General features: G+C 32.4%; 6 protein-coding genes, 1 long non-coding RNA gene and 1 other non-coding gene across 8 annotated transcripts; 3 read left to right on the forward strand and 5 right to left on the reverse strand.

Annotated features, from left to right (window-relative positions):
• Positions 1-785: 785 nt before the first annotated feature.
• Positions 786-4,035, reverse strand: LOC107893194 (probable low-specificity L-threonine aldolase 1). Its single transcript, XM_016818125.2, has 10 exons — positions 3,904-4,035; positions 3,175-3,622; positions 2,813-2,924; positions 2,460-2,510; positions 2,274-2,345; positions 2,056-2,188; positions 1,872-1,930; positions 1,360-1,460; positions 1,168-1,234; positions 786-975 (listed from the first exon to the last, which is right to left on the reverse strand). Exons 2-10 carry the CDS (start codon positions 3,615-3,617, stop codon positions 937-939), a joined length of 1,077 nt encoding a protein of 358 aa, XP_016673614.1. The 5' UTR covers positions 3,618-3,622; positions 3,904-4,035; the 3' UTR covers positions 786-936.
• Positions 4,036-6,205: 2,170 nt separating this feature from the next.
• Positions 6,206-11,294, reverse strand: LOC107893193 (cell division cycle 5-like protein). Its single transcript, XM_016818122.2, has 4 exons — positions 10,873-11,294; positions 8,469-10,181; positions 7,728-8,009; positions 6,206-7,244 (listed from the first exon to the last, which is right to left on the reverse strand). The coding sequence occupies exons 1-4, from the start codon at positions 11,047-11,049 to the stop codon at positions 6,540-6,542; spliced, it is 2,877 nt and encodes a 958-aa protein (XP_016673611.1). The 5' UTR covers positions 11,050-11,294; the 3' UTR covers positions 6,206-6,539.
• A 2,412-nt stretch (positions 11,295-13,706) lies between these two features.
• On the reverse strand, positions 13,707-14,871 carry LOC107894782 (actin-related protein 2/3 complex subunit 5A). The gene is made up of 4 exons (XM_016820001.2): positions 14,759-14,871; positions 14,596-14,662; positions 14,420-14,520; positions 13,707-14,000 (listed from the first exon to the last, which is right to left on the reverse strand). Exons 1-4 carry the CDS (start codon positions 14,854-14,856, stop codon positions 13,865-13,867), a joined length of 402 nt encoding a protein of 133 aa, XP_016675490.1. The 5' UTR covers positions 14,857-14,871; the 3' UTR covers positions 13,707-13,864.
• Positions 14,872-16,382: 1,511 nt separating this feature from the next.
• Positions 16,383-16,455, forward strand: TRNAR-CCG (transfer RNA arginine (anticodon CCG)). Its single transcript has one exon. It is a non-coding gene; the product is annotated as a tRNA-Arg (tRNA).
• Positions 16,456-30,076: 13,621 nt separating this feature from the next.
• LOC107893195 (phosphoenolpyruvate carboxylase kinase 1) lies at positions 30,077-31,654 on the forward strand. Its single transcript, XM_041085522.1, has 2 exons — positions 30,077-31,112; positions 31,196-31,654. The coding sequence occupies exons 1-2, from the start codon at positions 30,329-30,331 to the stop codon at positions 31,240-31,242; spliced, it is 831 nt and encodes a 276-aa protein (XP_040941456.1). The 5' UTR covers positions 30,077-30,328; the 3' UTR covers positions 31,243-31,654.
• Positions 31,655-34,703: 3,049 nt separating this feature from the next.
• Positions 34,704-38,241, reverse strand: LOC107893196 (serine/threonine-protein phosphatase PP1). The gene is made up of 4 exons (XM_016818126.2): positions 37,790-38,241; positions 35,611-36,170; positions 35,175-35,444; positions 34,704-35,009 (listed from the first exon to the last, which is right to left on the reverse strand). The coding sequence occupies exons 1-4, from the start codon at positions 37,962-37,964 to the stop codon at positions 34,986-34,988; spliced, it is 1,029 nt and encodes a 342-aa protein (XP_016673615.1). The 5' UTR covers positions 37,965-38,241; the 3' UTR covers positions 34,704-34,985.
• Positions 38,242-39,767: 1,526 nt separating this feature from the next.
• On the forward strand, positions 39,768-42,607 carry LOC107893197 (uncharacterized). Its single transcript, XM_016818127.2, has 7 exons — positions 39,768-40,032; positions 40,894-41,037; positions 41,242-41,309; positions 41,416-41,466; positions 41,574-41,633; positions 41,702-42,142; positions 42,339-42,607. The coding sequence occupies exons 1-7, from the start codon at positions 39,783-39,785 to the stop codon at positions 42,375-42,377; spliced, it is 1,053 nt and encodes a 350-aa protein (XP_016673616.1). The 5' UTR covers positions 39,768-39,782; the 3' UTR covers positions 42,378-42,607.
• Positions 42,608-59,368: 16,761 nt separating this feature from the next.
• Positions 59,369-60,409, reverse strand: LOC107893198 (uncharacterized). Its single transcript, XR_001682756.2, has 2 exons — positions 59,970-60,409; positions 59,369-59,727 (listed from the first exon to the last, which is right to left on the reverse strand). It is a non-coding gene; the product is annotated as an uncharacterized lncRNA (long non-coding RNA).
• Positions 60,410-72,089: the final 11,680 nt, after the last annotated feature.

A 72,089-nucleotide genomic window follows, 5' to 3' on the forward strand; every position in this document is an offset into this window, starting at 1 on the left:
AAGTTTACTCTAATAATTTGAATAACCTGAATAACTCGATTCGATTAACTCGAAATTTGAATTTCTTTTCGATTTTTTCAAATCGAATCGAATTTTGCTCACCCCAAATTGAATACATCCATAATTCTGAGTTTCATGTTACTTTTTTTAAGAGACATGTCAAATCCATGGCATCCCAATTCGATTGAATGGGATTACAATTTCTTATTCCTAATCTGTAAAATAATAATTTCGATCAAATTACACATCACAAAATACTAAACCTTCTAATTCTTTAAGAGGTTTCTTTAAAAGATTAGTGATATAACTAGGCAGACGTTTCAAATACAATACATGAATTACTGGACATGTCAGCCTTATGTATCCCATTTGATATATTCGTATTCGAGAATCAACAAATTCAACTCCGCATTGTTTACAAAATTTAAAACCCTCCTTTTGATTTCTAATTACTCGATAATTTCCACAAGCGCAAATTCCACAAGGATTGGACCATGCAATTTGTAATTTACACATACTCAAATTACTATTTAATAGTAAAAAAATATTTTTTTATTTATATTTTTCATTATAAAAAATTGCATTTAATATTTTTATTTTAATAAATAGTAATTCAGGCTTTTTAGATCAATTTGGACAAAATTTGATTGCATTTCAACCCGGCCCAATTCATGGACAAGTATACTCTTCGAGTCTGCAAATCCTTAATTTGTTGTCAATTCCAAATCCTTTGTATGCTTATTTCTCTTTGATGAAATATAAAGAAAACTTTATTCGCCAATGAATAACAAAAGTTACATGCTATTAAGAAAGGATGATGGAATCTCCAAAGGCTTAATACGAATGGATTTTACATAATATTTATGATCATGTTCCCCCACTGTAACATCTTGACATGATGTTTATAGGTTTATTAGAGGAGTAGCAATGTCTGACTTAGTTCCCATTTTCTTCTTGCACTCCAATTAAAGCTTGCTGCAAACATCCAAACAAACAAGAATAAGTAAACATCACATGGATCAACAGGCAAGAAACAACATGGATGGTTTTCTTTTCTTTTTGGTAAAAGTAGAGGCCGAAGCCTCGGAATAAGAAAAGTGGTTGCAAATGCTCAGAATCTAATTAATCCTTATCTGCTGGGTTCAGAACAGGGACCAGGTTGATTACCTGAAAGCATGACAAAGTGTACAGCACATCGCTTGATGATATTTGGTGGTGGAGGACAATTCTCATCCTGAATCAACATTAAGACCCACATCAGTTTCGCTTGTGTATCATTATTACTCGGACTAAAGTGTAGGTGTCTCACACGGGCATGTTTAGTTTTCTTAAACACGGATGTTAGACACAGATACAGACCTGAGTGGGCCTTCCAGCATCACAAGCACACCATGTTCCTCTAACTTCTTGTATAGCTTCTCTGCTGTGATTTTAGATCCCTCCACTATGTCAAAAAATATCTGGTAAAATAAAGTAACATGAAGAATATAAGCATGGTAATTCAGTTGGTAAAAGTGATTCTCTGCAGCTTTCTGATCCAACTTTCATTTCAGGCATTTGTTTTTAATTTTTTACATCCAGTTTTTCTTGGAGAACAAGGTAGCAACAAGTAAAAAACAGGATTGTAACTTATTTTACTCTATACTCAGATAGATCGAATCGCAACTACGGGTACATAATTGAGCGAAGTCAAGCTCAAACTTGCATTCTACTTGAAATTCAAGACTCGAAGCTGAACTTGCTTGATAGATCGAGCTTGAATCAACTACAACCAAACTGAACCTGAGTACTTCGCAAGTATAGGTGTCTAGTTTAATGCAAAGTGAATGAAAAGATTGTGATTATTGCTAGTTAATAACAAGCATACTCACGATATTTGTTTCCACTGCAGCAACATTGACTCTTAGACCTTTAATTTGATTTAGCCCCTCTGAAACAATACAAAACCAGCATAAAATCCAAGAATTTAATTTGATGCTCGACATAGGTGTTGGATACGAGTATTTCACGAAAAAATGAAGAGTCAAAGCAATGAAACCTCAAACCATAATTTACCTGCTAACACCTTAGCCTTCTTGTGATCACCCTCGAGCTTTGCAACATTTTCTTTTAAAGCAACAAAAGCAGCAGCACAAATGAAACCAAGCTGCCTCATCCCACCACCTAAAGTTTTCCTAAGTCTTCTAGCCTAAAAAAAACAAAGAAAACGAAGTTTGAGGATAAATTTCGGTATATGGCAGAGGTCTTTTAGCTGGAAAAACTTCAGATTTTACCTTGCTAATAAAGCTTTTGGACCCAACAATGACGGATCCAACTGGAGCACCTAAACCTTTTGATAAGCATACCTAAAGCATTCAAAAGCAAGGAAAAAAAAATCTAAATCCATTGTTTATAAGATAAAGAAAATTGTTGAAGTTATATTTCTGGCAAAAGACAGTTTAAATTAAGATGAAGTATACCGAGACCGAGTCTGCAGCTTGTACAAGCCTGTTAACAGGAACTCCAAGTGCCTGGCAGACCAATACTTTAGTTAGATACCGTGATCATTGACAGCTTTCGTGTATACATTTAAACACAGGCATACAACACCGATAAAAGGCTAGTCGTGTTGCCCAGATTCTTCATTTTCTAAAAGTACCCATGTTTGATACTTATATCCTATATTGTTTGTTTGGACATTAGTTTGGAGGTACATGATCCTCCAAAAACATGAAATAACTAGAAAAAAAAATTGAACATACTTGAACTAGACACATATTTACAACAGACACCGAGTGAACATAGACTGAAAATATAAAAATGTGTTGCTCACCACAGATGCATTGAAAATGCGAGCCCCATCAATGTGAAGCTTTACGCCATGCTTCTTAGCTAGCTCACCAACTTTGTCAGTGTATTCCGCAGACAAGCATCTACCCCCGGTGCTGCATGGATTGAGTAAACCATAACCAGAGGATTTCAATATGTATATAATCATATTGTCGGCGGAAGCATAACTTAGAATTTATAGTACATATATGACCCATTCTTGTAATGTAGTGCCAATGCAAAAGTAGTTGCTTCGAGTCTATATTTTTCTTGAAGTATCCATTTCTGATGCATATCCAGATACATGCTCATTGTTCAAATTGATCATGTTTAAAACATTTTCATAAACTAGAACAAAACTCTTACTTTGCATGTGAATTCTCCAAGCAAATGAGCCTTGTAGTTGGGTAAACAATCTCTCCTCTTGGGTCCCTAATGGCGGCTTCAATCAAACCGATGTCCATAGTTCCATCATCATTGTTCTTCACCGGCCTTGGATGAACACCTCCAATGGTTGAAATCCCACCATTCTCATAAATATGGATATGACAATTGTCACCAAGAATGACTTCACTTCCCCTAATATCACAATGAACAAGAACACTAATGAGGTTACCCATGGTGCCTGATGCAACAAATAAACCGGCTTCCTTGCCCATGATCTTAGCGACTTCGGATTCCAACCGGGCCGCGGTCGGATCAGCACCCAAGACATCATCATCAACTTCAGCAGTTGCCATTGCAGCCCTCATTGCCTCAGTTGGTTTCGTTACCGTATCCGATCGAAGATCTACTGTTTTGGTCACCATTGTTTCTGAAATTTATCCCACAAAAAATATCAAACAAAAAAACAATCCAATGATTCCTTTCTCCAAATGAATTACACCAAGAAAATTGATCCTTACTACATTTCTTCTTCTGGTAAAAATTTTCCCTGCCACCAAGAGGGAATTTTATACCATACCAAGAACATGTTGAACTAATCCCAAGAAAACTCAAGAAATCCATCCATTAAAAAAAATCTACAAACCCGTTTAAAAAATGCATATTATATATATGCATGTGTGTGTATAGAGAGAGACGGCCATATTTTACCAGTTGAAGCTCTTCTTGTTCTTTGCCTTACAACCCAGAACGAAAAAGTGGAAAATTTGCCTCTACTTTTCCCAGAAAACTGAAAATTGCAGCAAATTTCCTTGACAGAAACAGTTTAATTGTTTCTTATTTCTGCATAAAGAGAAATGCAAAAATATTAGAACCCAATAATTTCACACTTTACAACAAATATACTTACTACGTGCAAAATATTAAACCCGAAAAAAACAGAACTTTACCATTGAAAGGAATTTCAAGAAATTATGGGCTTATGACACCTTAGGCTTCAAACACTCCACTTTTATAGCTAAACTCAAACTAACTGTTCTGGAGAACAAAATAATCTTCAGTGAACCAACTTGACATGAAAAATTAAAAAAAAATCTTTTCAAAGTTAAAGACATCATGTTTATACTTTTAAATCACCCATAAAATAGGCTGACTAATAAAGTACTGACCCCAAGAAATGAAACTAGACTTAATTAATAACATTCAAATACCTTTTTTTCTTTTTGGGGGCCTTTTGATCATATCTTTGTTGGAAGAAAACAAAATAAGGGAATTATGATTTTTTGTTTGTTTCTTTGATATTTGGTTTCCATGAAGGAATCAAATAACACATATGAATTAGTGGGTTGATTTAGCTTTTGTCGTTTTTATATCTTGTAATGTTGGAAGTTTGCGAGAAGAAAATTTCCTTTTGGCTTTCCTAGTAATAATTTGGAGTTTTAAATCATGCATGTGATTTAAATGTGTTTCAACTTGATTTCTTCACCAAAAAAAAAATATTTTTCTACTAGGGGATGAATTCAAATTCTCTTACTTTGAAGAATGAAATTCAGCCAAGAAAATTGTGGATGACAGATTCATTGTAAGTAATAAAAGGTTAACATCAGATTGAAAAGCTAGCAAACGACCCCCCACAATACCTGTTTCAGTCAATTACGTACACGTATACATCGTAGAATCTTCTTTTAAAATCAAAACTAGTAGTGTTACAAACGAAAAAACAAAACTTATATATCAAAGATTTAAACAATTTAAGAGGAAAAAAAAAACATAGATGACACTATCAAATTTATGCACAAAACAACTATGGATGATTTCTGCGCCTTAGAATGCTAATGATAAGAACATGCATGCATGCATGGTCGATCATTTCAGTCATTTAAAATAACATCATAGAGAGAAGAGTTTAGTTTCTTATGTAATAAATGATGTATGTATGTTTGTATATAAGCATACCTGCGTGAGGCTTAGAGGATTGAGAAATATTTTAAAGAAGATTTTTGTGAAGAGAGAATAGGAAGAAGAGAAGAGAGAAGACTTATTTATAATGGTGGCTCAAGCAGTCAAAGCTTATCCAGTGTACGTATTCTTGTATTCTTGTGTTTCTATTTTTTTTTATTTGGTTTATTATATTTGTATAAAATTCAATATGGTAAATAAAATTTATATATTCCTATATTTATATCAAATTTACATTATTTTATGGTGTCATATTTTTTTCTGGGTTCTAAAATACAGGGTGTAGATAAGGCTGCTTGAAAATTGGGTAAGCAAATAGAATGGGAACAAATATTTGGGATTAAAGATTAAAATAAATAAAACAAAACATACTTTTTGACTAAAAGATGAAATTCTGACTCCTCCCTTATGTGGCCATCACAGCACATTGGTAATGACTCAATTGGATAAATAATAATAACAATAATAATAATATTCCCCCACGAGCAGAGTGAGTTGCAGGAAGAGAAGGTTGGTTGCCTCCTGACTGAAGAGAAAAAAAATAGTGATGAAGATGCGATGGGTGTGAATTCACTTGATTTTCATTTACAGTCAAAATCATGGCACTTGGTGTTCTTTATTTTCAGATTGGGTGCTGTCTGTTTTAACCATACTGCTGCTTGTCTGCTTCTTTTCTGTGTTTAAGCTTTTTTATTTGCGCTACTTGGATCCTCTTTGAACATGCTGTTTTGGACTGTGTTTGCTTTTCCTTTGAAATAACACTTTGATACACTTGTAATAAAAAATAAATAATATAATACATGAACATAACACAAATGTAGTATCATAAGATCTAGCTGTATTCAGATATGGGATGACCTTTTTATCAATCAAACGCAGCTGCATAAACCCTAATAAGAGGATAATTTAGGTGCAATGCAAAATATTTTTCTCAATCCCATATTAAGTACATTGGCAAGCATGAGTATGAAAATATGCGACAGAATTCTTTTACCCCTTTTTGTGTCCCTTTATGTGCCCTCAATCCGGACTTCCAATGAATAAAAAGAGATAATGGAAGGTAACTCGATGACAACCAGGATTCCTCAAAAAAACTACAACAGTTATTCAAATCTTACAATGATCACATGTTTCATATTACCGGTATTTCTTTTCCAGGTTTCTTCTAAGAGAAACAAAAAACTCTGGCACTGGAAAATACAGTGATGCAAAGAAATACAACATAAAAAGCTCTGCTCCAACATAGCTGGAATCCATGTAACAATTTCGTGATTTATAAAAATAGAGAAGCAGATATGGTTCCATCAAAGCCCCAATACTACTCATTGTATAAGGCTTTAATCTCTTGCTGTCTGATGAAACTCGATACTTGTTCAGAGCTCAAAAAGCTATTCCTCCATTCCAGTTTGATTTTCAGAAGTGTCTCCACCCAATACACAAGAATTGTCAACCTCGGTAGATTCAACCGTTTCTTGGATGCTTTCCTGTTTGGTAGAGAATGAATCCGGATTTATAGATTCTGTAGCAACCTCAGAACTTGTAGCAGCATCCCCACTCATCTTATTAAGTGTCTGTGTGATATCATCTCCTTTGTCTTCCACAACCAATGGCTCATTTATGTGCATGTTTCCATCTGTTCCAATATCCATAGTAGCATGTTCTTTTCCTGAATCAGCATTCACATCAACTTCTGCACTTGGTTGGCCATCAAGAGAAGAGTCAAGATGCTCCAAGGAAGGTGCAGGCTCTGAATGTCCTGCGCTAGGTACAGCAACTTGGCTTGCTGCAGCCTCAGACAACTCAAGAGCATGATTCTTTTCACCTACCTCTTCTTGCTTTTCTGCTTGTGCTCTATATACATTCATAAGTCTTTGCATCCTTTCCAACTCAGACATGAGATTCCCGTAGCGTCTTTGTAAGGTTTGTTCAAGCTCCTTCTGTTTCTGGACTTCCTCCCAGAGACCATTTATTCTGTGTGATGCTGCTAAGTGCTCCTGCTTTTGTAATGCTTGAAAACATTCTAGCTCTGTTCCTGCAGTATCTATCTGCTTAACAGTAGACTCAATATGACGCCAAAGAGTTGCAGCCCGCCTCTGATCATAAAAAAATGTTGGTTGTTTAGCACGTCAGGAATTGAAATTTTAAACAAGTTACCAAGTTCCATTACTAAAAGTATGATATTGTACTTTCAAATTTAGAGCGTCACACTTTAATCAATCACTTTTTAGCTACATGTAAAGTGAGTAAATTACTAGTACTCCAACCCATACCCTAAAATGGACTTCACCAGATTGTAGAAATTATTGGAAGAAAATATGACAAAAACTTGAACAAAGATACAGACGCCCAAACACAAATCTCAAGGCATCAAGGTTTTCAGATTCTGACATGTATGAAGAAAACATACCGAATAAAGCTTTCATTTAAGTGCTATGAAATTTCTAAATGAAATCGAATAAAAGAAAATGCATGATAGAAGTTAAAACTCAAATGCTACAGTTGCAATAAAAAATAAGATGCTGTTAGTAGAAGAAAATTATTAAATGAAAATTATCAGCATATATCTAATGACATACCTCATAACCCTGTGTGAGAACATTGTACTTCTTCTCCATGCTTTCTGCCTTCGACTTATCATTATCCATCTTCTTTTTCACATTTTCAAATTCAGTTTGCAAGGCCGCAAGTTTCTCCATATTTCCAGCAACACTTGATAGACCATAAGCATTACGAGTAGGGAAGTACATGAGATCATTTAGGCAAGTATTATGTGCTTCCACAAAATCATCAAGAGATTCATTTTCATGCCCCATTGCCACACGAAGAATTTCAGCCTCCTCCTTAATCAAAGAATCAGCCTGCCAAAAAAATAAGGTTGTTTATCACTTCACGAAAGGCGCATCATTATCAGTAATGCTTACATATCATCTCTGATATTACAAAAGTTGAGGATAATGACCAAAAATAATGATCAGACTGACAGGGACCTGAATCTGGAAATTGTAAGTAGTTGGTTTTCTTTTGGTTTTCAACAAAAATTACATGCACCAAAATATTTATACGGTGCAACTACATGAAAATCAAGTCTCAACTACTTGTAAGAGGTTTTAGGTTGTTTGCATGACTCGATTCTTTAATAGGCAATATATCACAAAACAGAACTCAATTCTATAGCAGGCACCAAAACAAAATTTTCTTACATTAATAAGAAACCATTAGTATGATGATAAAAACCTTCACTAAGGTATGAAAACATAAACTACACAGGAAATAATGAAATGAAGCCAACATAATTAATCAAGAAAAGCATGACAAACCTCTTTCATTTCCTCTTCTTCGAAATCTTCAATACTGGGAATGGATCCATTTGCAGGACGCTTGGCACCTTTTTTCTTCGCCTTATTTGCCTTTTCATCAAGTGGATACTTAGCATTATCATGTTCCAGCAAGGACAAAAGCTCTTTTCTTATCATTTCATCAGCCTGCTCAATTGAAGTAGGGGGAACAAAAGAACTTTTGTCACCATCGGTCCTCATCAAAGAATCTCTAATTAATTCCAGAGAGGCACTAGGAGGTCTCGGAAGCTCCCTCTGCAACACTTTTGATCTCTTCTTAAGTAATGCCTGCTGTCGTGCTTCTTCCTCGGCCCTTTCTCTAGCAATCCGATCAGACATGTCTTCTTCAATCTTCTCCTCTGGTTCTTCATTATCTTCTGGGGGTGGCTGAATGACTATCTGGTACTCATTCTTTGGCTGTGGAAGAGTACCGAGTCCAGATCGCAAATTCCTTCTTAGATCAGCTTGTCTCCGCTGCTCAAGTTTGGCACTGTCATGTAGGTCCATCTCTTCGTTTATGTGGAGCCCATCCCTGATGGGAGTTCCTTTAGGGGTCAAAGCAAAAGAATAGCCATCACTTGATGGTGTCATTCCAGTTCTAGGCGTAAGACCTGCAGTTCCAGGAGTTGCAGCAGGAGTCAACATTGGGTTTGGTGTTTGGATCTGTGTTTTAGGTGTGACCCCTGAGAAATCTGAAGGGTGCAACTCTGGATTTTCTCCACCAAGTAATGGTGTTTGGGACTCTCTCAGCCTAGCCAAATTTTCAGCTTCCATCATAATAGCATCACCTTTTCCAGCTGGTGTTCTTTGTGGGGTTCGTAAAGGTGTCATTCCCGGACGTGGTGTCTGAGAATAATTTGCGAGAAGAGCACGAGTTGCACCACTCCCTCCAGCCAGTTCCTCATTCTCTGCAAGAAGATCGCTGGCATATCCCATCTTTGCAATCTCCTCCAATTCATGATCAGAAATCTGGGGTGATGGCAGCATAAGTTTTGATCTCTTTCTTACTGTTTCTGGATCATTCAACTTGTTTGCCTGCAATATTGCTGATGGAGTATCCTGCCTCTGTGAAATTTTATTCTTCGCAATATCCTGCTTTCTTAACTGTGCTTCTATATCAACTCTTCTTTTTCCCTCAAGTTCCTCAATAGTAGTTGGGAACTTAGGCTGCTCTACGGGTCTATCTTCATCAGCAACATCATAAAAGCCTGGAGGAGGCCTCTTCTCAAAAGGAATTTCAGCATTATAGTCAATCCCCTTCCTTTTCCTCTTCCGTTGCCTCGTATCAATTCCAGCAGCCTTAAGCTCCCTCCTTTTTTGCAAAGAAGCAAGTCTCCTGGCCTCTTCAAGCTGTTTCTCCCTAGCTTTCCTCTTCGCTTTCTTGCCTCTAGTATTAGCAAGCCGAGCACGAGCTTCAGAAAGCATTTCCTTCTCATCCTCATCCATATCAACAGGATCTGGACGAGCAGGCTTTGATTCGGGATTTGGGTCAATCTCTCCAGGGCGCAATTTCCGGGGATCATCACCTGGCTCATAATTTTCATCTCTAGCACAGGCTGCATCAAGGAGCTTCTCATACCGTTCAAGACATTGCGATGGAGTCCGACCAACAATTGGAGCAATTGTTCTCCATTGTGTTGGCATGAGCTTAGCAAGATGAAGCAGTTTCTCGTCCTCTTCTCTAGTCCACTCAGTCTGCATATATCAACAACACACAAATTCATCACTTGAAAGTTCTTACTTCTATCAAAATAACTATAAAAATTACTGCTAGTTTTCTTCATCAAAAGTAATAAAGTAAAAACACTTCAATTAACCTTAAGAGTTCAGAAAGAAATACAATAACACCTACTAAGCAAGAAAGCTACCTGCAGTTTGAGTCACAGAAGAGTGCAATTCCTAATAATTAGACCACCCTCAATTCTTTTGCCAATCCATATAATACAATTGTATCTGAAAGCCTGACACTCCATATTTTAACTATTTGGTACTTATAATCATATATTATTTAGTTTATTTACCATAAACTTTGTTTCCTAACCAAACATTCAAGCAAGCAAAAAGCAGGTACCAAGCAGCAACAAGAACGTTTCTTTTAATTAAGGTCAGCAACTCTAACCAAAGGTTTCAAATAAAAAAAAATTAAAATGAAACATAACTTCTCCAATTCAAGAAAATTCTAACAATAATGATGTCCACGGAAAATTCCAACTCACAAATCGTAGCACTGAAAAGCCTAAATACCCAAAATTGATTTCATCTTTTAAGAAGAAACCAAACTAAGCTAACCAATATTAAAGCAATACAAAGTTCCAATGAAAATGCTCAAATTCGAAAACGTTAAAATTTTATTTTAAAACGAAGAGAAAAGAAGAGGAAATTTTACCTTTTTGATAGAAGGATCCAGCCACTCATACCAACGAGCTTTACATTGCTTAGCAGATTTACGAACAAGCAAAGAAGAAATCCGAGCCCATTGATTCTTCCCATATTTCATAACCGCCGCTTTCAAGATCTCATCCTCCGTGTTCTTCCATACTCCTCCTTTTATCATAATCCTCATCTTCGCTCACGTCTCTTTGTTTCCCTTGAAAGATTTGATTGAAATGGAAGCTTCAAAAATTATAAACCCTAGATTTTCAATTGAAAAAGCACTGAATTTTAAGCTCTTTAAACCCTAGTTTTTCTGTTTTGCTTTCGCTCTTTTATTATTGAGTGGAAAAAAGTTAAAAGAGTAACTGCGGAGCAAGAACAAGGGGATCCTAATCTTATAATTTTTATTATTTTGACACCTTAGAATTTGTATAATTAAAGTAAGACCCTCAACCCGCTAATTGAAAACTAAAATAAGTTCATCAATATTTATAAAGTGATAATTCTTACCACATTCACATTATTGTCTTTATAATTAGATTTTTATTTGATTGTTTTAATTAATTTTAATTTTTTAAAAATAAATTTAACTTTAATGTTTTTACAATTAAAATCAATAAATTTATCTATATCCAGAATAATCTTTCATGGATTATAGTTAGAAATTGTTTTAGCTTTTGTGTTACATCTCCAAACTATGGTAAGCTTTTAAAGTTTTAATAGTGTTTTTTTTCAATTTAGTGTTAACTTGAATGTTAAATGCCTTCCATTTAACAATTGCAATTGCAACATTAAATATCAGTTTTAATACACTAAAACCCATAAATCAAATATTAAACCTACGTATACTTATCTTATGGATAATTTATATCAGATAATTAAAAAAATAGTCATAGATTTAAGAGGATTGTTTTTATTTTCTAATACATCAAATTTAAATTGTTCATGAAATAAGTAAATATGTGTTGTAATCATCCTTTTTTATAAAATATGCTCCACATCAAATTTAAGCTAACATTTAATACCCCATTTGGATGAAAATAATATAGGAAAGCTAAGTTAAGTAAGAATGCATTTGGTTTTAATTAAAAGTTTTCATTTTTTCATTAGTTTAATTGGTTGGAATGTAATTCCATTTTTTTAATTTATTTATTTTTAAAAAAATTAATTATATTTTAATATAATTATCATTAAAATATGAATTGATAATAATATATAATATTAAATATATTAAACTGCATATATGGAAGTAAGTTGGTCGTAATAAGTGAAACTGCGATGTTTAACTTGATCGGCTTCTTTATGACTATATAAAAAAGCAATCCACATTAGATATAAGTTTAGTCAAAACAAGATAATAAATAATTCTTACATTTATGTATAAGTTTCACACAGCATTGACATTCTTCTTCTTTTTTTTGTGAAGATGGTACTCATCTAACCATCAAAGTAAAAAAAGAGTAACAATAGTTAGACATAGAGGTGTTCATGGGCCAGGCCGGGCCCGGTTTGGGCTAGGTTCAATTAAAAAATCATGCCCATTTATTAGAGTAGGGTCGGGCCGGGCCTAAAAAATGGGCCTAAAATTTTACCCAACCCGACCCTGATAAAAATACTAAAATCTGGACTCGGCCCGGCCCGACCTGGCCATATTAATTTTTATATTATTTTTATATTATTTTTAAATATATATAATACATCAAAAATACTAAAAATATCAAAATAAATATTTCCCAATAAATTGAAAATAAATTTTAAAAAATATGTAAACTTAAATAACACTAAGATAGATGCCACTTAATAGTAAAATGGTAGCAACTTAATAACAAATGCTTTTAAAATAATAACAAAATTAATAATAAAATAAGTTTTATGTAATATCCAAACAATAACAACAAAATAGTAGCAACATAATAGTAAAATGGTAGTAAAATAGGGAGAAAACAACAAGAAAATAACATTAAAAAATACAGATTTTTTTATCCTTTAGTGAATTTGGGCCCGGCCAGGCTAAAAATACCCTACACGAGGCCCAGCTTATTTTTTAAACAGGCCTTATTTTTTTTGTTCAAGCCCATTTTTCGGGCCTATATTTTTGCCGAAACCCTCTCATATTTCGGGCGGGCCTACACCTCTAGCTAGACATTGGCTTCTTTTTTTTTCTTTTTTCTTTTTTTATGTATACAGCCTAGGTAGAAGACAAACAAGGCCTCCATAGATTATCAACTCTGAAAGAGCTGTATCTCATAAGTACTCCTTTGAGCTCAAAGTAAAGACAGAGTAACAACTGTTTGACAAAAGTTTCCAATAGGCAAAGCACAACAATTTGGAGGAGAAGTTGATGTCACGGTGAAAATGACTTCAAATGCATTCAATCCACTAATAACTATACATTAGGAACCAAGTCCTCAATAATGCACTCAGTTTCGACAATGACAAGTAGTTTTAATTATACAAATAACAATTAATTTAATGAAAAATATTAACCCCTACCTACATAATGACATTGATCATGTTAAGAAGATGTTTAAAGAAAAAGAGTGTTTTTAATGCAATTTTTTCTTTAATTTGATAAAAATTGTATTAAATGTAAAAGAATTTCCTATAATAATTAACATATTCTTATAATCGGACCCTTAATTTATGGACTAGATCATCTTCACTCTCTTTTCTCTATTAGCTTGGTATATCAATCTCATTGTTCTTACAATTTCACTGCAATCAGTAAGTAACAAGATTTATATACTAAAGGAAAAAAAATGCAGCAAACAAAGAAAAACAATTGATTCACTAGTAATATGATTTGATAATTAAACACTTGCAATGACCCCTAGCTGAAAAGTCAAATAATTTAATTATTAATTTATGATAAATCATATTCTCTGCCTCTAATCATTCAATGATGGACAAAATTTGTGGTTCACATACATGTGGAACAATAAATAGAAAATGTTGAACATTTCTGTAATAATTATCTTTTCAAAGGGAAGAATGGGTGATTAGAGTCAAATTGTGTTCACAGTGTCTGCAAGGGAACGAAGTATGCATCCAAAACCAGCTTTCTCTGTCAGCTTTTCATGGATCTTAAGGCATTGATCACATGTGGTACGATCTCCAGTCGACAATCCTCTATATACATACCTAGGAATATTCATAACAATCATATATAAACTACAAAACATGTGTGCCTGTAATTAAAGCAATCGATTTCTTGAAAGCAATTGTTTTCCCGAAAGATATAACATCACTAGGCAAAATGTTCAACAATGGGAACAACAAACCTAGTAAAAGATTTTGTCACAAAATGTAAATTTATTAGCTGCAGATGCTTCTAGCTATTCATTAGTCACTAATAATGTAACATTCAGTGCAACAACAATTGTGCACTAACAACTACTAAAAGAGGAAAAGCATAAAAGCAAATTCCACAGGGGATTAAGCAAATTAGACCAGATTTCATTTTGCTCAAATACTCTCAATCTCGTTTAAAAACTTTGAAATAGACTCTATCAGTGAATGAAATATACAAGTGAAATACCAAAAGAAGAGAAAAGACTCACTTCATAAGAATATCATAGTACTGGGGATTTAAAGAACGGAGTATTCCTTCAACATCTTTTATAGCCATTAATGCTTTACGCACACCTATCCAATTCGCAAACTGCAAATGCCAATATCCAAATTAAAATGAAAAAAAAGGACAAAAAAACTTTTTTTTCTTTTTAGAGCACAAAACCTTGCATCGTTCATCTTGAGGAGGATAACCCTCAAGCGCAGTTTTAATAGCTTCAATGGGTTTATACCTGAGATAGAAACAAACCAATCCTACAAAATTAGGGGGGTTGGTTTCCTTTCAAAATTTTAAATGGAAAACTCAAATTCGTATTAGAAATTTCAACTGTTTAATTAAGCTCTCGATCTTCAGAGATTTGTTTTCTATTTTTGTTAGTATATCCTCGACGTTATCAGATCCCATAAATTTCTCCGCTTCTGCCATTATTGCTAATTCACTCACTCTCTCTGATCAATTACCTGCCAAACAAAAACTATTTTGAAATGTATTTGTGCAATGAATTCAATCAAAATGTGTGAAAATCATATCTTATGAATTAATTAAAATATTTGTTTATAAAATGGTTGTTGAAAAATATTATTATTAAATTTTTAATTGAAATATTTGTTAATAATCATTATTGCAAATATCAAAATACATAAATATTATATTTTATTCCAAAAGGGTAATTTTTAAAATAACATTACACTCAAGAAATATGTTGAATGTATTAAACGTATTGATGTAACATTTTTGAAATTTTAGTCAATACATTTTAATACATACAAAATATTGTAAAGTAACTTTTTCAATAATATTATTTCTATCATTGGAATCATAACATTAAAAACACCAGACACCTTTCAAGAAAAAGAGATTGACTTCTTCTGTTTGGTTAATGAATTTTTGTTAAGAGAGTCGAAATAGAGTTGAGGAAATATATTAACTTTTTTTTAATTTAAATTTTTTTAAAAATTATTAACAGTTCAATATTTAAAATAATTTATACTTTATATTATTGTCTCTCCATTTTTAAAATTTTTAACAACCTTATCTTATTTTTATTTTTTTAAGATTATTAAGAGTGTTTAATTTTAAAATTTGTTTGATATATTCTTTTGAATCATTTGGTTTTTTTTCTTAAATTTGGTTCACAATTTAATTAGGATTCTATGAAGAATATTGGTGTTTTTTTATATTTTTTAATTGAATTTAACTTTATGAGGAGGTATCTATTTATATTGGTGTAAAATTAATATGGTTTTAACACTTTTTTATAATTTTTTTTACAATTAATATTTTAACAATCCAATAGTTATATTTCATTTTCCATTCATATATAAAATGCTTGTCAAATTTGGAGAAAAGAAAAAATAATTATTTATTTGTGTTAAAAAAATTCAACCGTTAAATATATATTAGTATTGACAATATTTTAGATTAATATGATAAATATATTGGATAGATTTAAAATTTTACATGTATAATAAGTACAATTACATTAATAAATTCAGAAATTCAATAACAAATTATTATTTCTGAATAATCTTAATTGGTAAATAAATTTCTTTTATGAAACTTTAATTCATTTTTAATAAAAAGTAAACACTTTAATGTAATCATGGAAACACTAATTTAAGAAATACAACACCAATCACATCTATTAATAATAAGAAGTTGACAACACCCAAGAGAAACTCATCATAAATGACCAAATCCCTAACGATCAATAATCTCTCCTTGGCTAGCCAAACCGCAATAAAATTCTTTTCCCTTGGGACATACTTGCTAATCTTCTCTCAGCAGATTCCTACTACTTTCAGCCATGCAAAACAATGGATGAAATACATTGCATAAATGGAACCAACTTTAACCTAGCTAAAAAATTAACTTATACCCTACGCTTAAATTTACTGGGCATAGGTACAAATTGAAGATAAATATTATTTGTGAGAAACTCCTAACAACTAGTTCGCGTGGCCTAATGGATAAGGCGCTCGCCTCCGGAGCGGGAGATTGTGGGTTCGAGTCCCACCGTGAACGAATTTTTTAACAATACGCTTTCCATCTTTAAGTCTTCTTTTTCGCTTTTTTCTTTTTTTGGTTTCATTTTTTTCGCTATTTTAAGTGAACGAAAATAAGACAAATTTAGAAAATAGCCTTTTTAGTTTTTACGTGACATGATTTTTTTATTATCAAAACTTAACTTAAATAAAATATTAGTATTAAATCGATAATAGATTTAAATTTTAAATTTTAGAAACATTAAAATGAATTTCATATGAAATTACTCTAACATTATGATTTTTAGATTTATAAAAAAAATATATTAGGATTTCTAGTGTTATTAAACATAACTAATAAATTATTAATATAATTAAATAGCACCTATTAATTTATTAAAACATTATTTAATATTATACTATTAAAAATGTTTATATTACTATTATAATAAGAAATATATAAATTATAGTGTATAAATATTTACTAATAAATGTTTTATAATATACTAATAGTATAAATATTAGTACTAATATTATTATAAATAATTATTACAATATTTTAATTATTTTAGTAATTTTAAAATATTTACATGATTAATGCAATATTAATACTAACATGATATTTTAATAATATTGTATTGAATTACGAGAATTAGGTGAGATAGTAAGGGTTCCTCATACATTAACCAATGGTTGAGGGTTTGATTCTCACATTGAGTATGGAACAACTTTAAAACTCGTGGACAGTATCTACCTCTTAACGGTTCTACAAAACGCGAAAATTTAATCAATAGGTTCACTACAGTGGGACCTTGGGAAACCAGAAAAAATAGTATTGTTTTGGGTTTTTAATATTAATATAATAATTTAAATATTATTAATCTATTATTATTTCAAATATTAATATCTAATATTTATATATATTTCTATTTAAAAAAAATTCTAGAATTGATATGTAATATATGAATTATTAAAATATTTTAAATGAAAAAATTTGAAATTTTAATAATAAATAATGTTTTATGTATTTAATATTAACTTTTATTTTTAAAATGCTATTATTTCAAATAATGCCATTAAATAATATTCTGTTAATAAATATTTTTGTTCTTTTATCAACATTGCTATTTGAAAGAAAAAAGAGAATAGATTTTCCGAAAAGTATAGTAGAAAATATTTGCAATTGAATCATCCAATTAATAATTTCTAAGTTTTTTTTTTTTTTAAATCTTCTAACACAAAATCAAATAATAAAATCTATTTCAACTACTTCTGAAATTATTATTCCTTAGTTTCATATGCAATCAAGGGACGTCGAATAGAAAGGGAAAAAAATGTAACATGTTTCCTCCATGGACAGTATTTATACATTTTTTATTATAATTACATTTAATTAAAATAAATAAAATTTACTTACTGCAAACATAATTTATTTTCCCACTAATTATACAAGAATCTCATAATTTAATTTACAAAAACTAGTGGCAGTGATCATGGCACGTAGAAATTGATAGGAAAAAGGTGGGTATGGTTGGTGAATCTACTATTTGATTCTACGTACCAACATCGATTTCATGTGACACTAGGCAACTTGATACCTTAATAAATAAAAGGTATAATTAATTTCAGTTCTCACTATTGTTATAAGCTATTGGAGATTATGAATCTATATCGATTTTAAATTAAACTTAAACAAAAGTAATAATATAAAATAAATGTTATATTTTAATTATTTTTATTATTGTTTTGTTATGAAATGATAATTTTGTTGTTAAAATTTATTACCAATACATTAGATTAATTAAAATAAATTTAATTAAATAAATTATTTCTGTTGCGGTTAAATAAATTTAATTCATTGAAATTTCTAAATTGATTAAAGGAAAATGTTAAATTGGTTTCCCCGAAAGAATCAAAACTAATGCGTTAGATTAATCATTGAATTGGGAAAAACTATCCATTTTCATAGTTATATTTGTTGAATTGAAACATTAGAAATCAATTTGAGTGCTTCATCAATTGGTTGGATTTTTTATTCAAAACGGAAGAATAAAATATTGATTTAATGGAGGGTTCAGGCATGGATTATAGTAAGTAATGAGTTTTTTTTTACCTGGATTTTGAGTTTAGATATTATGTTTTTTTTTTGCAAAAAAAGGTAATCCATCTTTTTATATATTTTTTGCATATGTGACAGATAAAAATGATATGTTTCATCTTTGTTTATTTATGTATTGTTCCTCTCCGCCTTCTTCTTTATCTCTGTCATTCTGCTCCTCTTCTTTAATGGTAACAAAAAAACTCAACTGTTACTTCTTTTTAAACAGGAGAAAATTAGGTTTTAGGGTAAAATTTTGTATTCTATTTTCATAAAAAAGAACATTAATTTTCTTATCTCAACTGAACATTCATGTTGACATTTAAAACTTATTTTAACTGTCACGTAGGACTATCGTTTGGGAGATGACAAATCTTAACTGTGGAGTAACTATTTTGTAACAAAATGATAATGTAACTAAAACGTAACATTTCAAATATAAATAACTAAAATGTATTCTAAAATAATAAAAATAATTATTTTAATAATTTACTGAAGAATTTTAATTAATTTGACACGATAATCAATTGAATTTAGCACGAAATTCTTTAACTAATAAATATTGTATTATACAATCTAGGACAAAATATTTTTATTTAAAATGTTACATCCAAACTTAAGCGTGCGTTGCTCATAATTATATTATATATTACAAGAAAGAAAAGAGATGTGCACCGTAAGACACTATATATTAGATAAATGTTTCTATTTCAATTTTAATAATTAAAATTGGTTTACTTTTTTACACACATATAACTAATTTATCAAGCATGGCGATGCCACATCATGCTTTTAGGTTAGCACTAACCTAAGCAGTCTTTTGAAGTGGACACCATCTTACTATACATAATCTAATCATATCATATATTAAATTAATTTACACCCATGTTATAGTAAAAATATTTATATAATAAATTTATAAATAAATATATATAAATTTTTGACTCCACTCTTATAGCATTCGATTGATGGATGATATCAATATATATATATATATAATTTTTCAATATTGGGAAGTTGTAATTTTGTAAGAATATTAATTTGGGGACAAATTTTTATATAATAAAAAAATAAATATGTTAAAATTGAGCTTTGCCTTTTCATCTAGAAAAATGGAAGGCAAAGACTTGATAATGATGTAGTTTTTAATGTATCAACTTCTTCTCCTAATATTAACAATTTCAACTACTAAATTAATTTCTCCCAACTCTTTTTCAATCCTACCCAAATAGTTATTATTTGTTAATTATTAATCCTTAAAGTCAATTTCACCTAATTTAATTCAATTCCACACTAACTTAAAGAAAATGGCAAATGACTTATAAGTTGTTCACTAGTGGGGATGACATGCCACATTATGTGTTATTCCACTCCCAAAACCTTAGTTTAATTAAAACAATTTCATGTTACTTAAATTACATTTAAGTAATCTAATGCCTACAACTAGTTTTCTTTATTCATGTGGTGTATATATTAATTATGTAAGTTCATTAAAAATATATTACGAAATAATTGATCTTAGATTTATTTTAAAAATTATATTTTTAAAAATATAAATAATTGTGTGAAATTCTATATAGCTTATAACTCAAATTTAATTATTATTTAGTGAATATAGATTGTTAATTAAATTTAAATATTGTAAAATCCAATTAGAGCTGAGAAATTTTTAAATATGAGGTGTTAAAATAGAATTTATAATAAGGAACAACAATACTTATTCTTTAAATTAAGCTTTTAGAAATTTCTAGCATATTATTTTAAGAGGAAATGTTAAATATTCATGAAAGCTATCAAATAATATTAGCTTTATCGCAGATTCATTATTTGGTTGAAAAATATTTATGCAACACATATATTTATTAAAATTTAATGGTGAAAAATAAATAAAGTTTAGTTAAAATGATAAATTTGAGAGGTTGGAAACTATGTTGTTTTAAGTTTAAATATTATTATGTATTTATTAATATTTTTTTACTGTAACGATTTCAAAGTTAGTGGTGTTGAAACTTTATTTTCATAAACCAGACCCGTAATAAATATTTATAGAGTTATATTAGAAGTGGATTGATTTTTGGTTGAGTATTTTGTCAAATTAGTGTTTAATTAGAACACAGTGACTAAATCATTAAAGTGTCAAATGTTCAATAAATCATAGTGTAGAACATGTTTAAACCATTGGTTTAATGATGGTGGACGATAATGAATCATATTATAAAAGAAAATGTAATAAATTTATAATAAAATTAAAGCATAATTATCGAAAATACCCTCAACATTTATGGGTTTTTGGGTTTGAGCCATTGACTTTTTTGTTTTCCTGGATTGACATCTTCAACATTACAATTTTTCCACAAATCAACTAAATTTTAAATAGGAAATGTTAGTTGACCGCTAGTCAAGCACTGGTCAACAAATTAGTCTATGTGGCATGCCACATAAGCACAATGTCATAGATGACATCATCTATAAGACCAAAACTATTTAACAGTTTTTATGATTATTATTTTGTTTCCATCTTTGTTCTTTCCTTCTTCCTCTCTTCACCTCTAGCTGCTGTCTCCATTGTCCTTTTGCTCGTCGTTGTTTCGAGTTTCCTTTCGATGGATACTTTGATTTAGTCTCAGAGCATTGAGTTGAGCACAACATAACAATCGAGTTAAACATATAATCAATCAATTCAAAAGAATAAAAACTAATATTCCACTATAACAATCGATTCAAAAGAAGCGGTATTCCAATATGACAATTTATTTAAACATATAAACAATCGATTAAAAAGAAGTAATATTCCAACATGACAGTCAATTTAAACATAAAAAAAATCGATTCAAAAGAAGCAATATTCCAACATAACAATCAGTTCAATCCAAATTTGACCAATTCATGATCATCCAAAATCAACCAAATTTGATTGTCCAAAAATAAGTATATTTTTCACAGTTAAGCCCCAACTTTAAAACCGAATTCATCCTCATACAAATACACATCGTTGCCGCCTAACATAGTGGCACCAAAAATAAAATTAATATAGCTAGATATAGTAAATCAGCTACTAATGACAAGCTTGAATATACATGGTTTGTCAAGTTGACAACTTAACTTGATCTGGAATTCACATACCTTTCAACTTGGTTAACCATTTTTTATTATGTTTTCACCAGAATACTCAGTGCTTCACAAGCTATCATTTGACATAATTTTAAATAAAATGACCAAAGTTTTCGTCCTCCCTTTCATTTTGGCCGAAACTTACTATAACATTATTTAACTATTTTTCTTTTATTTTTACATTTCTAACAAGTTAGAAACCGTTTCCTAATTTTGTTTTTATTAAAAAGCATACACATTTCACATAATTTTATAAGCTTTTATCAATATCTTTTAATGACAACTTTTAATACAATTGATAAGATAAAAAACTATTGGTACATATATGTAAAACAAACTTCAAAGATTCAAAATCTATGAAAAATTGAAGAAAAAACATACCTTATACTTAAAATTTGGAGGAAAAATGATGAAAAAAAAAGTTCTTACTAGGCACGAATATGAAGAAGAAAGATGATAAAAATATGCTCTTTTTTCTTTTATTTATATATATAATTATATTACTTATAAAATATTAAATAAATATTAAATTATTATTTAACAAAAATATCATTTAAAAGTTATCAAGAATAGTTAAGAAGATTTTTTCTTTGTTTTTATTGAGAATAGTTTTTTTTAATACTATAAAAATATTGTAGGGAGCTACTTATATTTTTGGAAGGGCTATAGTATATATACAAAGGGAAAAATTACAAAAATCTTAAACCTTGGGGATCTACTTATATTTTTGGGAGGACTATAGTATATCTATAAAGGACTAAATTGCAAAAAAATATAAACTTTGGGGGGTCATGACCCCCTTAGGCCTCTATTAGGCTTCAATTAAAATTACTAAAAAAATAAATTAATAAAAAATATAAATATTAAAAGTGAAATTTATGATTATACCCTAATATAAAAGTACATGTTGTTTTATTAAGGAAGTAGATATTGATTAGGAATTAAATTAAAAACTAATATCAAAAGCAAACTTAAACATAAATATTGGGCAAATTACCAATAAAAGCCCCTTTTTTTTTAAATTTATCGAAATGGGCCAGGTCAGAAATTATTTACCGGAATGGGCCAGTTTTTACAAAACGCGTCCACGTCAGCGTGTTGTCAGGGAAAAAAGCAGGAAAACAATTCCTCAAGGAAGCGATTTCCCCGTGTTTGAACAGTAGCAAAGACTACTTTTTTGACCGTTGGTAACCCCTCCAATGGTCCAAAAAAAAACTATAAAACCCCCACCCCTTTTTTTTTCACACTTAAATCCTTTCAATCTTCAATCTTTCAATATTCTCTCAAATTTCTCTCAAATCTTTCAAATTTCTCTTAAATTCCTCTCAAAACTCTAGTTAATTTTTTCAAAAAAGCTCTAATTTTTTTTTCTAAATTTATTTTTTAAAATAAAAAAAATTGATCGTGTTAGCAATGGCCGGAGAATTAATTCGCTTCGATGATAAACACATATCCGCCGAACAAATGCAAATGGTAAGTGTTAAATTTAATATTTAAATATTATTTAAGATTTCTGTCATTTATGCAAATTTAAATAATTTTTATTTTATTATTTCTTATAAAAGTCTGTAGATCGGATATTGCAATGCTATATCCGTAACATGACTGGTCCTCCATCACTGTTGATAGAGGATTACCTACGGGAAGCAGATTTTTGGCATGTGGAAATGATAGGCCGGGGGTGCAAGTTGGACCCGAAACTTATTAGCGCGTTGATAGAAAGGTGGAGACCCGAGACGCACACATTTCATATTCCATGTGGAGAGTGCACTATCACTTTGAAAGACGTGCATTTGCAATTAGGATTGCCAGTGGACGGGGATGCAGTCACTGGATCTGTTCATTCTGCTGATTGGGGAGCGGTATGTTACGAGCTTTTGGGTGCTATTCCGGATAATATTAACGGAGGTCGGATCGAGATGGACTAGTTACGAGACACATTTCCGAAGCCGGATGATGATTCTACCGAACTAGAAAAAATTCGATATGCTCGAGCATACATTCTTCAGATAATTAGAGGTTATCTGATGCCGGACTTGTCACGAAACCTTGTACATCTGAGATGGCTGCTGAAACTTGTTGATTTTAGAGCAGCTGGTGAATTTAGTTGGGGGTCTGCCGTGTTGGCAACACTGTACCGAGAGATGTGCGGGGCTACGCGACCGAATAAAGCAAAAATCGGAGGTTGCCTATCACTACTGCAATCATGGGCACGGTTTCGCTTTCCATTTTTACGTCCTCGAGTGGACCACCCATATACATTCCCACTCATAACGAGGTAAATTTTATATTAGATTTTACAATTATTACGTAGATTTAAAATATAATCGTATGCTAAAAATTTATTTAATTAGGTGGAACCATTCGGCAAGTTATGCTCGATTACCTACCTGCCTTGAAGATATACGGTTTCTATTAGAGCAACGGTCAGAAGCACAAGTAAGTATTAAAAATATATATATACATACATAATAAAATAGTGGATTCGTATTTAGTATTTTTTATTTAACTAATATTTCCATCATTTTTATACAGTTTCAATGGACACCATACGAGGATCCGGCAATTCGGGCAGTAATTCCGGATGAATACTTGCAAAATCCGAACACTTGGCACGTGAAGGTCCCATTGGTCAACTTTGCTATTGTGGAGATGCATCAATCAGACAGAGTATTACGGCAATTTGGATTCCGACAACCGATTCCTGTGGCACCTGAGGTGTTTGATGATCATCACAAAATCAACTTACTGCAATTGTATACGGATTGGCCGAGATTCTAGTCACACTATATCTAAATGTGGGAAGATCAGTATGATTATATACCTACTCAGGAACAGATCATCGTTCCAGAGTTGGCGTGCGTGCCGGAATACATGCCATGGTTTAAGATCCATGGCAAGCTATATTTACTGTCAGAAGAGGAGAGGCAGCGGCAATTGCATGTCCAAAGGGAACGATGTGGCCCTTTAAATCCTAGAAGAAGGGACGACGATGCAGGCCCATCAACAGCGCCCACACAATCACCCGGCCCAGCAACAGGACCTACACAGTCACCGGGTCCAACAGTTCAACCGTCGACACCCACAGTACAGCCTCTTCAGATGATGCCAGGTACGTATCCTAGCCCTTTTATGTATCCTAGCCCTTATATGTTTCCTTTTTCTAGTCCTATGGTAGGTTGGAATGCATGGCCTGGTTCATCTTCATTTCCGATTACTCCGAGTGGACCGCTTATCTATAGGCAGCTGTCGCACGAAGGATCGCAGGAGGGGCCGTCGGGGAGCTCTTCTTTTTACCAATCCCCATCACCTTATGAGTTTAAAACACCTCCGCCATTAATGATGCAAACACCTCCACAGTCACTATTCTATCAAGGCGGGTCATCTTCCCAACACCCACAACCAGAATCCTCACCGGAGCAAGCACAACCATCGCCAGAAGCTGGACAAAGGAGGAATCCAACGCGTAACTGTCGATGACCTTCATGTGGCACTGAATCCGACCGGTACGGACATTGATTTTTATTTTAATATATTTGTACAAACATTTTGAATATTTTTATATTATTTCATGTAATTAGATAAAAGGTTGTTTTAAATAAAGTAATTGTAATTTACTTTTATATTTTTAATAAAATGGAAATTATTTTAAATAAGGCAACATTTTGGATATTTTTATATTATTTCATGTAATTAGATAAAAGGTTGTTTTAAATAAAGTAATTATAATTTACTTTTATATTTTTAATAAAATGGAAATTATTTTAAATAAGGCAACATTTTGAATATTTTATATTATTTCATGTAATTAGATAAAAGGTTGTTTTAAATAAAGTAATTGTAATTTACTTTTATATTTTTAATAAAATGGAAATTATTTTAAATAAGGCAACATTTTGAATATTTTATATTATTTCATGTAATTAGATAAAAGGTTGTTTTAAATAAAGTAATTGTAATTTACTTTTATATTTTTAATAAAATAGAAATTATTTTAAATAAGGCAACATTTTGAATATTTTTATATTATTTCATGTGATAATATAAAAGGTTGTTTTAAATAAAGTAATTATAATTTAGTTTTATATTTTTAATAAAATGAAAATTATTTTAAATAAAGTAATATTTTGAATATTTTTATATTATTTCAAGTAATAAAATATAAATAATACAACATATTGACAATTACAACAACTATCAACTATTGCGATTTGGACATGATCTACTTGTATGGCCTGGGTTCCTACACCATCCACATAACTTCTGTTGATTGGTTGTTTCTCGGATATCCATATTGTTGCGTATTTTAGTCGAGTAAGGTCGACCCTTTGATTTACGCCGCAACTCTCTATCCGGTAACAGCTTAAACGGAGCAAGCGATACAGAGGGCCACTTACGCTCATCTGGGACCGGTGGGAATATGTGTCTCCACACGTTATTCCAATTTGTACAGTAGTCGACATAGCTCATGGGATCCAGACGAAGATTTTGACAAGCTGCAATTACATGAGCGCATGGATAACGAAGTGCGTCAAACCTCCCACAACCGTAAGTCCTATTTCTTAAGTGTACACGATATTGCCCGCCAGTAATACCTTGGTGCGGTTTGTCAAACTCTATCACACGAAACCATAAGTTGTCTCGATCGTGACACACTGTGTGCATAGTGTTCGTCCGTGCCTTCGCCTTGTTAATTTCTTGCAATACCTTTGCGCACCATACATGGCCTCCCTGCATTTGGCCTGCATAACTCTCTTCTTGTTTCGGAAATAGTGCCGCTAAACGAAAATATGTCTCTCGCACAACTGATGTTATCGATAAATGACGTGTTCCTTTCAAAACAGAATTTATACATTTGGCCAGGTTTGAGGTCATGTGACCATATCGTAAAGCCGCCGTCGTATGCTTTTGTCTACTGTTCGAAAGGTATATTACATAGGTAGTCATGGCCCTCTCCGTTAACTAAATAGAAAACTGTCAATATCTCAGTCCTTACTTATCTCATACCCTGCCAATATAAGTTGATAGCGAAAATTACATACCACTTTTCCATTTAAAATAGATTCAATATTCCAAACGAAATTATATTAATAGAGATAAAGTTAAATAACCATGTTGGTCACTTGTCGTCATTCACCTTTAGATGGATATTGCCTGTAGTAGTTGGAAGCAATGTGCCTTAGGCAATACCGATGGTGTGTGCGATGCTATAGGCTTCCTTGTCGCTCAATTGCAGCTAGTATCCCGGTGCCTCGATCCGATATAACGCATATATCAGGTTGGGGGCAAACATACATCCTTAACCTAGAAAGAAAGAAATCCCAGTCATCAGCTGACTCCCCCAGTGTTATTGCAAACACAATTAGAAGGATGCTTCTACTACCATCTTGTGCGACTGCTAGCAATAGCCGATGGGTATATCTACCGTACATAAAGGTACCATCAATTTGTACCAATGGCTTACAATATGCGAATGCGTCTCGACATTACTTAAAGCTCCAGAAGAGACGCTTAAATACTTGGCATCCACGGAGCAATCGGTCATTGTAGTATGCAGGTTCTATTTGAAGGTCTGTTATGCAACCTGGGATGTATCTCTCTAGCACTTGACACCACTGCCATATTTCATTATATGAAGCGTCCCACCCACTATGCATCTTCTCCAAAGCCTTCTACTTAGCTATCCAAGCCTTGCGGTAAGAGGGCGTGTACCCCATTTGGTTACGAATATTGGCAATTAAGACTGGCACTGAAGTCCTAGGATCTGCCTTCACCGTGGGTAGTATTAAGCTAGCTAACATAGCTGAATCCATATTGGGATGATCTTATGAAATACCTGTCAACAAAGTACATTAAATAATGTAACATTACATAATAACAGTATTATTCAAAAACCTTAAATACTGTACTTGCAGCACATGTATGTGGACCTTTATACTTTTTTATCTCCCACAACCCTGTCCTTTTCCTCAACGAAGCATAGATTTTCCATGAACAACTTCCGTCTTGCACTGCACACTTCGCCTCAAACTTATCGGATTTAGATTTAACCACGTGGTAGTTAACACCGTTATTGATGCTATGTTGTTTCAATGCACCAAAAAACTATCCTTATTGGAAAACTCCTTACCAACTTCAAATTCACTCGAATCCAATAACGAACTTGTATAATCACGCGTTCTGTGTGGTAGATCTAGAAACTCCAATGCATCATCTGCAGATAGATCAACATTATGCATGTGGGCTGGAGGCGAGTATGCCCTGAATCATGGATCTTCTTCTTCATCTGAACCCCCTTCCACATCTTCAGGTTCAGTTTGAATAGGCTCCAGTTCAGAAAATAATTCAACTTCTGTACCATCGCGGCTGGGCTCTCGAGGTGGATCCACATCGGACTCATCATCTAACCCACCATCATCTGGGACGTATGAGGTCCCCTCACTAGTGGACGTCACGGGGAGTACATCAACCCTTCTTCTAAGCGTTTCATAACGTCCCCAATTGGATGTAGATTGCCAAGTACTATAAGTTGATGTCGTTCCCCAGTACGTATTTCCAGCATCAAACATCGACCCACCTAGGTGCATGTCCCATCCACTAACAGAGTGTCGTGTAGGGGTTGTGTATTCCATACCACTACCAAAAACCGGTGGTTCCGTGTTATATAACCCACTAACGGAGTGTCGGGTAGGGGTCGTGTATTCCTCTCAAACAGCAGCCACAAATGTATCATTTGGCGATGCAAATTGTACATATAACTCAATATATAGTGCTCCACTAGTAAGATGAGTCTGCACTATTGCCTCCAAGCTACGAGCACATTTGATGTCGAACGAGTCATATGTTACTGGATCAATAGAAGCACAAAATCGATACCTAATAGACAACACTTTTATTGGTGTCGTTCTGAATATTTTACGCCTAATCCTTTTACGAAGTTCTGTCAAATCTATGTTCTGGTTAAAAACCAGTCGTATTGTATTCTGCGAAAAAAAAATAACACCATTCTCGGTGTGACGAACCTCACCATCATAGTAAATAACAGCACTAATGCGTTCACTCATCTTTAATTTTTATCCTTCTTAGCCTCCCTTTTTTTTGCTATAAGTTATGCAACCTGAGAACAAAATTTGGCTCATTTATAGCCCAAGTTATTTCAGAAACCACTGTAGCAAAAGAGCGTCCATTTGGGAGCTTCTTTTAGTACTTTTGCTGAAAATGCATCCTGCTTGAAGCGTTTTTGACACTATTTATGCAGATACGTCTTCTCAAAATTATTTTTTCAGAGACCACTGTAGCAAAAGAGCATCCACGTGGGAGCTTCTTCCAGTAATTTTGCTGAAAATGGATCCTGCTTGAAACGTTTTTACCACTATTTGTGCAGACACGTCTTCTCAAAATTATTTTTTTAGAGACTACTGTAGCAAAAGAGCGTCTACGTGGAAGCTTCTTTCAGTACTTTTGTTGACAATGCATCTTGCTTGAAGCGTTTTTTACACTATTTGCACAGACACGTCTTCTCAAAATTATTTTTTCAGATACTACTGTAGCAAAAGAGCGTCCACGTGAGAGCTTCTTTTAGTACTTTTGCTGACAATGCATCTTGCTTGAAGCGTTTTTGACACTATTTGCGCAGACACGTTTTCTCAAATTTATTTTTTAGAGACTACTGTAGCAAAAGAGCGTCAACGTAGAAACTTTTTTAGATTAACAAATAATTTAATTAAGTTACCCTAAACCCCAAACCCTAATTTATTTAATTTTTTTCTTAAATACCCTAAAACCCTAAACCCTAAAATCCTAATCTAATTTTTTTTAAAATTTATAATTAATTTACTCAAGTAACCTTAAACCCTAATTTATTTGATTTTTTCCTTAAAAACCATAAACACTAAACCATAATCTAATTTTTTTAAAATTAGTAATTAATTTAATTAACAAACACTAAACCCTAATTTATTTAATTTTTTTCTTTAAAACCTTAAAATTTAGAAATCCAAAATTCCCAAAACCCTAGCCTTAATTACAAAAAACCCTAATAAAAACATGGGGAAAACGCTTCCTCAAGGAAGCGCTTTGCTTACGTGGACAGAAAGCACGCCCTCAAGGAAGCATTTTCTGTCCACGTAGGCAAAGCGCTTCCTTGAGGAAGCGTTTTACTGCTTTTTCCCCTGACAACGCGTTGGCGTGGACGTGTTTTGTAAAAACTGGCCCATTCCAGTAAATAATTTCTGATCTGGCCCATTTCGATAAATTAAAAAAAAAGGCTTTTATTGGTAATTTGCCCATAAATATTAAAAAAATTATATTTATTAAAATAGTTCTATATGTTTTTTTCTCTCTAATAAAATTAGAATCACATCACTGGATCAAAAACTTTTATAATATAATATTTATTTATGTATACCAAAAAATATATTTATTTATTTATCCTCTAATTACTAAATTCTTTGCAGAGCTGTGTTTGGTCCCAGTCTTTTCCACTGTCCCAAACAAACAGAAGGTGTTCTCTGAACTGTTTTCCACCTGAATCCTCCCCCAGCTTTCCCTTTGCCCACCGAATATCCTCTCTCAATTCCTTCCTTCGTTCATTCACTCTCTTTAAAATCCCTTCACTCTCTTTTCCAACCTTAAATCCACCCAAAAACCCCTGAAAAAGAATTGACAAAAAGAAGAAGAAGAAGAAGAAGAAGAAGAGAACACCATGAGTGAAACATTGAAGAACAAGTACCAAGTATGTGAAGAGATTGGAAGAGGGCGGTTTGGGATCATCTCTCGAGTGTTTTGTCCTAAAACCCAAGCCTCCTTCGCCTCTAAATCCATCCACAAACGCCTTCTTACAGACCCCATTGATCGACAATGTCTAGAAAACGAGCCCAAAATCATGACCCTTTTGTCTCCCCACTCCAACATCCTACAAATCCACGACATGTTCGATTCTGATGACACCCTTCACCTCATCCTCGACCTTTGTCAACCTTATACTCTTCACGACCAGATTTTACAACCTCCTTCTCACTTGTCTGAACCCAAAGCTGCTTCTTACATGCAACAGCTTGTGTCTGGTTTAGCTCATTGTCACAGGTTTGGGATCGTTCATAGAGATATTAAGCCTGATAATATTTTCTTTGATTTTAGAGGTAAATTAAAGATTGGGGATTTCGGTTCAGCAACATGGTTAGGGGAAGTTGGAACATCCCATGGATTGGTGGGGACACCTTATTATGTTGCTCCTGAAATTGTGATGGGGAGAGGTTACAATGAGAAGGTTGATGTTTGGAGTGCTGGTGTGGTTTTGTATGTTATGTTGGCCGGTGTTCCACCGTTTTATGGTGAGACGGCTGAGGAGATATTTGAGGCTGTTTTGAGAGGGAATCTAAGGTTCCCTTCAAGGATTTTCAGGTCAGTTTCAGGTGAAGCTAAGGAGTTGTTGAGGAAGATGATTTGCAGAGATGTTTCCAGGAGATTATCTGCAGAACAAGTTTTGAGTAAGTTTGTTATTTTTGGAACCGTAATAAACCCGACATGATCGAAAACACAAATTGATTTGTTCTTTTTATGTGAAATGCAGGGCATGCTTGGATGTTGAAAGGAGGTGAAACAACTGCAGTAGAGTGATAAGTGGGAATTCATGTATGAGCGAGAAGCAAAGCACAAATAGCTTATCAGTGTTCAATATGCCAAACAAAAAGGGTGGTCAAAGCAAAAGTCAAACCATGAATTGGTGTCTGCTTTCAACAGAATCTCCAGTTTTTTATTATGCCATGAAACATAATTTCTTCACATGGAGGCTCAACCACCAGGAACCTACTTGTCCTTTTTTTTTTTTTACATTTTCTTTTGGATTTCATCTTTTTTTTTTTTTAGTTAATGTTTTAAGAAGGAAGCAAGAGAGTGTAAATAGATTGATAAGTAGAGTTTGAGAATCCTCCTCTTGTACATATCTTCTCTCCTTAATGGAAGCATATAGGCATAAAAATATTTTTAATTTCTAAATTTTTTATATATTTAAAAAATGATATCTTCAAAATGTATTTGGATTTAAAAAGAATATCCTTGAATGATAGAGAAAAGCAATGCAACTCTTTTTTGTTTCTGGAATGTGATTCTGCATCTTGTGATGGGCAGACAGACAGATGGAACCTTCAAATTTGATTGGATTTTGGCATATAAGTTAGGGATATACTTTGGTAAGGAGGATCAGCCACTTTGTGAACTCACAACCCACTTTTCTTCTTCCAAACAAACACAATTTCATCAAGGAAATGATACAACGAGATCATCACGTAGTCAAACCAAAATACAATAAATATAAGCTACATCCAGCAAAGACAAAAGAGGCGAAACCCCCTTGTTAACATACATCACAACAAAAGACAAAAGAGACTACAAATCATAGGACTAAATTCAACAAAGCTTCAAGTTTGACTTTGTCCCTCACAACAGAACTGTTTGAGATTATTTGGCGTAGGAGCTCTGTAAATTTGGAGTACTAATAGAGATGTGTTAAAATCAAATTAACCTATCCAACCATTTAATTTGGTTAATCCATCGTTGGCTGCATTCAGTTTGATCGAAGATTGATTAATAATTTATTAAAATTTTGATTATCGGGTAATTTAGTTCAAAACGAGATAATTAATCGAATTAACCATTTAATTGAAATAAATAATGTATATTTATAAATAATATAGTGTTTGATTGTTAACTTTCAAGACATATGTAGTATTTCTAATATTTTATCTGTTGTTTTCATTTTCATTTAAAAGTTTTTTGAACTATTAAAAAAATGAACATTAGCAATATATTTTTTATATGTCGTATGTTTATTTTAACCAAAAGACAAAAAAATATAAATTTCAAATAATATTTTGGTTCGGTTAATGTTTTTGAAAAAAACTTTGATTTGGTTAACAGTTAAAGATTTTTACATTTCAAGTAATTCGATTAATGAAAATCTGATTCGAGTATTAACCGAACCGACCATTTAAACACCACTAAATACTAGGGGTGAGGGAAATGACACAGTAAAAGATTAAACACTTCCTCCGATTGAACCCATCAAACTGATCATTTGGTATCATTGGATTCAAACCCAATATCGAACCAATAGCAAATCAAAAGAAAAAAAAATTACTTTTGCTAACACCAAATTAAATAATTAACTGAATCAGGCAAAAGAATCATGTTTGTTTAACACTTAAATTAAAAGAAATTCCTTCTTATACATTATTATCCCAATATTTGAAGGCAAAACCTCCATTCAATCTTACACTAATTTTATATGCCACATGCAAAAATGTGTTCATTCTAAAAATATTTGATATAATAATAAAATTGTAGTTATGCAAAATTTAGTCCACATTGAATGAAAGTAGTGTAACAAAGTTGTATATAATACTTTCATGACTCATCATTGATGTCAAATTCATGAAAGAAAATCATGATTCCTAATAGGGTTTACAGATATTAATCATAACAAACTGCTATTACGTTTGTGGCTTAAAACATAAACAAATGGACTTTAAAATCAACACCAAATTAAATCCGAAGAAGCCTAAACAAAACACCAATCATTGAGTTCAATTCGTTAAAGGTCGATTAAGATTTCATTTTTTTTTATTTACTTTTTAAAATCAACATCATATTAAATCTAAAGAAGCCTAAACAGAAGAGCAATTATTGAGTTGCTTAAAGGTCGAGTAAGATATTTTCCTTCAATTGATTTTTTTAATAATTTTTAAAATTTTAAACAATTGTTTTAAATTTTTTAATTTTAAAAAATTAATTAATTACTGACATAGCATCAATACAGTAATCTACATATATGCAACATTAATAAAATTAACTAACGTTATGTTTCCCAAGTGATCTAAGGATTAAAAAGGTGAAAAAACTAAATGAAGAGCTAAAATTATATTCTTTTTAAAATTAAAGAGTTATATCTTTATATATTAATCTAATTTATTCAAACCATAAAATAATAGAAAGAAATTACCAACTTGAATTACAAGCAGCATGTTTCAAATAAGATTATGTAAATTTATTTTAAGAAATTAATCCTCTATTTTTCTAAAATTTTCAATCAAATATGGTTTTTTCATGCATTTTTATTTCCATCATATTTTTACTTTCAAAAATAAATTAGGTGAACTATAAAAATAATCATTTTTGTTTGTTTCAGATTATATTTTTAGTCCTTTATGTTTGAAATGTTATATTTTAGTCACTTATGTTATCATTTTGTTAAAAGTAGTCACTATACCGTTTCCTCCCTAACTGCATTCCAACTTGGATGTCCAATTGCTGAGATAAAATAAATTTTTAATTAAATAAATTTAATTTAAACTGCCACATGAGACATCCAAGTTGACATTTAAAACTCATTTGGATTGCCATACAAGATCACCGTTAGGAAGAAAACAGTAGAGTGATCACTTTGTAACAAAATGATAACATAAATAATTAAAATATAATCTAAAGTAAATAAAAATGACTATCTTTATAATTTATCCAAATAGATTATAGTTTTCATTTAACGTGTTTTTTAATTTTAATTTTTTTAAAAAAACTCGTCTGTTAATGTTTTTCGAGAGTTCTACCCTTGGGGGGTAAGGAAATAGGTTTAGAACTAGACACGATAACTTGTTTCTCAAGAAAAAATAAACATAATACAAATTATTAAAATTATTAGATAAGAATTTACCATAAAAAACTCTTTCATATAATACCTAACAATCTTTTCCTTCAAAGTCTCACATTTCTTCAACAAAATAGCTAATGTTTCCAATCTTTCATATAAGCCCTTTCCCCATGTCCATGATAAATGGAACGGGTAAACTAAAGACCTCAATTCACCATACACATATGTAAACCCAGGTATGCCAACAATCCAAAGAAATGTTTATATTTGGTAACTCAGATATGCAGCTCCTTTTATCATCAAAACATCTTAAATTACGATATTGCATGAAATTGGGTGAAAAAAAGCAGAGAGACGAAGCACAAAATTTGTACCGAATTCAATTTGATGTCCCTGAATCACCAAAAGAACAACACCGGTTACAGTCCTGGCACACTGAACGAGCAAGACCTTAGTATATTCATGGCAGCAAGGGTAGCAGATAGTGTACAAGCGGGGAGAGAAGGAAAATTATGGCCTTCTATCTTCAAACCCAAATTTATATAATAAGAGAACAGATCATTTGAATTAGTTTCTAATGATTGTTTCTCTTCCAATCTTTTTTACAAATTTGAGCATAATATATGGAAATCAAAAGGACCTCAAAGTTGTCTTTACTGCAATTGTGGTTTGTTCATGTCATAACCTGGCTCTGCCTTCCACAATGCATATGGGCCTCTCATATCCTTGTGCCGAGGAACGACTGAAATGACATAGAAAACATATAGGGTAGTTAGTGACAAACTACAATGTGAGAACCATGGGAGATGCCAAAAACAGTGGCATATGAACATAGTTGACTTACTCATAGCCACGAGTGCCTATACTCCTTTACTTAAATAATTGAGGATTTACTCAGAGCATTTACCTTGACTCCCGCTGGAGTATTTCCGGGCTTTGCTGTTGTCGTGCTGCCAAAGACACTGGCAGAAGCGCTACCAGGCCTGGCTGTGGCCGTGCCCCCAAAGTTAAATCGGGGTTTTTTATCAGCAGGCTTCAATATTTGAAAGGAGCACATTAAAGTCTCATCCACACTCATCATGGCTCCAGCATTATCGAATTCCCCGCAATAATTGGGTGCTGAAAATATAGTTACAAGTTGTCGGTCGGCGAAAAACTCATATCCATCTTCCACAACCTGCAAATAATATATTTAAAATATCCTAGTTAAACATAAAATAGGTTAACAAATGAGACGTGCATTTGCTCCTGCTCATACATTCTTCTAGAACTTGATTAACAACATAGAATATTAACTCCTAACACATGTTAAGCATAAAGTAAGCTGCTAAAGCAAGTAAAACCTGGTGGGCACGGCAAATGAGATCTAGGTCATGTTTCTGTAAAAACTCTGACACTTTGTCAGGACCAAAAGTAAATGAAACACCTCTGTCGTTCATTCCCCAACCTTGAACATCTTTACTGGGATCTGACCAGAGAAAATCACAGAGCAAACCTGTGTCTGGTACATCAGTTGGGCGATGTAAACTTCGAATCTGATCCAAATTATTCAGATCGGGAGAAAGGCCTCCATGCATGCACAGAATCTTCTCATCGATTAATGCTGCCACTGGAAGGCAGTTAAAACATTCTGTGAATGTCCTCCATAGCCTAACATTAAATCTTCTCTTACACTCATCATAGAACCCATATATGCGGTTTATAGAAGCACATTCATGGTTACCCCTCAAGAGGAAAAAGTTTTCAGGGTGTTTTATCTTGTAAGCAAGAAGAAGACATATGGTCTCCAGACTTTGCTTGCCTCGATCAACATAGTCCCCCAAAAATAAGTAGTTGGCATCTGGCGGCAATCCACCGTACTCAAAAAGCCTTAAAAGATCAGAATATTGACCATGAATATCACCTGAATGTCATAAAGAGATTTCAGACAGGAAAGGAATTCAAAAGCGTTCTATTTAACCGTTTGGAAAATAGAAGTAAAAATTAGGACCAATATGATGAAAACAATTTGCCCCAAATGCTACCTCATACAATAAATAATAAAAGCTAGTAGCATGACTGCAACACAATAGTCAATTTGAAGTACTTTTGTTAAAAGAATTTATTGTTTCATGAATATTCAGCCCTACTCTGGATAGTGCAGAGATTTTGTCTTGGTTTAAAATTTTAAGACGTGCTTATTGAAGCACTCCATACTTTAGAAATATCAACATGTAGCAAAAAGTTTCGCTTATAATGTGGCAGAGAAAGAGATAGAGAGAGACAGAGACAAAGAATATCTGTAATGTGGATATTCAATCCATTGTATCATCTCCATTGAGTAGTCCTACCAAACATTCATGCTACACCAAGGAAAATTATCACATACCAAGAACCAAATCAGTGGTACTTTTAGAGCAGAAGATCCAGAATTCAAATAAATATGATTGGCTATCTATGCATCAAATTCATAAAGTAAACATGCAGCAAAACATTCTAAACTTCTAGTTAGAGCTCTTAAGACAAAAGACATTACAAACTGGAGTCCTTGCAGGTTGTTCAGCTAAATCACATCAGAAATTTCTAGCAAAAAGCATACGTGAGACAAAATTAGATCATGAAGAAAACACTCACGTGAATTCTCCAAAAGATCTAGTATAGGACAAACAGTTTAAAATTTCCAAAAATTAAACACTGAGGACACAAACAGAAGGAAAAATGGGCACAAACAGATAGATAATCGAAGAGATAGGAATAAATAGCATGCCGCAGGTGCAATGCCACAAGTAATTAAAGAAAAAAGACAAGTATTAGGCTGCAATGATAATATAGCACAAATGGAAATCCTAACTAGCTGAACATCCAATTCACAAAAAGAAAAAACCAAAGCAATAAAGTTGGGCTTCAAAAAAAGAATGACGCATGTCTAGGTGCAAAATAAAATATGGTGAGCCATCTTGACCACTTTGAAAACAACTGTAAAATCCAAAGCATAAGTAAGCATTATTTTGAGTTGGCCATTTTGATCTACGCTCGAATGTGAATTCATCCAATACGACAAGAACATGCGAGATAGACAATCATCATAACATTCCCACTAACTTGAAAACTTAAAAGATGAACAGAACCTTCTCCGAAGTCCAACCTTAAGCAACCAAAGACACAGAAAACCAGGTCATTCCTCGGTATAAAATTGCAATTTAATGAAATGAACACAGCGAACTAAAACATCACTCAATGAATTTTACCTAATAAGCGAAAACCATCCCAATGTAATATGAGAGGTTGCAATCTAATTCATGCTTTAAAACTCAGCAAGATTAACTTAACTTACTAATTCCAAGTTAAGAGTAAATAAAACCCAAGGTAATAAGCAAAAAATGAGAAAATAAAGGGCAAATCCAGGATGCAGTTCCCAAAAGATAGACCTTAAAGTCACAAAATTGAACTTCAACTCATCAAAGTAAGTCAAAGCAAACATATGGATCATAAATACCATACAAAATAAGCATTGGGTATTCAAAAAATAAGTGAAAAAAATACCACAAATCTTGATGGGGGCTTCAAGTTCCAACAAATTAGGTTGTTGTAAGAAAATCTCTTTAGAAACCAAACAAAGCTGCCGGATCTCTGATTCAGATAACTGAACTTGTTTCCCTGGTCGACCCCTAACTTCCAAAAGCCGGTTTATAATATCATCCAGTAACCCTTGATCCATTTTTCAACCCTCTCTCTTTTTGAAACAAATTGGGGTCTTCGAGTTTGGCCCCCCCCCCCAAAAAAAAAACGAAAAGTCAACGGCTTTTTTTCTTCTTTTCTGAGGGATGCAAAAGGGTAAACAGAACGAAGAACAGCAGGCAGTCCAGCGAAGAAAGAGCGAATTGGCGATATCGTTCTAGAGAAATTGAGCCTTTTGTATGTGTGTATAGGGTTTTGGTTGAAGAGCTAAAGGCGAAAAAAAAGGGCATGTAGAAAACAAAGATGAAAATTTTATTTATGAATTTTTAGTTTATGTTTGTGAATTATTATTATTATGAGTAAAATTACATTAAAGGAAATAACTTTAATCTAATAAATAAAAGCATTATGTCAAATTCAATTTTAAAAATATAAAAAAATTCAGAACCGCTTAAATTAATCAAAATATTAATAAAAAAGTGAAATGAAAATAATTAATTTATTGGATAATATTATTTTAATTTTCAATACCATGGAATGACTTGAGTAAGTTAGGTAATATCTATCTATACCTACTATTATTAACTTATTTATTAATATCAAGTAAGTTGATGAAAAAAAATAATAATTATTTTTTTAAAATAATATAGAAATATTTCTTAAAAAAATAATTATACCATTTAATTATTTTTTATAAAAATATTTTTTAACGGACTCATTTTTATCCAGGTTCAATTATTAATGAGATAATATAATATTTTATCCTAACTAAATTCATTTTAATATTTGTATTGCTTTTATCAAAAAAATATTTGTATATTTTTAGTTCAGTTTGACACCTAAACTTAATAATTGGATTCATTTTGATTTTGAATTAGGATTCCGTTAAGATTGAATGATGTGATTAGTATTCTTAGAACATAACTGGACTAGTAATTGATGGGATCAATAATTGACTAATATACTTGTCCAATGTTCAAACAAAAGAGTTGACTTTGAACTCGCTTAACTACAAAAAAACTCAAAATTGATAAAAATAAAAATAAAAATTGAGAAAAACCAAGAGTTGAATATGTTTAATATTTTTTTTATTTTATAAAATTGTAATTCTTTATTTTAAATGTTGTTGGTATTGTAGTTGAATTGATCAAATTGATTGGACCAAAAATCAATTGTCTGATTGATTCTAATAATAATTCAGTTATTAAAACATTGTATATAACACTTTAAAATTTTTAGGTGGTGACATGTCACAATCTTAAAATACCATAAGATAAAATTTTTTAGTTGATGACATGTCACAATCTTAAAATACCATAAGACAAACTTTTATATTTTTTAAGTTCATAGATCAAAATAACCTAATTGCTAAGTTCAAGAGTAAAAAATTATATTATTCTATTCTTGATAAACTATCCATTATTTAGATTTTCTAAAAATAGATTATTTCTCTTTAATTCAAACTAGTCGATTTAGTCTTTAACTTAATTAACATGAATATTGTTGCATTTTCAGGAAGACGTGGATTCGAGTGCATTAAAACACATTATTCTCTTATTTATGAGTTAAGGAGGGATTGTAGGTAGTTTTAAGTATTGTATAAAAAAAAGAACAGATATAATCAGAACTAATAATAAAAATTATATAAAAATATATTATTATATTTTTGAAAGGATTATTTTTATAATAAAAAATTTATAAAAGAAATATATGTATTTCACCCCCAAGGGGGTAATAAGTTGTAGTAATAGGAAAACTGTAAGACTTGTATTCAACTTAGGTGTCAGAATCGGATTTAATATAAATAAAAACGACTTTGGTGTTTTTCACTTTTTCTTAAGAGCACGTGCAATCCTTAATGTCACGTGACAAATATAAGAAACAACCCCCAATTTTCTTCCGTCTTCAACCTATTGCGAAAATCCAGATTTTGTCAGCGTTTCTCACCAACCAAACGCTGTTAAGGGAAAAAACAATGAGAAAAGCAGGGCCAAGAAAGGAAGGGAACTACACGAATCCATGTTTAACGATGCATCAGCCATGGGCTTCATTGTTAGTTTATGGGATCAAACGTATAGAAGGCAGGTCTTGGCCTGCTCCAATCAGAGGTATCCGCTCTTTTTTCTTTAAATAAAGCTTTCAAATTTATGCATAAATCCTAATACCCTATTTTTTGGGGGGTTATATTTCATGGGGTTTTTTTTTTTGATAAAAACTCTTACCATATGTATGATTTTTTTGGGAAAAAGTACCAACTTTTATGCTTTTCATGGTTATATTTTTCTCAATAGTATAGGATTTTAAGTTATGGGGTTGATTGATCCTTAGTAAGGCTAGGAGCTTTGGTGCTTCCATTATTTTCCTTCCCAATAGTTTCTTTACTCAATAGTGAAGAAAAGGTTCAGGTTTTTAGCTGCTTTGTATCGTAACTTAATTTGGAGTTTTTTATTTTTGTTTTCTTTACTTCTTATAGAAACCATGCTTGTTGTTAGGAGTAAAAGAAGTTCCAATTTTTTTTTTTGATTGTTTTTCAATCTTACAATTACTGATTTTCAATTTGTTTTGATTATTTTGACCTAATTAGCTGATTAATGGTTGGGACACTTATAATTGAAGTTGATAAAGTGACTCCATAATAAGCATTAGGGTGAGGTAGTCTGAATTAAGAGGGATATATAACTTTTGATGGTAATAGAAGCATAAATATGCTGCCAATTTTGATGGTACTTTAGTTTACTACAATAAGTAGACGTTCAAGCTCTGGTAAGCAATAAGTTTTTCATGTCCAGTTGAAACGGACTATTCCCGAATGGGAAAGTGTTTCTAGAAGACCCCAGCAAGATGTTCTGTTTAAATTCTTTGCATTAGCCCTGAAGAGGGAATGTCTATATCGATCTAGAGAAATGAAAATTTCTTTTCCATACTTCGAAATCAACCTGCCTCTAAGTGATATTGTATTTTTGTTCCAGGCCGCCTTTGGATACATGCTGCCAGTAAAGTCCCGGATGAATCTACGATCAAAGCAATGGAGGATTTCTATAGGGAAATTTACGCATTGAATGGAATTACCGATATTAAATTTCCAGAACATTACCCTATCTCAAGACTGCTAGGTTAGTCCTTTCTATACTAATCTGATCTCTTTTGGTATTCCTGGTGCTTTATTGCTTGTTTTCGGTTTTTGCATTATTTACTGAAATCAGTACATTGCAAATCGATAAAATAATTTTTTTGAAAGCGGAAAGATTTCATCTGAATTTCAAATGATCTCCTTTTCTTATTTCTTTCTAATCTAGATTAATTATTCCGTGGCATAGGGTGCGTCGAAGTGGTTGGCTGTTTGACATGTGAAGAATTGGTTCAATGGGAGGCACTACCTGAAGCGGTGGGCAACTTAGCTTTTCTTCCCTTTATGTTATTCAGTGCTCAACATGATATGCAACAATTTCGATCCACTCATTTTTCTTTCTTGTTTTTCTTTGTGTACCCAGGTTAGGCTAGAAGGACAAACTGATTTTTGCTGGCTCTGTGAACAACCAAAGGTTTTACTTTCACGTTTGATGGTTCCTATTCTATTTATTCTCTTATTCTGTTTCTTTCCAATTAGATATTATATTGTGATTGGTTTTTCTTTTTGGGTTCGTTGTAGAAATTGTTAGTTCCATTCGAGATGCGAGGATACCAGCGTGTTTATAATTTGGAAAAGAAGGTAAACTCATGCTTATGCCACTCTCTCAATTTGCTCTGAATTGGTATTGATGGAAATATTTCTAACAGATATATGAGGCTGCTGTTAGAGGCCTTGTCCCAGTTGATGGTCCGGCACCTGTAAAATTTCCATTACCAAACCTGAGGGATCCTTTCTCCTTGAAGCCGGGATCGATTGTGGCTTCCTTTTCTAATTCAAAAGCATCTGCCATTGAGAAATCATCTAGTCTCAGTGCAGCAATAGCTGGTGCACGAGCAGCTGCTACACAGTTTTCAAAGGACCAAAATATCCGTACAAATGCCATCCTGAACAGTGCACCTGATTCAACATCGACTGAAACGCGGACGATATTTATAGAAGATGATAGAATACCTGATGGTAACTTAAAGGAAGGATCCATGGAGGCAAATTCAGCCTCAAAGCAAAGTGACTATGTCGAGGAAGAGGGAAGCAGTAGTCGCAATCAACCTCCTACACGTCCAGAACAGGATTCAGGTGCCCCATCTAAGGTAAGCACTCATTTACTTCAATATGATTTCTGGTGTTTAACTCTATGCTATTGTAACTCTTCATTTTTCTTAAAGTATCAGTGTTTGACATACATTCGTATACGAGGACGGAGATATAATCTTTCAAATACCTTGGCAAAAAACTTGGAAAAATTGAAGATATGTATATCTGATTGCTCCATGTTCATTTTTTTAGATTTTTGCAGCGGCGTTAAGGGGGCTGAAGCCATCGTGAATCTCAAGTCGTCAACTAATTCTTAGGGCAAGGAGCTTGTATAATTCATTTTCTTCATTAATCTTTTTCCATTTTAATGTATGATTCAATTATCCTTGTATGTTTCTGGTTCTTAGGGCTTGGTTTATGTGTTGAATTTTCATGGATTATTCTAATTTTATAAACTCTTGACATAATGTAGAAACGATAACTATTTCATGCAAGAGTGGATTCTCCAGCATTATTTTTCAGTTTACTGCTTTTTTAATATGTAGTTAATGAGTAATGACATTCACCATTAACAAATAGTTTCTATACATGTGTGCTTTTATATGTATATTTTGGAAGTGAAAGACAATGCATTTTCTGTCAAAAAAAGGAAAAAATTATCTGTATTTACATAAAATATTAACCATAATTTGATGGTCAGAGAAAAGACCGGATCAAAGCCAACCCAAACTTCTGTCATTTCCCTAGAGATGAAATCATCGTGCATGCTTATTGATGTCTTATATCCAAACACATTTGAGTATGGCACATAGAAACGATCTTCAAAAGGTTTTTACATTAACGTAAGTGGATATTTTTTTTTATTTATGTTAGTTGGAAATTGAATATATAATTAAACCAGGTTGGTGGGGCGACCCCTTAAATTTTTAAATCGATTTAGTTATATTTATTAAATTATATTATTATTTTAATTTTGATAAAATTATACATTTATCTAAAATTTTTAATTTTTTCTAGTCATGTCTATAATATATATATTTTATGTTATTACTTAAATTTTGGTAAAAATTTCGCTTTCCCTTAAAATTTTATATTATTTTCTTTTATGGATTTTGATAAATTTAGTAATAATTTTAATTTAAACCTTATTCGTTTTATTAACTTATTACATTTACACAAATAAAAACAAATGTAAATCATTACAACATCTAATACAAACTTTATATTTTACTTTGGTTAATTAATGTAATTTTATATTTTTCTTGCTACATTAATAATGATATATATCAACCTGAAAACCTCTAATAATGCATGAAGAAATTAATTAAGATATCCAAGCTTTTGGTGGTAAAAAAAAAAAACTATAATCACAAGTTGTTAATTGAAATCTTTGGTTGGAAAACCTCGTAAAGTATATAAAGGGCATTTATTTGCAGTCTGATGCTGCAATAAGCAGTAACCATCCATGGCTACCATTTCAAGCTTCCTCGCAGTCTTTGTAATATTGGGGCTGTTAATATCCGATGCTGGTGTCGTGGTGGAAGCCACTGAAGCTTTTCCTGGATCCTTCAAGTACGGAATGCTTGCAAAACGAGGCAAAACGCCACCCTCACCACCTTCCCCTACTATCAATCCCATCGTTCATCAACTCCCGGAGCCACCGCCAGCAGCGCCACCATCGACATGATCAAAGAATACAGTCCTCATCCCGTCTACTTTTTTTATGTGTGTAATAAATAATTATGGTTTGGTTTTCTGCGATCATAGAAACAAATGAAGTTGAAAGAAAATAATAATAATCTTAATGTTGGTTGATAAAATGTTGTGTTTTATTTTTATATAAACTTCCTCAAGGCTCAAGCTTTTATATTAGAAGAAAATACGCGTTTAAAGGTGTCATTGTTTGTTATATTTTAGGCAGCGAATTTTGTGGACTTTATAGCATACTTCGCCAACGTCATAGCATATTTGTTCAACGAAACCAACAATCTGAAATTAGCTCGCAAGCTCCAAGGCTTGTTTGCGAACCTTCACTTGCCGAATTTCGGAACAAGAAATCTTCACCGAGATTGCATGAATTCCCACGTGAAAAATCACCTAAGACTGTCTTACCCTAAGATATAACATCACCATTATTGTTAAAATTATCAAATTAAAATATACCCAAACTTCTATCCTACAATAAAAGAGCCATGTAAACAACTCGCAAACCCAAGTAGACATTCCTTTCCAAAACCTCCAAACTCTTCCTGGAATGAAGAATTCTTCAAACCTTGTTTCCATTCTCCTCTACCCAATCACCATTAACTAAAGAAAACTAAAACTAATAATCTTTGAATCTATCATTCTTAATTTCTAATAACATGTCATTGTTATTCCATTTTTCATATCTAGAAGTTTTTTAGAGAGTTCAAAACTGAATTATAAATTTTATTATGTATTAATTTATGATTTTATATTTTAAAAAGGATTAAATAGAATTTTTTTTATTTTTAAAGGGACCAAATGTAATTCCCCTTCTTATCTGCCTCAGGTTCATCTTGCCATTTGTTGGTTACATTTGAACAGTCCATCATGTCTAAATCAACGATTTTCTTCAGTATGTCGATCTCATGCTATAGTTGCTTCATAATTGCAGACTTTTCAGAACATAAATTTTTGTAGTGTTCAACTTCTTCTCGTAGAGATTGAATTATTTCTTGCCCTATGTTAGACTTAGTAATTTAAAGACACTAATATTTGATCAGCTTTAGGACTATAAAACAGATTATAAACTAATGTAAGTAGTAAATCATATATATATTTAAATAAACTTATGTAAGTGTAAGAATAAACGATAGGAGTGATTGAGTCTCGGCTTAGCTGATATAAAGAGAACGTGAAATCAAATGTGTTAAAGCGCATTTAATATATTTAGTAACATTATTTCTTTCTTTAATAAATTTTTCATTTTAAAAAAATTTAGGGTTTTATATAAAATATATCATATATCAAAATATTATCTAAAATATATCAAAATATTATCTTTCCATAATACAACTTTTATTTAAAATTGAATTTAGGAATTTTGCTTAAAATCTATTTTGATGAATTGTTGCAAATTTAAATTTTTTAAAAACCAAATGCTTTGAATGGTAGAAAATGTAAAAAAACAATTGTCCTCTCATAAAAATACATCAAAATCAATTTCATCATTCATCTAAATTGCCTTCCAATGTGTGGTTGACTCAATCCTAACCTAATATAAGTTCCATCATTGTGTGATCAGACTTATTTATTAAGTGTTTTCTTATATGAACAATATGTTTACTCTGAACAAAAAGTTATTTATAATTTAAAAACATTAGAGAGGTATGTGGTATATTAATTATAAATTAGTTAAAAGCAAGGAAATATATATTTACTAATTCCAAGACTTGTTCATCTTTGCTTAGGCAAAAACACAGGTTGACAACTTCTACTACAATTGATGAATCATAAAGAAACTTCCTCCCAATTATATATATAAAAGACCATAAACTTCCAAAAGGCTTTGATTAAAAACAAATGCTTTGAACAGTATGAAGAATCAGAAAATTGTTTGTAACATTCAACGCTTGATTGCTTTGTTTTTGATCCATGGATTACTTCTTTCACAGTTTGGTTTCAGCGGCAGGTCTGTTGCACGGAGGGTTACTTCTGCTTCATCTTCTTTGAACATAGGGATCTACAGGACCGTATAATTATCGCCACCACCTCCGCCTAACTCTGGTCAGTATATAGACATGGTTGCACCGGCTGCATCAACATCAACCATGCTTGTAACGGTTCCATCATCGTCATGGAGGAAGCCAGGACCATATCCATAGCATGTCTTTTAATCATAGGATGTATGTAACATGTTAGATAATATTTCATATTATTAGGATATTACTACGGGATATTATATTATTATGAAATATTATCTAGAATATATTAGACATGTTTCCATATATTTAGGAATTTATTATGTATCTTTCCTACTCATATGTGATCACTACTTTATAAATATTATGTATACTCTTAAGATCTATCAATAAGATTGGAAGGTATTACCCTATTTTTGTCATAGTATCAAGAGTTTAGGTTCCCCTTTTATTTTTTTTTCTTCTCCAAACTGTTTACTTTTTATCTTTTATTTTGCCTAACGGTGCGGCTGTGTCAGCCTTCGGGTTGGTTATCGCTAGCTTTTTAACAAAATTTTTTTTATCATTCTCAATGGTTGACAGCAATTCTACTTCATCATCATCACTTAAAATTGAACCTAACACTCCATTTTTCTTGGTTCCTCAAGAATAACTCGGTGATTTTATTACTCCTATTCAATTAAAGCTCGACAATTTCGATGATTGAGCTTATGCTATTTGCGTCACATTATCTCCGTGGCTTTTGAATGCATTTGATGATGAATTGATTAGTATGGATTATTCACGAATTGTTAAAGGAGTGGTAGTTGCAAGAAGGGTAAAGGTTGCAATGAGGAATCGACATGTGTCTCAAATTACCCTTTGATGTGTTCATCTGTTTTTGTTGTTTTCTTGCCCCATTTGAGTAAGGGGTTATGGTGATAGATATGTTCTCTCGATCTTCTGCTGAGGTTGAGTATAAATATACGGCTTCCGTCACTTGTGAGCTTAAGTGATTGAAAGCCTTGCTATTGAGCTTATGTGCTCATCATCCTAAAGCTATTTCTTTATTTTGTGATGGTTATTCTGCATTGCATATTGCATAGAATCCTGTATTTCACGAGGGTACTAAATATATTGAAGTGAATTGTCATTTTATTAAGGATACAATCCTTGATGGGTTGATTGCACCTTCTTATATTTTGACCTCGTTTAGTTGGTTGATATTTTTACAAAAGCGCTTGGTGAACTACCATTTGAATACCTACTCAACAAATTGGACATTTATAATTTGCATACTCCAACTTGAGAGGAGGTGTTAGGATGTTATATTATTATGAGATATTATCTTTTAGGAATATATTATGTATCTTTTCATGTATTTAAGAATATATTATATATTTTTCTTATTTTTATATAACTATTGCTATATAAATATTATGTATACACTTGAAGTTTATCAATAAAATTAAAAAGGCTATTCTTGTCATATATTCTGTTCCCTAAAATGTTTTAACTTTTATGCACCAAAAAAAAAATACTTCAACCATGTTAAGGATCAAACTATAGAACCCACGTTTCGGTGCGATTTCAATCTATTTTTGTGCAATCGCAGCAGGTGAATCTATTTGGATAGCAATATTACGGTGCGGTGGAAAGACTCTCATCGCGCCAGTTAAAAGTTAAAGCTGCGTTTGCACCTTTAATTTCTCTTTTTTTATCCTTTTCTATATTCATCATTTAGTTGAATAAAACAATAATATATACTTTATAATTAATTATAAAGAGAGAAATAGAAAAATAAGATAAAATATATTACTATTTAAATAAATTATTAATTAAATAAATAATTATAACTAATTATATTGTTAATTTTAATATACAATAATATAAAATATGTTAAGTGAATAAATTTTTTTAATTTTGAAATATTAAATAAAATTAATATTATAAAATACATACAGTTATAAGTAATTGAATATTCTGAAATTTTAATTATTTATTTATAAAATTATTATTTGACATAATATCAACAAAATAATTTGTAATTATTCATTAATTTACAAATGTTAAATAATCTATTTTTTTTATTATATAACATTTTTCAATGTCTTTAATGAACTTTTATCTTTTTATTATAATTTATTTTATTGTCACTACGATTAACACCAGACACACATCTGACCGTCGCATTACCAAATCTCATCGAAACCAATTTCATCCCCCATACAAACTAAGGCTCAGCGAATACTCTTTTAAGCGGTAAAGAAATGAATCTTTGTTTCTTCGGCTTAGGAGCCACCATGCTCCACACTTTCCTTGCATCTGGAAAATCTCAAGGGACTGAATACTCATTTCATGGTTACATCCGCAAAGCTGTCACTACAATGTCTCACACGTTGGTGGTGATTTGAGAGTCCTTACGATTTTCCACATTACATCTTTTGAGTTCCAGGTATCAGTTGCGATTTTAGTATAAGCATCCTTCGTTGTGAATTGGCCAAGTTTCAATCACCTCCAAGCGCAACAATCACTAGCAGCCTCAGTCAATGGATGTTATATCCCTTGAAAATTTTAGAAACAATCCAGCAAAACTATGCCACATCTAATTTCCCCATGTATCCACTGTGTCGATAACACTCGATTCATCATTAAAGCCCCCACAATCGGGCCATTTTCCATCCCCGAGGGACCAATAATCGGTCACGCACGGATCACTTCAAGTATTGAAAATTGATCGCCACACAGGAGCAACTACATCAATCATTTCTCTCCGAACAAGCTTCTCCCTATTGTACTTTAATCACAAAACTTAACTCCAAAAACCCTACGGTTTCAAAATTATTTAAACCGAGTTTAAATTTAAAAGAAAAGAAAAGAAAAGAGAGAAGTTTTTGTGTCTCAGACCCAAATCACCACTCGCCAAAGGCATGCAACATTTTTCCCACGTAATTAAGGCTGGTTTCCGTCCTTTACCGTCGCACGCACCCACCCTAGATAAAACCATTATGTATTTTTTCAATCCCCAAGCATATACCGATCAGGAAAAGAGAAGATCGCATATATCAATCCATTAAATGTGGATTGAAAAATTTCAATGATGAACCTATATGTCTCTTTTTGGAACCCCAGTTGAGCACTCATGGACTGCGCCATCCTCAGTATTTTTTGAGAAATAAAATTGTTTATACCTTTTGCTGATCTTGTTTCATGAGTAGCAGCTTAAAGTAGATAAATTTTGTTGATAACCTCAGCACGCTCAAGATCAACTCCGCAGAAAAGCACGAAATCATAAGCGAAGAAAAGGTGAGAAATGCCTGGTCCTTTCCTAGAAAGTTTGATCGGGAACCATCTCTTGTTCTCAATTGCTTAGATTTATAGCATGCACAAGCCTTTTCATTCCCAGAACAAACAAGTATGAATGAAGCTGGTCTACTTAATTAATTTTATATTAGTATAAGTTTAACTCTTCTCCAACTTAAGTAATGGTTAAAATGAGTTCATCCACGTCTAACATCAAAGTTCAATTAATAGATTCACTTACCTGATAGTGCAAAGTACATTAAAAAATAACTAAAATGGGAGAACTGTGTATCTTTTTATTGTTCTTTATAAAATCATTTCTAAAATGGTAAAATCTTCGAAATTTTGAAATATATAAAATTTTAGGAAAAATTATGTTTATGTATATATAAGTCAAACAATATCCGTACAACTTATACCCTAAGCTTCTTGTCAAACTATTTTAAGAACGCAATCTGTTATATACATAAAGTTTTTTTTTTTACTAAAAAATTGAAAAAAAAAAAAGAGTTGCAAAGTTTGACATTTTTAAATCTCATTTTCTGTAGTACTTTAGTATGAAAGCTTAGCAGTCCTTACTGAATTATATTTTGAATCTAAATATATATTATTTTCCGTTGACTTTAATATTCCGACAAAGAATTTCTCCGAAATTTCCATGTATTGAATTTAGAGAAGTAAAAAAAATTATTTAAATGGTATTATCATAAAATAAATATAATAAAATTTCATTACAATTTATTATTAATATTTTGATATATAAAATTTAAATTTTAAATATTTTTAAATAATTAATATAATATTTTTTGGTAAAATTTTATATATTAAAATTATAAATAAATATAACCAAATATATGATATACGATTTAAAACTAAAGTAATCCCCGTAGTTTTTGGTCCATTGACTTTGAGGACACCAAACAGCTCACAAGTTACTGTATAAATTTGCCCTATTTTTTTTTTATTGAGTCTCATTAGATCGTTAAGTTCACTTCAAAGAGCAAAAAAGGAAAAAATTCCTATTCGTTAATTGCCTTTATAGGCAGCATGAATGCAATGTCATGGTGGATCGTTTTCTTCTTTATTTTAGGGTTATTAGTTTCGAATTCAAACGCCATACACAAGGAGACCACAGCTGTTGACAGCTCCGACATCTCTTCTCGTTATTTTACTTACAAGTTTCACGCGGTGTCTGCTAGGGTAGTCCATCCACGACGTCGGCGTCCAAGTCCACCACCAACACCTAGTGGCAATGTTATTGTTCATCAACTCGCTCCTCCACCTAACAATTCTCCATCTCCTCCACCGCCATGTACATAATCTATAGATTATCCACCGTCAACATCAACATCATCGTATTTTTCGTTTGATATCTCTAGTAATCGTATGCCAGAAATTAAAGTTCAAGCTTTATCTAATCTCTGTTTTTATCTTCTCTTATGCTCTGTATAAGACTGCTGAAGTTATTGTTTTCGTTTTTCACTTTATATTCAAAACATTATTGTTATCATTATTCATCAATTGCCGTAAGTGATCTAGTTCTTCTAGTAACATTACTCAGGATTTGGCTTGACCAAGGAAACTCAGTGAACAGTACGTATCTTGGGCTGACAGGGAATTTCCAAATACCAACAGCTATTGGATTGTACAACTTGTCTTTATTCGGTGAAAAATCATAAGCTGATTTTATTCTTATCTGGTGTCTCCTGAGCATCATTAGCAGCATGTGAAATCCAATTGGCACAGCCTTAATCTGATTGTAATTAAGTATTTTAGTAAAAAGAACGTAAGATGAAGGAAACTTGAACAACTTTATTCAACAATCATTCAAAATTTATACAAAATAAAATCAATAACCCATCATAAACTTAAGCAAAATAAAATCAACAACTCACTAACTTTTTCCTAAACTTAAGCAAAATAAAATCAACAATTAATTCCTAAAATCAGGAACAAATTGTGACACAATCAACTTAACAAAAAAAAAACTTTAACACAATTAACCTTAAAAATAAAAATAAAATAAAATAAAATAAAAAACGTGGACATGTTTCAGTCTTGAAGCATTTTCTTAACACTCCTCCTTACTTTAGGAGCTGCAAATACCAAGTCTTGACCTCAGAAACTCGAACTTGGAAGCAGGCAATGGTTTGGTTAAAATGTCTGCAACTTGATTTTCTGTTTTGCAGTAGACAAGAATCACATCTCCATGTTTCTGTACTTCCTTTAGGAAGAATAGCTTGATGTTAAAATGTTTAGTTTTCTCATGAAACACGGGATTATGAGAGATAGCAATAGCAGCTTGGTTGTCAACAAGAATCTCTGTGCTTTCCTTCTGCTCCAGATCAAGATCAATTAAAATTTTCCTCAGCCATAAAGCTTGATTAACAGTAGCTGTTGAGCAATAAACTCTGCTTTGGCAGTGGATTGGGCTACAGTTTCTTGCTTCTTTGAGCTCCATGAGAAAACACCAGAGCCAAGAGTAAAACAGTAGCTTGAAGTGCTCCTCATATCATCAATGGAACCTCCCAAGTCACTGTCAGAAAAACCAACCAGCTTGAACTCTTTGCTCCTTATGAACTTAACACCAAAATCACTTGTGCCTTTGACATATCAAATCACTCTTTTGGCTGCCTTGAGATGTAATTCACTTGCACAATGCATGAACTGAGACAAAATACTTACAACATTTAAAATATCAGGCCTTGTTGCTGTGAGATACATCAAGCAACCAATCAAACTCCTGAAATATCTTTAATATCCTTCATCAACTTTGTTAAGGCCGTCTTCTTTGCACAGTTTCTCTTTCTAATTCATTAGAGTGCTTGCTGCCTTGCACTCCTCCATCTGAAACTTCTACAGTATTTCCTTTGCATACTTTTTCTAGCAGATGAAAACTTCACCTTGCCCTTGCTTAATCTCCATGCCAAGGAAGTAGGACATGAACCCTAGATCAGTCATTTCAAACACCTTCATCATCTCCTGCTTGAAATTTTGAATATGATCTGTATTGTTTCCTATAACCAATAGGTTATCAACATACAGTGAAACAATAAGAACGTCAGTATCATTGTGCTTAACATACAAGGTTGTTTCTGATAGACTTTTCACAAATCCCAAGTTCAACAAATGTTCATCAATTTTGCTATACCAAGCTCTTGGAGCTTGTTTTAGACCATAAAGAGCCTTCTTAAGAAGATAGACTTTATCCCCTTCACCCTCATTCTCAAATCCTTGGGGCTGTTTAACATAAATTTCTTCCTTAAGATACCATTTAAAAAAGTTGATTTGACATCTAACTGGAACACTTTCCAACCTTTTTGTGCAGCTATTGCAAGCAGTAACCTGATTGTGTCCAATCTAGCAACAGGAGCAAAAGTGTCAGAGTAATTAACACCAAAGATTTGGGCATACCCTTTAACCACAAGCCTGACTTTGTGCTTGTTGATTGAGCCATCAGTGTTAAGCTTGGTTCTAAAAACACCCACTTAACTCCAATTACCTTCTTGCCTTGAGGTTTGTCCATAAGGATCCAAGTCTTGTTCTTCTCTATCATTGACAGCTCCTCCTCCATTGCAGCTATCCACCTTTGATCCTTTTTTGCTTTTGCATAGTCGGCAGGTTCACACACAGAAACATTGCACCTTTCATTAAACATCAGAGAGCAACCTTGTTCCTCTCACGGAAGTATCATCCACTATTTCATTCTGCCAGTCATCTTCTTTTTCGATGCTTGAATCAGAAAACTTGAGTTTCAACTCTGCCATGGTCTGACCCTTCTTCTCTGCATCATCCTAGCTCCACTCTTCATCCTCCATGAAGTGAACATCCCTACTAATAACAATATTTCCAGTTTGTAGTTGAAAAATTTTATAGGCCTTGTGTAACACCCCCACGCCCGAAATCGTCACCGGAGTCAAGCTTGAGGTGTTACTAAACTTATCTTACCTTTTAAACAACTCTAAACCACTTATTTTAATTTTCGGAATAAACTATTTTTCTGCGTCATGGTTGCTTAAAAATTCATTTCTCGAGTTTCAAAACTCAAAATTAAGATCCACAAATTTTTCCTGAAACTAGACTCATATATCTATCTACTAATTTGTTTCTAGAATTTTTGACTTAGCTAATTAGTACATTTTATTAGTTAAAGTTACTCCTGTTTCAGAATTCGATTGCACTGGCCTCTACTTACTACAAACCACTTTTCTCTCTGTACAAAATTCATATGACTGTACCGTTTGTTTCTATTAAAACTAAATTCAATAAGGATTCTATCCATATAAAGTACACCACCTAATTATTTTTTTTAAAATTTATGGTGAATTTCTAAAGTTGGAACAGGGGATCCCGAAATCGCTCTGGCCCTATTTCACTAAAACTTAGATATCTTATAAAATACAAAACCTTTTCCTGTTTTTCTTATTCAATAAGAAAATAGACATAATAAGCTTTAATTTCAAATATTATTCATCTTCAAACTATGTTTCTACCATTTTTAGTGATTTTTCAAAATTACATCATTTCTGTTACTTGAATCTGTTTTTAGGTTACTTTTACATTTTTCATAATTTTCATGTGATAATCACCATTCAATCATACATATTAATAAACATGTATATCATCGGCCATTTTATTAGCTAATCACTAGCAAGTATTTACACATCATTCATTGTTCATATTATACCAAAAGTAGCTAAGTTTCTATACATGCCATACCCAAAACAAAACGTCTAATTATACCGACTTATTTCTTTGATAGTGTGATCGGCCTCCGACGTTTCCTTCGATCCCCGAGTGGCTAGATAAGTACTATAAGAAGAAGAAAATAAAGAGATTAAGCACTAGGCTTAGTAAGCTTACAAGCAAATAAATCACAACATTCAACATAATGGATAATTATGCATAATATCATCTAACATCATAAATTTCTTTACTTCTCAATTTCTATCTTCTTCTTTATTCCCTTACCTTCTTTCTTACCTGACCTTTCCTTTTTCATAAATATAATCTACTTTTCCTTTGCTGTTAATTCACTGTAATTTAACTCGTACCCTGACCCGTTGAACCACTCGGAATACTAAGGATACTAGGGTCGTTCCTGTCTTTCAATATCCTGCCAATGCCATGTCTTTGACATGGACTTACATGAATTATTCCTGTCTCCAATGCCATATATAATATGGACTTACATGGCTCAATCCTGTCTCCAATGCCATATATAATATGGACTTACATGGCTCAATCCTGTCTCCAAAGCCTTATTTCTAATATGGACTTACATGGCTCATTTCTGTTCTGTCCTGTCAACCCTAATATTCTAACATTCCTAGGGTTCAACCGGGGCTTTCTAACACTTTTCCTCTGCACTTCACCTTAAATTCGACTTTAAATATTTTCATAACATAAATATATAAATGCTGGAAATTGACAATAATAATGTAAAATAAAAGAATATTGCATTTATTTACTGTAACTTACCTTGATACAAAATGTGACTAAACTTTACAATTTAGTCCTTTACTTTTTCTTTTCCCCGATCTACTCCCGAATTTCGTTCTTCTTGATCTATAATAGCAAATTTAACTTATTTAATATTCACATTTATTAAAACAGTCCTTGACCCAAACTTTGGAAAAATTATATTTTTACCCCTAAACTTTCACATATTTTCACTTTTGCCCCAAGGCTCGTAAATTAAACTTCATCCTATTTTCTTATGTTTTATGACATGATGATCATTTTTCCCTTCTATGGCAATATCAAAATCACACTCTAACATATACTTATGACTATTGGTATTTTTTTCGATTTAAGCCCTTTTACTCGTTTTCACTTAAAACCGAGTAGCATAAGTTGTTTAACATAATTTAAAACCTCATATTCTATCATAAAACACCAAAATACACAAATTTCAGCTATGGGTATTTTTCCAAATATGAACCCTAGGTTGAATTATTGCTAGAATAAGCTTAATCAAGTTATCGGGACTCTAAAAACGTAAAGATCATTAAAAACGGGGCTTGGAATCACTTACTATGAAGCTTGAAAGTTGAAGAAACCCCAGCTATGGAGGAGAGAAAAAATCGGCAGAAACTAATTGAGAAGATGACCATTTTTGTGTTATTTTTCCCTTTTTAATTCATTTAATATCCAAATGACCAAATTGCCCCTCCTTACAAACTTTCAAAAATTCCTTTCATGTCCTAATTTTTGTCCATGAACTTAAAATTGGTCAAATTGTTATTTAAACCCTCCTAATTAATATTCCAAAGCAATTTCATACTAAAAACTTCTAGAATGCAAGTTTTGCAAATTATTCGATTTAGTCCCTAACCTTAACTTAAGCACTTTATGCATAGAATTTCATCACAAAATTTTCACGCAATCATGCAATCATACCATGAACCTCAAAATAATAATAAAATAAATTTTTCTACCTCAGATTTGTGGTTTCACAACCACTGTTCCGTTTAGGCCCTATTTTGGGATGTTACACCTTGCTAATAATACTATAGCCTATAAATATTCCTGGTGAGGCTCTCCTATCAAGCTTGTCACGCTTGCTCTGTGGAACATGAGTGAAACACAAGCAATCAAATACTTTAAGGAATTTCAGAGATGGTTTGTAACCATACCATGCCTCAAATGGTGTCTGCTCCTACACCGCCTTTGTTGGAAGCCTATTTTGAAGAAATATAGCCGTATTTGCTGCCTCTGTCCAAAAATTCTTTGGCAAATTCTTCTCATGCAGCATGCATCTCGACATCTCCATGATGTATCTATTTCTCCTTTCACTAACCCCATTTTGTTGAGGTGTGTAGGGGGTTGTAAGCTGATACTCTATACCTGAATCTTCACAAAACTTGTCAAATTTTGCTGAAATGTACTCCTTCCCATTGTCAGACATTATACTCTGAATTTTGCAACCACTTTCATTCTCAACTCTTGCCTTGAACTTCTAAAAAACTTGAGCTACTTCTGATTTACACGTCAAGAAAAAAATCAGCACATTCTGGTGAAGTCATCAATAAAGGAAATATAATAGCGACTACCTTTTAAAGAAGGTGTTCTTTGAGGGCCTGCAACATCTGTGTGGATGAGCTGCAATTTGTGAGTGGCTCTCCAGGTTGACTTCGAAAATGGCTTCTTACTTTACTTTCCAAAACTTGAGATTGCATCACTAAGCTTGGGAACATCAAGTGCCAACTCCTTTTCTCTTAGTTGAAGTATCCCTTGATGATGATAGTGTCCAACTCTCTTGTGTTAAATCTGTGTGCCATCTTCTTTGAGAGAAAAAGCAATTGCTCCTCCTCTAAAGGATCGAGTGAAAAACTCTTTCCTTTCATTTTTATTTTAAAGATATCTTGATTAGCTGCATCCTTAATTAAGCAATATTCATTTTCAAAAATAACTTTAAATCCTTTTTCAATAAGTTGACCCACACTCAACAGATTTTGGTCAATGTCAGGAACAAAGAAAACATCTTGTATATGTCTTGTACCTGTACAGCTTGCAATCGCAACAGTCACTTTTCCTTTGACAGAGATGTAATCTCCATTGCCAATTTTGACTTTGGTGATGTTAGTTGGTTTCAAATCTCTAAACAACTCATTGTCATGAGTCATATGGTTGGTGCAGCCACTATCAATCAACCAGCTTTCATTTGATTCACTGCCCACAAAGCATGTAGCTACAAACAGTTGATCCTCGTCCTCCTGATCAGTAATTTTAGTCTCTTCACTTTGCTGCTGATTCTTGTTCCTGCAAATTACCGCTTCATGCCCCATTTGGTTACATTTGGTGCACTTGGCATCTGGTCTTCTCCAGCATTTGTAAGGAGGGTGACTTTTTCTATTGCAATGTTGACATGGAGGGTAGGATCCCTTCTTGACTCCTGCTTTGTTGTTGGCTGAAGATTCTCTAGTAGAATTTTGATTCTTCTTGAAAAACTTCTTCTTATTGTTTTTCGCATTCTCTTGATGCTTAGCTGGCAAGACTCCTTCAACAGCACCTTTTTGCCTCATGGCTCTTCTTTGCTCCTATGCCTGCAAAGTATTGAGAATCTCTGCAAGAGTGATTTGAGTCAGATCCTTGGTATTTTCCAAGGCTAAAATAGAAGCCTCAAATTTTTCAAGCAATGTTACAAGCATTTTTTCAACAATTCTTGAGTCCTTGAACTTAGAACCAAGTAATCTGATTCGGTTTGCAATGTCCAATAACCTATCAGAATACTCTTTGATTGATTCTGTTTCCTTCATCTTCTGCAACTCGAATTCTCAAATCAAGTTTAGCACACGTATTCCTTTGATTCTTACATCTCCCTCATACTCTGACTTGAGATAATTCCATATCTCATATGCCGACTTCAGAGTCATAATCCGAGTAAAGATGTAGATGAGACTGCAGGGAACAAGCAGGCCTTTGCCTTGGATTTTTTTGTCTTCTTCTCCTTCTGTAATTTGATCTGCGCCATGGTAGGATTGTGTGGGAGAGCAGGAATTTCATAATCCTCTTCCACTGCTTCCCAAATATCCAAAGCTTCCATATACACCTCCATACGAACTGCCCAAACTTGGTAGTTGTCTCCATCAAACACCGATGGAGAAATTGAAGAGAAACAGGAACTTGCTTCGACGTCCATGACACAACAACCTCGCACACTCACTCACAGATCCCTTAAGAATACAGCTCCAAGACCAATTGTAAGTATTTTAGTAAAAAGAACGTAAGATGAAGGAAACTTGAACAACTTTATTCAACAATCATTCAGAATTTATACAAAATAAAATCAACAACCCATCCTAAACTCAAGCAAAATAAAATCAACAACCCACTAACTTTTTCCTAAACTTAAGCAAAATAAAATCAACAATTAATTCCTAAAATCAGGAACAAATTGTGACACAATCAACTTAACAAAAAAAAAACTTTGACACAATCAACCTTAAAAATAAAAATAAAAATAAAAATAAAAATAAAAATAAAATAAAATAAAATAAAAAAACGTGGACATGTTTCAGTCCTGAAGCATTTTCTTAACACTCCTCCTTGCTTTAGGAGTTGTAAATACCAAGTATTGACCTTAGAAACTCGAACTTGGAAGCAGGCAATGGTTTGGTTAAAATGTCTGCAACTTGATTTTCTGTTTTGCAGTAGACAAGAATCACATCTCCATGTTTCTGTACTTCCTTTAGGAAGAATAGCTTGATGTTAAAATGTTTAGTTTTCCCATGAAACACGGGATTATGAGAGATAACAATAGCAGCTTGGTTGTCAACAAAAATCTCTGTGCTTTTCTTCTGCTCCAGATCAAGATCAATTAAAATTTTCCTCAGCCATAAAGCTTGATTAACAGTAGCTATTGCAGCAATAAACTCTACTTCGGTGGTGGATTGGGCTACACTAATTAACCACCTCCTCGGGTATTAGAGAACAAAGTTGTTAGTTTTCACTCTCATTTCTAAACAACTTATTCACAAAGATATGAAGTTGATCTTGCTGAATGACCTGAGTGCACTCAAAACTATATATCAAGCCAGAACTTAATATTTTGACCATCCCCTACTCTCCATTCAGTCTCTTGTGGAGAGTTTCTCGTCTAACCAAAATATTCTTCCAAATATAAGAACAAATTTTCTTATCATATGCTTTTTCAATGTTCATCTTCCGGGCTACTTATTTTCTTACTCATAAAATGGAACATTTCCTGACCCACTACTATGTTATCAACAAGCAGACGCCCTAGGGCAAAACTTCGTCAGTTGATTATTAAGGAATCCAAATCCCACCGATTTGCCTACAACTTTAACAATCAATGTCTTCTTCCCAGTCGAATTTTCCCACTGCTCATCTCTGAATCATTCATAACCACTTCCTCCCAACAAAGCTTAGGCTCATATCTTATGACATCTTTCAAGCTGAAACTGGCACTAAATCTCCCAAAATCATTGTTGGAAGAATGACCTTGAGCGCCATGCTCCATTAAACTTATATAATATTTGAACCTCAAAGTAATTTGACTTTTTGTATATGAAAATATCACAACAAGTTATTTCACATAGTATACTTTTCTTTTTTTCTTTTTTAGAAATCAAGTTTAGTATAAGGTTCTCACAACCGAGCCTTCTTGAAATTAGAGAGGGACGAAGAAAGATAATTTATTATTTACGAGTCACACTTTGGGATATATTAATACACGCAAGAAAAGTAGTTAAAATTCAATTAATTGTATATTATTAGTTTTATGGTTGATATTTGAAGTTTGTGAAAGAACATAGTTTTTATGAATTCACATTTTCTCTTTTTAAGTATCTTATAATTGCATGGTACATCTATAAATGATTATACTTATTATTAATATTTATTTAATTGTATATTTGTTGAGTAATTATATGATGGGAATATTCAGATATTTATATGTAGGGCCTAAAATTTGCCTGGCCCAGACTACTAGGAGCCCAATAAAGGCAGACCCAAACCCAAAAAATAAAACCTCACCCCAAACCCTAAATACCCATTTACAAACAGCCCAATTGGCCCACAAACACAACATATTTTCGGCGATAGAAACCCTAGCAGCCTTTTTTGTGTTGTTTCAGCGAACCGAAGCAGTCCCTCCTCCGCATGTCACTCGCCTCCTCCGTGTTGTACGCCACTCCACCTCCACGTCAGAGGCGTACTCGCCTACGAACCTGCAAACAAGCAACAAACGGTTGTAAATATCGGCTATAAAGCCAAATAAAAGCAAGTGTAAAAAAGACCTTTTTTTTCTTTTCAAGAGAAACAAGTTACGATTTTTTTTGAATAAAACAAGCAAACGAAAATCAATAAAGATCAGCCAAGAATAATCCAAAGGTGATTATTTTTTGTATTTTTTTATTCTGTTTTTTTATTTCGACGCAAATATGAGATATAGAGAGAACGAGAGACTTACCGGAGTTATATCCGTTCACGCCGTCGATGGGCCTTGTCCCGTTCGTCGCGGTCAGATTTTGGGGGCGGTTGTAGGCCAGAATATTAGCCTTTCGGCTGAGGGGGAAAGTGGAGGAGCTGAGAATGTTATAAGCTTTCAAGGTTTTTCTTTTAAAAAACAAAAGGTTAAAATGTATTTTAAAATAAAAAATGGTTTAAATAATAAAAAGCTGAAACAACATGGGGAAGGGAAAAGAGATAGCGTGTTTGACCTGGTCCACGCGCACTTTCCCCTTAAATCGGTAATTTGCGTGGCCAGTCCTTCCTACTTGCGCCACTCTTGATTTGACCCTATTTGGTTTCTTTCATTTTTACCTTGAAGTTTGCGCACCTTTCCAATTTAGTCCGCGCATGAGTGTTGTTTTTGGGGTTGGGAATATTTTCTTTTTTAGCCCTTATACCTTTGCGAGCATTGCGCTTTAGTCCTTTTCAATTTCAATGTTTTTTTTGTTTGTTGATTGTCTCTCTTAATTTGCTTTTATTTCAATTAAGTTTTTCTTCCTCATTTTAATTTGTATAATTCATTATTTCTTTAAATTCATTTGGCATTCATCTTTTTTATTTTTTTATTTTTATTTTTTTATTATATACATACATTTTGAATTACTTTGATGAATTACATTGTTGTTTTTTTTTGTTTTTTTAAAATTATAAGTTTTTTTTAAAATTTTTTTTATAATATTATTTTAAAATTTTGTATGATATTACATTTAAATAACTCTTATGTGTTATTATACATATATAATTTATGATAAAATTAGCTCTATTCCAAATAGATTATTGCTTTCATATTATTTTATGTAAATACTTTCTTTTATATTTATTATATATACGTATATTTTTTTTAAATTTATTTATGCATAATTTGTTTTTTTTTAAAATAATACTATTTTTAATTGTATATTTTGTTTATTTTAAATACTTTCATGTATTAGCATTTCTGTATATACATTATTTACCTTATTTTTTTCATTTTCATATATATACCATTAGTCAAATCAATTTGTTTTATTTGAGATTATGTGATAAATTATTTATTTTGAATTATTTCTTGCACATTATATATTTTAAATAATCATTCATATACTATTAGTTTTTATATGCTTATAAGTTATTTCGAATTCTAGCATGTGTATTTTTTCCTGTACATATTTAATAGTCTTTAAATCGATTATATTGCATTGACTCCTAGTTCTCATATGGTTTTGCACATCATGTGTCGCTATCAGTAATTAGATTTGGTGCATATAATTATGTTTAATTTCTTGGTAATGCAACATGATTGTAATTCCCATACTTTCTAAATGTCGATAGCCTTTTATCTCCAAACAAATCAAACAAGTACATTTTAACTCGGCTTTTATCATTTTCAACTCGTACCATCTCAACTTAAGGAATTATTTTGTGTTTGGAGGTTCGAGAAATCGTGCACAATCGTGCTGGGTTTCGATTTTTCGTTCAGCTAAAATACGGAATATCCTTTGGAAATTTCATCCATATTTTGTTAAAATTAAAACGAGGCAATATTTCGTATTTGGGGAGTTCGAGAGTTCGTGCCCAATCATGCTGGGTTGCGATTTTTCATTCGACTAAAATGTGGAGCATCCTCTTTAAAATTTCATCCATGTTTTCTTAAGCTGAGACGAGGCCCTATTTCGTGTTTGGGAGTTTGAGAGATCGTGCCCAATCGTGCTGGGTTTCGATTTTCTTTCATTCGACTAGGATACGAAATATCCTTTTGAAATTTCATCCGTGTTTTCTCAAACTAGAACAAGGCAGCATTTCGTGTTTGGAAGTTTGAGGGATCGTGCCCAATCGTGCTGGGTTGCAATCTTTCATTCGACTAAAACATGGAATATCCCTTGGAAATTTCATCCATGTTTCTTAGATAAAAATGAGGCAGTATTTCGTATTTGGAAATTCGATAAATCGTGCCCAATCGTGCTGGGTTGTGATTTATCGTCTGGACAAATAACCAAATATCCTTTTAAAATTTCAAATGCATGAGTTTTGGAGGTTACGAAATGATCTTGTATTGAGGGTTTGAAATATTGTGTCCAATCGTGCTGGACATGATATTTTATTCCTCTTGAACGAGAGAATCTCGGCGTCCAATTCAAGTTATCTAAATGTTTTAAAGGAATCGAATTTCAAAATCTTTTCAAATTTTTGACATTAGGACAATAATTGAACAATACTGTACCAATTTTAAGCGTTGCGAGGGTGCTAATCCTTCCTCACGCGTAACCGACTCTCGAATCCGTCTTCTAGTTTTTCGTAGACCAAAAACGTTGTTTTAATAAACCAAAATGTTTTATTAAAATTATCGATCACAGGGTGACCCAATCACACCTAAACAAAAGGATTGCTGGCATGACCTCATTGTTTTAAAGTCGATCCCGTTTTTCAAAATAAAAATGGTTTCGACATTATACATATTATTATTGTTCACGACATGACCTCATTGTTCATGACTTGACCCCATTATTCTTAAAATTGATATTTTGAGCAGACTTCAAGCATGCTAGACACGTGTTTCACTCTGGGTTACCTGTTAGACCACACTGTCTCCCTTCTGTGAGCTCCTTGGGTATATGTGAATTTAGACCACGACCTTCTCTTGGCTTGTGCGAGCTCTCCTTATGAGCTAGGTCCGCGAGCTTCCCTTGCTGTCTTCTCACGGTTTGCATCACACTCAATCGTCCGGTGGGATCTATACGGATCGCAGGTAGGCGACCCAGATCCTACTTAGAATTTAGTTTGATGATCACTTATGTATAACAATACTCTGTTCAAATAAATTAAAAATATAAAAAAAGTATTTTCTATAGATAATTTAAGTACATTAAAAATATGTAAATATTTTATGGATGTAAAGAACTTTTTATAGTCAAATATATTAAAAATAAAACTTTGAATCCATATATTAAGGATATTAAATTGATTCAAAACTTTTATCTTTTAAATTCTATCTTTTTGACTTAAAAGATATAAATAAGGAAAACAATACTCGGGGAACAAAATAAAAAGTATAAAACAAATTATGGGTTTCCATATGCGTTTTTAATTGAAGTTTCCATGGCCATTGACTTTGAGCACCCCTAGAACCAGCTGGTTTACAAGCTACTTGTATAAATTACTTCTCAAACTTTCAGTCTCAATAGTCTGATCTCAACGTTCTAAAGGGTTGTAATTTTAGCCCTTTAGGCACTGCCACCATGAATGCCACGTTTTGTTGGCTTCTTTTGATCTTCACTCTTGGACTAATTATTTCACATTCTGCCGCCATTGACGACGAGTCTCAAGCTGTTCCAAGCTCCTCTTTCGATGCCGTTTCTTCCAATTTTTTCTCTCATAACTTTCATGTGGTTTCGGCCAGGGTGCTTCGCCCTCGAAGAAGGGCACCTCCACCACCTATGTTTAATTATCGCATGTATCAAAGCCCTGCCCCTCCTATGAGGTCACCCCCACCCCACCGCCACCCCCACCCCACCTCCTCCTCCACCACCACCACCTCCTCCTCCTCTTCGCCACCGTTATGTGCCAAATCCAAGAAGGCCACGGCCACCACCATGATCGTGGTGTGTTTTTCATTGATGACTTCCGTTTTAATCTTGGAACAGCTCAATAAAGTTGTTGAATCCAAGACATAGTCTTTCTATGAATAAGACATAGCTTTAGTACATGTAGCCAAATCTGTCTAGAGAACTTGCATTCAATAAGATTTCAACTTCTTTCTCTCTTATGCGCTTTTAGATTGTAGATGGTTGAACAACTGTGACCCTGATGTACTTTATTATTTTCAATAAAAGATCTCGTTTGATCGACTATTGCCAGGATTAATCATCTGGCGACCAACTTCATTGCATGTTTTATGGAAGGATTAATATATACATTTAGTATCTTTAACATTTTCTCTTTTTTTTTTTAAATTTGTGTTGAAGTTAAACAGACTTAAATTGACAAAGCAAAGAGAGGCGGTAAAAAATTGATTCTACAATACTTAAAAATAAATATAAATGGATAAGTAGAGTACTTGTGCAAGTTTTAAGGCAGTATTTGGAATTATACAACGGTAACAATTGTAATTGGTGGATCTCACTGAATTTGATGTAATTAAATCATTCTAATTACACTTTCCAATTCTTAGCGGGCGGGAGTGATAATTGTAGTAATTACACAGGTAATTCACCCAAATAACTTTTAAAAAATTATTTTTATACAAGTTATAAAAATTATATTATAAGCAAGAACATGTATGAGTATTTGAGATGGTTATGATAAAAAGATTCTTATATTACAAATCCTAAAAAATTATATTATAAAAATAATTTGTATATTTTATAAATTGTAACAAAAAATTATATTATTTAAATCCTAAAACATTTCTAAAGTTATGTCAAAAAAATTTATTATAAAAAAATTACATGTTATAAAAGTGTTATACTATATTTATTTATAAAAAGTTATAACCAAGAAGTATGAATATAATTTATTTATGTACCCATGCTATATGTTGTAAAAGTAATAAATTTATTCATAAAAAATGTTATAATTTTTTATTATTATCATAACTTATTTATAAAAAAAAGTAACTTTACGACAAAAAATTATATCATTTATAAGAGGTGTTATCAAAGCTTTGAACAATGAAGGTTATATATTATAAATTTTATATTATTTTAAACTACGTATTATAAAAAGGGATATAACCTATCATAAATCTTTCTCCAAATTAAGTTTTTATAATTAAATTTACAGATTATTTAGACCATGAAACCACATATTATAAGGTCGATGCTAATTATGCAAATAGAAAAGATTTTATTGCACAATATCATAGGGTATGATACCATTTGAGAGAATGGTACCAAACACAAGCACTATAGATAGCTTGCGAACTCTTTATATGACACATCACTATTTATAATAAGAAATATATATGCAACACTAATTTCAACATAGTCAATGAACATGCAATTAGAATTCATATTCCTTTTCTTAGGATCAAAAGACATAATCTTTATAAACCCCCACATTTTCATACATTTTAAGTTAGAAAAAAAAATAATCTTCAAAACATAATATGTCTTATCATTATCATATAAGAAATCTAACAACACAAATAATATGCAAATAATTTCAAGTACATTTGAATTAACAATCGCATATTTTAGTGAGTATTTTAATGCCCTAATTTTGTTTGAGTTACATGACAACATATATTCACAAATTCCATTATTAATGTGCCACATAGAAGATAATATTTCAATCAAGTAAATAAATAGACTAGCATATTCATTAATTTCTAAAATAAAAAAAAAACAAATAATATATGTTTACAAAAACCTTTTCTCACAAAAATATATTTTTAGCCATTATGACCTTATCACAATTGAAGAAAACTTTCACTTCAACTTTTCCTAATAATCTAACGAAAACCAAATTCGTTTGAACATTAGAAATATAAAGCACATCACTTAAGCTAAGGTCTTTCTAGATATAGGTTTAAACAAGACCTTGCCTTTTTCAAACACATGTGCAATTTCAAGAGTTTTTAAGATATACAACTTCTCTTTTTTCCACCTCAGAGAAAGACACAAAGGTATTTTAACTACCACTAATAGTTCCATTAGAAATATTAAGAATTTTATTAAACTTCAATGTAAGGCCACTAATTTTTTCATATAATAAACAAATTCATGCAACAAGAAATCATAGATCCATGCTTCATTCAAACAATCAATCATAAAAATAACACACTTTCTATGCGGTTAATATTTTATTTTTCTAAAATTAAACCAATTCTAGTCTTTTAGAAATATTTAAAACTTACCCCTTTTAATACAAGCTATTGATGTGTGGGAATCTCAAACAATAGAAATATCGAAATCATTGGGATATGTGTAACAAGAGAACAATAAAAGCAAAAACATGGTACATTCACGGAAACATGACATAAGTAGCATCATGACAATAACGACAACAACGAACATAGTATCAACAATGCAGACAACATCCAAATATCCTTAAAATTGATAAAAATCAAAGGTTTATAAAATTAGAATTGTTGCTTGAGGCATAAATATCATCGTCCTTAAGGATGTTTCGTGGGTTCGCGTATCCCTCGAGATTCAACAAGTACTTCTGTTAACTAGAAGGAAAACATGAAATTAGGAAAAACAAACCAATTAAATACTCAACTAAAATTGTATTCATAAGTGTACACTATGCTTCCAACAAGTGGTATTCGAGCTTGGTTCGTGTTGATGTCATATGGTGAACATGATTCTACCGAAAATCCTAAAATTGATAAAGTCAAATTATAGCAATTGAAGCATCCAAATGAATGTTTTGCCCGACTCTCAAGATTGTTAAAGGACTACAATGATGGAATAAGATTTTTGTTAAATGATGAAATCAAAAATGATGAAAACCAAACCTATGTGATTGAAAATCCCATGAATTATGTTCATATGGGTAATAACGAAGTCATTAGTTGATTTATAAAGCGCTATAAGATTATGTCCCTCCTATGGCATATATGGTGCTAAAACTACATGGATAATAAGGATGAGTAAAATATCTTAATCAAATCAATATTTTTTATAAGTGGTGTATTGATGTGCAGAATACACTTGATGGATTGACCTATATGAGTGTGAAGTGGGGTCTCTTTTATGAGATTTATGGTAGAGTCTCTATGGCACTCATGAGAACTAGGCACACATATGGCCTATTATTGGGGATAAACCCGATTAAGCAACGAACAAGTAAAATAACAAAGAAATTGAAAAGATCGAGCACAAATATTTTACGTGAAAAAACCCCTTCGAAGAGGATAAAAACCACGAGCAAAGATAATTTCACTAAAATGGCAGAACGAAGAGTACAAAAGATGGAGATAAAACTAAACCCTGAAACCTGAAATAAGAACTCTCAAAATGTAAACACGAAATCCTTCGAAAGCTTGTAAAAGCTAATACTTAAATTTGTAATGGGTTATTTTTCTAAGGTTGAAAATGGCATATTTATAGGTTAAATAAGTCAAATAATATTAAAATAACCTACACTAATCAGAGTTTAAGTGAGAAATTGAAAACAAAGTTTAACAAGGAGAAGAAAAGCAAAAAAATACGACGAATTACTCCACACCTATTAGCACACAACTGCGTTGAACAATAATAGTATAAGTATAATGTGATTGGTGAGAATTTTAATTTATTCGAAGAATTCTTAATTCATAGAAACTTGTATCACCAATTATTCTATAAATTATGTTTCATTCTTTCTAGCTCTGGTTCATAGTTTAAAGGACACCATAGTTGTTGCACTATATCTAGATAAAAGGTACCTAGAAAAATTTTACCCTTGATTTTTTTTTTAATTATGTGGAGGATTGTTAGGAAATTTGAGAAATTTCATAAGAACCAAATCTCACATTCTGATACCCTTGTTTATAAGCCATTATACTTCATTAGTCTAGTAAAAATCAAGTTGAAAGGGTGCACTCGTGCATTAAGCCTCAAAGGTTAGTGTCTTTTGTTCATTAGTCTAGTAAAAATCAAGTTGAAAGGGTGAATTCGTGCATTAAGCCTAAAAGCTTAGTGTAATATAAATCTAAGCTCTTTTATTTTTGAAACTATTTTTTTACTAAATTTTTGAAATATTCGTGTTAAAATTTTATGTTGGTATTGATTTCACATTTGATCTTTAAAAAAACTTTTATTAAAAAAATCATATTTTTTACATTTAATATATTTTTTAATTTCAAAATATATAATGACAAGAATCAGAAGATAATTGAAGCAACTAAGCAAGCAAAGAAGCTAACTCGTACATAAAAAATTAATAAATAAATTATGAGGGAATGAAAGTTAATAACAAATTTGATTACGGTGGACAAATTTGATTACTGTGGGTGACAATGGTTACAAGAACTCATAGTGATTTTTTTAAATTTAACTTGAACAAATATATTCGATTCGATTTGATTCGAATTCCATCTCACTCGACTCGATTCGAGAAAATTTCAAATCAAGTTAGAATGATAAAATATGATTTGTCAACTGGATTAACTCGAAATTTTTTCATTCGATTCGATTCGACCGAATGCTTACCCTTATTAATCAAGTCCAGAGTAAATTCACATTATTATTATATTAAGAATTTTATTAAACTTCAATCTAAGGCCATTAAATTTTTTCATAATAATAAACAAATTCATGCAACAAGAAATCATAAATCCATGCTTTATTTAAACAATCAATCATAAAAATAGCACACTTTCTATGTGGTTAATATTTTATTTTTCCAAAATTAAACCAATTCTAGTCTTTCAGAAATATTTAGAACTTACCCCTTTTAATACATGTCATTGATGTGTGGGAATCCCGAACAATAGAAATATCAAAATCATTGGGATATGTGTAGCAAGAGAACAATAAAAGCAATAACATGGTGCCTTCATGGAAACATGACACAAGTAGCATCATGATAATAACGACAACAACGAACATAGTATCGATAATACGGGACAACATCCAAATATCCTCAAGATTGATAGAAGTCGAAGGTTTGGAAAATTAGAATTGTTGCTTGAGGCGTAAATATCACCGTCCTTAATGACATTCTGTGGATTCGTGCATCCCTCGGGATTCAACAACTACTTTTGTTAACTAGTAGGAAAACATGAAATTGAGAAAAACAAATCAATTAAGTACTCAACTAAAATTGTATAAGGAAACTTTTGAGAAAACATAGAGTATTTGGAAGAGAAATATAGCAAAGGCAAGTTTATTGAATTAACTAAAAATAGTTTGAAAATGGTTCAATGATATGAGCTTAACTAAAATAGCTTCAACTGGTTAAGCTATTTTTTTCTTGCCTAAATATAGGTGTTACAAGTTAAGAGGTTCATTTTTCTTGGACTCTCAAAAAGTTCAATAAAAAATAATTCCAAAAACAAAAGGGCTCGAATGTACATTACACTAGCCTTACCTTTTGGGCCCAATGCATGAGTCCACCTTCTCAACTTGGTTCTTACTAGTCCAGTGAAGCATATTGACTTATAAACAAGGGTTTCAAGATCTTTTTTTAGTAACGTGAGATTTGCGTAATCCTTTGAAATGCATAAAACTTCCAACATATTGAGAAAGGAAAAATTATATTTGTAATTTGCTCTTGTTTTATACATGTTGTGTAAGTAATGAAATTAGTTTAGTTTCTCAAGTGTCCACTACGCTTTCAACAAGTGGTATTCAAGCTTGGTTCGTGTTGATGTCATGATGGTGAACATGATTCTATTGCAAATCCCGAAATTAATAAAGCCTAGTTATGGTAATTGAAGCATCCAGATGAAGGTTTTGCCCAACTCTCAAGATTGTTAAAGGATAATAATGATGGAATAGGACTTTTGTTAAAGGATAAAATCAACAATGATGAAAATCCCATGAATTAAGTTCATATGGGTAATAACTAAGTTATTAGTTGATTTCTAAAGGGTTATAAGATTATGTCCCTCCTATGGTGTAGCTAGTACTAAAACTGCATGGATGATAGGGATGAGTAAAATATCTTAATCAAATCAATATTATTTATAGGTGGTGTATTAATCAGCAGAATATATTTGATGGATTGACCTATATGAATGTGAAGTGGGGTCGCTTTTATGAGATTTATGCCAGAGTCTCTAGAGCACTCATGAAAACCAGGCACACACATGGCCTATTGTTGGGGATAAACCCGATTAAGCAACGAACAAGTAAAATAATAAAGAAATTAAAAAGATTGAACAAAAATATTTTACGTGAAAAAACCCCTCCGAAGAGGATAAAAAACCATGGGCAAAGATAATTTCACTAAAACGGCAAAACAAAGAGTACAAAAGATGGAGATAAAACTAAACCCCGAAACTCAGAATAAAAACCCTCAAAACTTAAACACAAAATTCTCTGAAAGCTTATAAAAGTTAACACCTAAACGTATAATGAGTTATTTTTATAAGGTGGAAAATGGCATATTTATAGGCTAAATAGGTCAAATAATATTAAAATAACTTACACTAATCAGAGTTTAAGTAAGAAACTGAAAACAGAGTTTAACGAGGAGAAGAAAAGCCAAAAAATACGAGGCATAACTCCACACCTTTAGCGCACAACCGTGTTGAACAAAAATAATATAGGTATAATGTGATTGATGAGAATTTTAATTTATGCAAAAAATTCTTAGTTCATAGAAACTTGTATCACCAATTATTCTATAAATTATGTTTCATTCTTTCTAGTTCTGGTTCATAGTTTAAAGGACACCATATTTGTTGCACCATATCTAGATAAAAGATACTTAGTGTAACACCTCTTACTTGTATTCGATGCCGGAATAGGGTATGAGGCATTATCGGACTTAAACACAGGCAAACACTCAAAATCGGGACATGAATTTCCACTCAAACTTAAAACTATTCTTACACAAGCATATTGTCCCTTATAAGGGCCCACGAGGCCCAAAACATAAATTAGGAGTGGTTCGGGACTAAACCGAGAACTTTGAAAACTTTTGTGACACTTAAAAAATTTTCTTGTTTTGGAAGGTTACACGCCCGCGTGGGTAGGCCATGTGGTCACACACACTCGTGTGGCTTGGGACACGTACGTGTCCTCAGCTCGTGTAACTCTCTATTTATGATGTCATCAGCACAATTAGGGTTACACGGCGAAGTCACACGCCCGTGTTCTTAAGCCATGTGGAGAATTAAATTCCAAAAATTAGGTACAGACTTCACACGGCCAGGGCATACGCCCATGTCCTAAGGCCATGTCCTTCACACGGTCGAGACACACAGCCGTGTCTCTGCTCGTGTTTTTACTATTCGGTATTCTGTTTTACCTAATTAGGGTGCAGGGGACTCACGGCCGGATCACAAGCCCATGGGGCAGACCGTGTGTCACACACGGTCTAGACACACAATCGTGTGTCTACCTGTGTGAACAACTTTGAGGCTATTTTCCAAGCCTTTTGTCACCTTTAATAACACATGCACACTTACACATCTCAATGACATCCTACATGGCATAAATGAGCACTTACACATTCATAAACATGGCTCATGCATATCAACTTCTTATCAATTTACACTAGCTTAAGACTTCATATTTTATTTAGACCAAGCGTACCAAATCACATGCAATATGTAACATCAATTTGCTTCCATTTTATACATTCATGCCTTAGTTGTTATTATGCCATTTACTCACAATTCCATCATCAAACATCCATGATCATATTCACAATTCATGCAATCCAAATGAATATAACCACATCATGAGTGACCATAGCACATGCATGCATATACGAATAGGATTACATCCCCGTAATTAATATGAGCTATATCTCATGGCTATATACAAAATGAATCATCAAATCATTATAAGCCAACACATTTGGTTAAACCAATATGACCTATAACAAAATGACCAAGTCCCTATACATGCCATACTAAAAATACTTGAATTCACTATACCCAAAAGATTAGTTTGATAGTGTGAATCGAGCTCCGACGTCCTTCGATCCTCAAGCTAGCTTGGCGATACTATAAGAAAATGAAAAAGAAAGGGGAGTAAGCATAAAGCTTAGTAAGTTTGCATGTAAATAATTAACAACATTAACCATGCATTACTATACACATAACATAATAATATTTATCATAATGTCACCAAGTATCATAGGTACATTTTAAGTTATGACATTTACATAATGTACAATAAAACTAATGATCATAATTCATTCATTCACTTCTTACCGAGGTCTTATCGATTCATAATCTCAATTCTTATGAGCTTTGTGTACATACCTGTACCCTTTCAACATGATCATACCTTGTCATCTTTTTGACATAATCGTTGGATTACCCGTTGAACCACTTGGAATACTAAAGGATACTCATAAACTCTCATGCACATAGTAAGATGCTAATGCCATATCCCAGATATGGTCTTACATGGGATCATAGATCGAAGCCGATAGCCCAGCTATGGTTCGATGTCTCATATCGATGCTAATGCCATATCCCAGATATGATTTT

The sequence above is a fragment of the Gossypium hirsutum genome, chromosome A13, assembly GCF_007990345.1.
Source record: "Gossypium hirsutum isolate 1008001.06 chromosome A13, Gossypium_hirsutum_v2.1, whole genome shotgun sequence".
NCBI classification, from domain to species: domain Eukaryota; kingdom Viridiplantae; phylum Streptophyta; class Magnoliopsida; order Malvales; family Malvaceae; genus Gossypium; species Gossypium hirsutum.

Bases quoted from the DNA above. Each gene is read 5' to 3' on its own strand.
- LOC107893193 (XM_016818122.2), bottom strand. From the start codon at position 11,049: ATGAGGATTATGATAAAAGGAGGAGTATGGAAGAACACGGAGGATGAG. The intron at 10,182-10,872 runs GTAAAATTTCCT...TGATATATGCAG, and splicing joins TGGATCCTTCTATCAAAAAG to ACTGAGTGGACTAGAGAAGA. The intron at 8,010-8,468 runs GTTTGTCATGCT...TTTTTTTGGCAG, and splicing joins AAGAAGAGGAAATGAAAGAG to GCTGATTCTTTGATTAAGGA.
- LOC107894782 (XM_016820001.2), bottom strand. From the start codon at position 14,856: ATGGCAGAAGCGGAGAAATTTATGGGATCTGATAACGTCGAGGATATA. The intron at 14,663-14,758 runs GTTGAAATTTCT...TTTCTATCTCAG, and splicing joins ATCGAGAGCTTAATTAAACA to GTATAAACCCATTGAAGCTA. The intron at 14,521-14,595 runs GTTTTGTGCTCT...TGGCATTTGCAG, and splicing joins CTCAAGATGAACGATGCAAG to TTTGCGAATTGGATAGGTGT.
- LOC107893194 (XM_016818125.2), bottom strand. From the start codon at position 3,617: ATGGTGACCAAAACAGTAGATCTTCGATCGGATACGGTAACGAAACCA. The intron at 2,511-2,812 runs GTGAGCAACACA...TTGGTCTGCCAG, and splicing joins GCATTTTCAATGCATCTGTG to GCACTTGGAGTTCCTGTTAA. The intron at 1,461-1,871 runs GTGAGTATGCTT...TTATTTTACCAG, and splicing joins CTGCAGTGGAAACAAATATC to ATATTTTTTGACATAGTGGA.
- LOC107893196 (XM_016818126.2), bottom strand. From the start codon at position 37,964: ATGGATCAAGGGTTACTGGATGATATTATAAACCGGCTTTTGGAAGTT. The intron at 36,171-37,789 runs GTATTTTTTTCA...TATGACATTCAG, and splicing joins AGCCCCCATCAAGATTTGTG to GTGATATTCATGGTCAATAT. The intron at 35,445-35,610 runs GTTTTACTTGCT...TATTATTTGCAG, and splicing joins TCATTTGCCGTGCCCACCAG to GTTGTGGAAGATGGATATGA.
- LOC107893197 (XM_016818127.2), top strand. From the start codon at position 39,783: ATGTCACGTGACAAATATAAGAAACAACCCCCAATTTTCTTCCGTCTT. The intron at 41,467-41,573 runs GTTTTACTTTCA...GGTTCGTTGTAG, and splicing joins GGCTCTGTGAACAACCAAAG to AAATTGTTAGTTCCATTCGA. The intron at 41,634-41,701 runs GTAAACTCATGC...TATTTCTAACAG, and splicing joins TTTATAATTTGGAAAAGAAG to ATATATGAGGCTGCTGTTAG.
- LOC107893195 (XM_041085522.1), top strand. From the start codon at position 30,329: ATGAGTGAAACATTGAAGAACAAGTACCAAGTATGTGAAGAGATTGGA. The intron at 31,113-31,195 runs GTAAGTTTGTTA...TGTGAAATGCAG, and splicing joins ATCTGCAGAACAAGTTTTGA to GGCATGCTTGGATGTTGAAA.